Here is a 65,604-nt window from a genome sequence, read left to right on the forward strand (position 1 = left end):
CCCCTAGGAAGGTTGTACACTGATACAGGCATAAAAAATACTGGTAATTTTGGAAACCATGAATAATGTTGTAGTTGAAGCTTAGGGTGTTGTTTAAGAGATACTACAACAAGATAAAGAATAGTCTTTTGTGATTTTATATCTTTCTGCTGCATTTTTTAAAAATTTACTTATTTGACAGAGAGAGAGAGATTACAAGTAGACAGAGAGGAGGGCAGGGAGAGGAAGGGAAGCAGGCTCCCTGCTGAGCAGAGAGCCTGTTGCGGGGCTTGATCCCAGAATGGGATCATGACCTGAGCCAAAGGCAGAGGCTTAACCAGTGAGCCACCCAGGTGCCCCTCATTCTGCTGCATTTTAAAAATTTGTTTCTGATTGTTTTGTTTCTTGATATTACATGGGCGAATTTGTGAATGATTCTTTGAGATGTTTGTATGCCTTTAACCTAGTGACATTTAGTATTTCCCAAATGGTTTGCTGAAATTTTTTTTAATTAATTTTTTATTTTTTATAAACATATATTTTATCCCCAGGGGTACAGGTCTGTGAATCACCAGGTTTATACACTTCACAGCACTCACCAAAGCACATACCCTCCCCAGTGTCCATAATCCCACCCCTTTCTCCCAAACCCCCTCCCCCCAGCAACCCTCAGTTTGTTTGGTTTGCTGAAATTTTTGATAATTAAAAGTATTTCTTAAATATTCAGCTAAAGATTAAGTTTAATTTAAACTCTTAATTGATAAGATGTTGTTTTCTATCTTTATGAAAGTTAAAGTTTTTATCTAACCATTCTAATTTGTCCATTTTAATAAAATATATAGATTTTTCAGCAGAACTAGACTTAGAAATGACAACAGAAAAAGAGGAAGAATGTTTTAATGAAAGTGAAAATAAACACCTGCAGGTATATACAAATTTAAATTTAAATTTCCAATTTTATATTGTTTTCCCTGCTTTAAGAATGTAACATAGTTCAATTGAAATGATCTTCTGAACAGAATGTATTGAAGTTGATAGATTATAACCCAATATTTAGTTTTTGTAAAATTTTATAAGTTAAAATTTTAAAATATTGTTAGAATTTATCGTAGCTTATAGTTAAACTTTATCCTTGGAATTGGACCAAAAAAATTCCTGAATATTGTTTGCTTCTTCCATTTTTGTAAGTTTTTACATGCTAAAAAGGTAACATCAAATACTGAACCCTATGTTTAAGCAGTTGAAATTATGAGCAGTATAACAATGATGACTACTGACTTAGACTCATGTAGAAGGAGTGGTTCTTGGTCGTTCTTAATGTGCAGTTCTCAGTGGTTCAAAATGTGCAGTTCTGTATTGCCTGTCACTAATGCCAAGATTAAAGATTTATTTTGCCTTGTGATCTCTGTGTAGTTGACTTCAGAGAGTAGGGTCATAAAATCAACACAATTGCCCATTGTAGAATCACACCTTCCAGGATGGGACGTTTCTAGTTGGGTAATAAACAGGCACATTTTCAGTTATTTCATTTCAGTATAGGGAATCTGTAAATATTATTAACATTTTTTCTTATCTACTCTCTGTGGACGTAACAATAGCTGATACAGGCAGATAATTTATAGTGATGTATAATACTATCATAGTATATAATTTGAATTAAAATTTAGGAATTTGTTTTTCTTTTCTGATTGATGCTTATTGATTTTGGCTCCTAATAATAAGTTTGCCTATTCTCGAGTTATTAATCTTTAAAAAACATCCTCAAAGGCATTATTGGGGCTCACTGTTTAAGGTATGGTAAGATAAAATGTTTTTAAGTTTGTAACATTGAAAATCATGTAATTCATTTTTTGGTAGATGTAACAAGTAATGAATTGTTTAGTTTAAAAAACTGACAAAGTTAAGTTTATGGATTTGTGTTTTTCTTCTGTTTCAGGCTAGGGCAAGTTATTTTTCGCTTCTTAGTTACAATCCAGTGATTTCTTTTTTTATTATCGTATGGTACTCACCATACAGTACATCATTAGTTTTTGATGTAGTATTCTGTGATTTGTTGTTTGTGTATAACACCCAGGGCTCCATGCAACACATGCCCTACTTAATACCCATCATTGGGCTCACTCAACTCCCCCACCTCATTCCCCTTTAAAATCCTCAGTTTGATTCCCAGAGTCCATAGTCTCTCATAGTTCATCTCCCCCTCTGATTTCCCCCCCTTCATTTTCCCCTTCCTTCTAATTCCTCCATGATATTCCTTATGTTCCACAAATAAGTAAAACCATGTCATAATTGTCTCTGTTTGACTTATTTCACTCAGCATAATCTCCTTCAGTTCCATTATGTTGATGCAGATGTTGGTATTCACCATTTTTGATGGCTGAGGGATATTCCATTGTATATATGCATATTTCCATCACTATTATTTATAATATTACTTTGATTTAATGTATATTACTTAGGTATAAAATAGATAAAAAATTTAGTTTTATGATAATAGTAACTATGATATTTATAGCTAAAATCATTAATTTATTGGAATTCTTGGCTTCTCATATAAACCCTATGTATATTTTCTGAATGAAGGGATGGAGGGTAAATTGAGATAAATATGCATGTTGGCTATTTTTTTAAAGAATATTATTTTTAGAGAGAGAGAGCATGAGTAGGGGAATGTGTAGAGGGGGAGGGAAAAGGAAGGATAAGAATCTCAAGCAGACTCTGAGTGCAGAGCCTGACTCAGGGTTGGATCTTAAAACCTTGAGATCATGACTCGACCTGAAACCAAGAGTAGGACACTTAACCAACTGAGCTACCCAGGCATCCCAGTTTTGGATCTTTTATGTTAAAATAAGGGCTAAATCACCTTGAGACTATGATGGAATTAGTTAAGTGATTTATAAAGAAAGTTTATTTCACATACTATATCTACCTGTATATCTATGACAAATTTTAACTGTTATTTAAATTAAAATTTGAGTTATTCATGTAGGAAAAAATCATTGTATTTAAAAAGGCCATTTCTTTTGAACATTTTTTTTTAAGTTCTCTTAAGCTGTTGACGTTTTTTTTTTTAACAGAGTCATCCAAAATCCTAATGAAAATATGTCTTTTGGTTGTGGAAGAACGGTATTATACTGAAAAACAACTTTGTCGAGAACAGGATGCCAGAATATTTTTCAGAGTCCATAGTCTGTCATGATTCACCTCCCCTTCCAATTTACCCCAACTCCCTTCTCCTCTCTAACACCCCTTGTCCTCCATGATATTTGTTATGCTCCACAAATAAGTGAAACCATATGATAGTTGACTCTCTCTGCTTGACATTTTTCACTCAGCATAATCTCTCTCAGTCCCGTCCATGTTACTACAAAAGTTGGGTATTCATCCTTTCTGATGGAGGCATAATACTCCATAGTGTATATGGACCACATCTTCCTTATCCATTCATCCATTGAAGGGCATCTTGTTCTTTCCACAGTTTGGTGACCTTGGCCATTGCTGCTATAAACATTGGGATATAGATGGCCCTTCTTTTCACTACATACCCAGGAGTGCAATTGCAGGGTCATAGGGAAGTTCTATTTTTAATTTCCTGAGGAATCTCCACACTGTTCTCCAAAGAGGCTGTACCAACTTGCATTCCCCCCCACCAACAGTGGAAGAGGGTTCCCCTTTCTCCAATCCTCTCCAACACATGTTGTTTCCTGTTTTGTTAATTTTGGCCATTCTAACTGGTGTAAGGTGATATCTCAATGTGGTTTTAATTTGAATCTCCCTGAGGGCTAATGATGATGAACATTTTTTCATGTGTCTGATAGCCATTTGTATGTCTTCATTGGAGAAGTGTCTGTTCATATCTTCTGCCCATTTTTTGATATGTTTGCCTGTTTTGTGTGTGTTGAGTTTCAGGAGTTTTTTATAGATCCTGGATATCAACCTTTTTTTTTTTCTTTTTCTTTTTTAAAGATTTTATTTTCCATTGGACAGACAGTAGTAGTAGAAACAAGTACGCAGAGAGGCATGCAGAGAGAGAGGAAGGGAATCAGGCTCCCCACTGAGCAGAGAGCCCGACATGGGGCTCCATCCCAGGATCCTGGGATCATGACTTGAGCCGAAGGCAGAGGCTTTAACCCACTGAGCCACCCAGGCGCCCCTGGATATCAACCTTTTGTCTGTATTGTCATTTGCAAATATCTTCTCCCATTCTGTGGGTTGCCGCTTTGTTTTTTTGACTGTTTCCTTTGCTGTGCAGAAGATTTTGATTTTGATGAAGTCCCAAAAGTTTATTTTTGTTTTTGTTTCCTTTGCCTTTGGAGACATATCTTGAAAGAAGTTGCTGTGGCCGATATCGAAGAGATTACTGCCTCTGTTCTCCTCTAGGATTTTGATGAATTCCTGTCTCACGTTTAGGGCTTTTATCCATTTTGAGTTTATCTTTGTGTACGGTGTAAGAGAATGGTCGAGTTTCATTCTTCTACTTATAGCTGTCCAGTTTTCCCAGCACCATTTATTGAAGAGACTTTTTTCCACTGGATATTTTTTTCCTGTTTTGTCGAAGATTAATTGACCATAGAGTTGGGGATCCATATCTGGGCTCTCTACTCTTTTCCACTGGTCTATGTGTCTGTTTTTATGCCAGTACCATGCTGTCTTGGCGATCACAGCTTTGTAATAAAGCTTGAAATCAGGTAACGTGATGCCCCCAGCTTTATTTTTCTTATTGTTATAGTTAATTTTTATATTTTGTTTTATATTTCCTTAGTGATTCAGGATCTTTTCTGATTCCATACAAATTTTTGGATTATTTGCTCCAGCTCTTTGAAGAATACTGGTAGAATTTTGATCAGAATGACATTAAAAGTATAGATTGCTCTAGGCAGTATAGACATTTTAACAATGTTTATTCTTCTGATCCAAGAGCATGGAATGGTCTTCCATCTTTTTGTGTCTTCTTCAGTTTCTTTCATGAGTGTTCTGTAGTTCCTCGAGTACAGATCCTTTACCTCTTTGGTTAGGTTTATTCCCAAGTTTCTTATGGTTCTTGGTGCTATAGTAAATGGAATCGATTCTCTAATTTCCCTTTCTTTATTTTCATTATTAGTGTATAAGAAAGCCACTGATTTCTGTACATTGACTTTGTATCCTGCCACGTTGCTGAATTGCTGTATGAGTTCTAGTAGTTTGGGGTGGAGTCTTTCGTGTTTTCCATATAAAGAATTATGTCATCTGCCAAGAGAGTGTTTGACTTCTTCATTGCCAATTTGGATACCTTTTATTTCTCTTTGTTGTCTGATTGCTGTTGCTAGGACTTCTAATACTATGTTGAACAAGAGTGGTGAAAGTGGACATCCTTGTCTTGTTCCTGATCTCAGCGGGAAGGCTGCCAGCTTTTTCCCATTGAGGATGATATTTGCTGTGGGTCTTTCATAGATAAATTTGATGAAGTTCAGGAATGTTCCCTCTATCCCTATACTTGAAGCACTTTAATCAGGAACGGATGCTGGATTTTGTCAGATGCTTTTTCTGCATCAATTGAGAGGACCATGTGGTTCTTCTCTCTTCTCATATTAATTTGTTGTATCACAGTGATTGATTTGCAAGATGGAATTCTAAAGAATCACCTTTGCAAACAAAAGGAGATAGAAGTGGGTAACAAAAGGAGTTCTGGGATATTTTCTGTAGTTATTTTGAAGTACACTTGTGTATGTTTTTGTACACATATATATTTTATTTTCTGAAATTATTGTTTTATTTATGTGTATGTACATATATCTGTGTGTATGTGTGTATATATATCTATACTTCATGTGTGTGTATATATATATGTATACATATGTATGTATATATATATATCTGTGTGTGTGTTTGTATATATATATTTTCTCCATGTATATATGTATATATATTTTAAAAGCCAACACTGCAAGCATAGAGGATTTTTAAAGCATAAATATTTTGAAATTGAGATTCAATTAAGTGAATTAACTTGACAGTTAGCTCCAGATTTCCCAAGTGAATTGAATAAAAAGTACAGTATCTCAGTACTTTTTATACATATATATAAGTATATATTTATAAGTAAAATATATATGTTTATACATATATACTTTTATATATTTATACATTTATGCAAACTACACATAGTAGCTTTATATACATTTTAGGTTGGCATAATTTTATTCTTATTTATATAAATTTGAATTTTTAGTCTGAAATCATGTATCCTTATGACCTTTTAATCCTTTGCAGGCCCTTCCTTTTCATTAAATCATAATTTGGGCCAATTGTGATGAGCTTTAGCAAAACTATATTTGATTTAATCTTCCCACTGCTATTTATAATTTTTTAAGCAATTTTACAAATAATTTGCTCATTTTAAATCTCAGTTGCTATCATTTGGGCCTAAGTTTATTGAACACAAAGAGAGTTGTATCTCTGTAATTTATTAATTGGGCATTGGATCTCCATTTTCATATTAATGAGGGGTGGCAGGATTCTTGTGTAGCAGGAATGGAGGTCAGGGAGAGAGGTGAAAGCCAGGTCATCTAGGGTCTTGAAGGCCCTTAGAATGACCTCACTTACGTTCTGAGTTAGTTATCTATTAAAAGGATTTGAGCAGAGGGTTGAACATGTGGGGAATTCTGACATTAATTGAAGCCTATAATAAAAAAGAAGGAAAACATTTCATACTGTAGAATTTACCAATGTTAGTCCCACCTATATACCCATTTCTTTTTGAGACTTCAGTTGATTGGGAAGCTTTGGGAAAATTCACCCACAAGGAAAGGATAGTGGGGCTGAATTAATTAACTAAGTAACATAATACTGACTAGGCAGAGAACATCTTTTTGTGTCTTTAGCCAAATTCATTAAACAGCCATAATGTGTACATGTTAGGAAAAGGAGATGAATTGATGTTTGTAGTGAAATTTTCCAAATACATAGGTTCAAGTTATATATTGTTAACATAATTTAATAGTAAGATGATTTTATAAATCCAGTAACAGAAATGTCTCATTAGGTTGCTGTGAGACAACTTCAAGAAGAACTGGCCAATACCCTAAAGAAACTATCTATGTCAGAGGCTTCACTGGAGGTGACATCACGTTGTCGTATGAATTTAGAAGATGAGGTAAAAGACTTAAAGGAAAAACTGACTCAGAGTAGGAGTCAGGTATGTATGAAATGTCACATGTCAAGTTAATCTGTAGGTGGTTAAATAATATGAAGTGTTTTAGGATACTTATTTCCATGGATCACTTCCTTCCCTTTTTCATTATAATTAATTTAGTATAATTTTAGTATCTTCACAATGTACTTATTTCTTAAACTTTGACTTTCATTCTGTTATTTGTTTTATATATTTTTTTCTTATAGTAGTTACCCTTAGGAAAGGTGAAACTTATACATCATTCTTCACAGAAATTGGGACTTTTTTCCTACTAAATAGTTTTTTTAAAAGACTTACTTATTTATTTGTGGTGGGGGTGGTTGGAGAGGCAGAGGGAGATGGAGAGAATTTCAAGCAGACCCCTGCCCAGCAGAGAGCCCCATGCTGGCTTGATTCCATGACCCATAAGATCATGACCTGAGCTAAAATCCTGAGTTGGATGCTTAACCAGCTGAGCCACCCAGGTGTGCTAATAATGTTTTTTAATGATCCCTCTGTTACCATCATGAGCTAAGCCATGTAAAAGCAGAAGATAATGTTTAATAGAATGTTTAAGAAAATTGTCTTATTTCTCATCTTCACTCTTTTGAATGGATACAGAATCTGTACTGATTTCAGGATAACTTGTACAGAAAAGTGATTTCACAAACCAGTTGAACTTTGGCATTTCCTTCATTTTCTTTTCCTCTTCAGTATATAATAAATGCACAGAAGTATTTAGTTCATGTATACTATATACACCCAAAAGAGAGAATTAAGAAAATTATCTAGGCCTTGCCATTGGATTTTTTTAAAGCTGTATTGAGATGGAATGCACATTCCATACAATTCACCCATTTAATATTTGTAGTTCAGTGTTTGGGCATATTGATAGAGTTGTGCAACCATTACTGCCATCAAGTAGAACATTTTAATTACCCTGAAAAGAAACTCTTAATCCTTGCCCCCAGGCTCAGGCAACCACAAGTCTACTTTCTGCCTCTATAGAGTTGCCAATTCTGAATATTTCATATATGGGGAATCACACAATGCGTGGTCCTTTGTGACTAGCTTCCCTCACTTAATGTTTTTGGGGTTCATCTGTGTCATAGCATATATCAGTGCTTCATTCCTTATTATCAAACAGTACTCCATTGTGGGCTAAAACCATTGTTCATTTATCATTTGATGCACCTTTGGGTTGTTTCCACTTTTTAGCCATTAATAATGCTGCTGTGAACGTTCAATTAGTTATTGTCTGGGCATATCTTTTTATTTCCCTGGCATCACATTTTATCCTCTCAGTTAATTGTGTTGATTTCACCATCTCTTAGTCTTTTTTTTTTTAATTGACTTTCACAGAAACCACACTCTAGGAACAAAGGAACCAGCTGGTACCATTTCCCTCCAGTGCCCCTCAGCACAAGCACAGAGCCATCTGCGGGATGCAGTACAGCTCTGACACTGGCTGCCTAATCTGCTTACACAAAGCACCATCCCCTCGCACTCCAGTGGAACTGCCCTGCTCAATCATTCTTGCCTCAGTTCCACCACAGCAGGCCTTTCCCCCAGAAAATCAGCACAGGCCCCTGCCCACACCTCATCTAACCAGATTCAGGAAGGCATGAGTTCCAGTGGAGGTGGTGACAGGTCTCATTTCACAAGCACACCAGGGCACACCTAGTTAAAAGTTGCTACATTCAGGCCAGGTACCAAACACTGCCCACAGCAGTGAGGGAGTGCCTTTGCAGATGTCTGGCCTGAAGGATAGAGCAGCCAGAACTCAACGGCAGAGTGCATGCTGCACACACTAGACATACCCCCCTAAGCACGAGACCCTGGGTGCTACATCACGTCTTTTCTCATAAGTCCATTACTTTTGGGAGAAGATGACATAACTGGCTTTTCTAACACAGAGAAGCTGGCAGAGACTTAGATAAAATGAGAAAACAGAGGATTTTATCTCAAATGAGAGAACAGGATAAAGCCACGGGTCCAGAGATTGAAGTGAGACAGATGTAAATATCATGGCTGATGGAGGATTTAAGCAGTGACCATAGGGACACTCACTGGACTTTAGAAAAGAACGACAACATCAGTGAGACCCTTACAACAGAGATAAAAGAGTTAAAAAAGAATCAGAGTTGAAGAGTGGAATAAATGAGTTAAGAAACACACCTAATGCAATGAACAGTAGGCTGGAAAAGACAGAGGAACAAATTAACAACTAAGAAGTCAAAGTAATGGAATGCAATGAAGCCAAAGAAGGGGGAGAAAGAAGAATTATGCAAAATGAGACCAGACCTAGGGAACTCAGTGACTCCATCAAATGTAATAACATTCAAGTTATAGGAGTCCCAGTAGAAGAAGACAGAAAAAAGGTGTAAGAAAACTTGTTTCTAGAAATATAGCTGAAAATGTCCCTAATCTAGGGAAAGCAACAGACATCAAGATCCAGGAGACACAGAAAACTATCCAAATCAACAATCGTAGGCTAACACCAAGACCTATTGTAATTGAATTTGCAAAATACACTGATAAAGGAAACATCTTAAAAGCAGGAGAGCAAGTCAGTAACTTTCAGGGGAAACCCCTTAAGGCTAGCAGGAACTTTTTCAGCAGAAACTTGGCAAGCCAGAAGGGAGTGGTATTATCTATTCAACGTGATGAATGAGAAAAATCTGTAGCCAAGAATAGTCTATCCAGCAAGCCTATTACTCAGAATAGGAGAGATAGAGTTTCCCAGATAAAAACTAAAGGAGTTTGGACTACTAAACTAGCACCATAAGAAATATTAAAGGGTACTCTTTGAGTGGAAAGAAGAGACCAAATGTGACAGTATAAAGGCAGGAAACACAAAAGTAGCAAAAATGAACAATTTATATAAAAAATAAGTTAAGGAACTCAGGAAAAAAGGATATAAAATATAATACTTTACCTAAAGCATGGGGAGAAGAGAAAAGAATGGGCTCAAACTTAAAGACCAGCAGCTTAATATAGACTTCTATATGCAGAAGAGGTTATACACAAATTATATATCAAAACCCACTAATAGTGGTGCCTGTGTGGCTTAGTTGGTTAAACATCTGACTTGATTTCAGCTCAGGTCATAATCTCAGGGTTGTGAGATTGAGCCCTGCACTGTACTTTATTCCGGCCATGGAGTCTGCTTAAGCTTCTCTTTCCCTCTCCCCACTCCACTCATGCCCTCTCTAAAAAGAAAACAAAGCCACCGATAAACACTCAAAGAGGAGAAAGAAATGAAATATATCACTAAAGAAAACCAGTAAAATATCAAAGACACAAAAAATGATCAGAGAACATCTCTAGAAACAACCACAAAGCAAGTAGTAAAATGACATATACATGACTATCAATAATTACTTTGGATATAAATGGGGTAAGTGTTCCAATCAAAATACATAGGATGTCAGAGTGGATTAGAAAGAAGAAGAAAAAGAAGAAGACCCATGTATAAGCCACTTGCAAGAGTTTCATTTTTGTCATAAGGACACCTGCAGATTGGAAGTCAGTTGATGGAAAAAACATGTATCCTGCAAATGGATATAAAAAGAAAGCCAGTATAGTAATACTTACATTGGACAAAACAGAGTTTAAAAGAACGACTGCAGTAAGAGACAAGAGCACTATATCATAATGAAGAGGACAATCTGACAGGAAGAAGAACTAACTATTGTAAGAATTTATGCACCCAACATGGGATCACCCAAGTATATAAAACAATTAATGACTAACATAAAAGAAATAATTGATAATAATACAGTAATACTAGGGTCCTTTAATTTTATTATATATGTTTTCAATGAAATTTATTTCTTTTATTCCCAATTGCAAAAGTATCCATGAAGTCAATGTACAATTCAGATATTTTAGGAAGGAATAGAAATAATCAATAGTTGGGTACTTTAACTCACCTCTTACATCAAAAGACAGGTCAGAAAGTCAACAAAGAAACAGTGGCTTTATATGATGCACTGGACTAGATGGACTAAGGAGATATATTCAAAATATTCCATTCTTAAACAACAGAATACACATTCTGGAAAATTCTGTAGAATAGATCACATATTAGGCAACAAAACAAGTCTTTTTTTGAATTTAATTTTTTTTCAGTGTTCCCAAATTCAATGTTTATGCACCACACCCAGTGCTCCATGCAATATGTGCCCTCCATAATACCCACAAAACCTGTCTTAATAAATACAAGAATATTGAAGTCACACCATGCACCTTTTCTGATCACAATACTATTAAATTAGAAGTCAGCCACAGGAAACAGTCTGAAAGACCACAAATACATGTTGGTTAAGTAACATTCTACTAAACAGTGAATGGACCAATGAGGAAATAAGAGAATAAATTTTTTAAAATACATGGAAGCAAATGAAAATGAAAACACAATTTCCCAAACTTTTGAGATACAGTAAATATGGTTCTAAGAGGGAAGTATATAGCAATGCAGGCCTAACTCAAGAAATAAGAAAAATCTACAACAACCTAACCATCACCTAAAGAATATAGAAAAAGAACAACAAATGAAGCCTAAAGGCAGCAGAAGGAAGGAGATAATAAAAATTAGAGCAGTAGTAGTAGTAGTAGGTAGCTCAGTTGGTTAAGCAGCAGACTCTTGATTTCAGCTCAGGTCATGACCTCAGAGTCCTGGGAATGAGCCCTGCTTCTGTCTCTGTGCTCAGCGGGGAGTCAACTGGAGGATTCTCTACTCCCTCTCCATTTGACCCTCTCCCCACCTTCTCTCTCTCTCAAATAAATTTTTTAAAAAATTAGAGCAGAAGTAAACACTATAGAAAATTTTAAAAGACAAAAATAGGAGAGACCAATGAAACCAGGAGCTGGTTCTTTGAAAAAATTAATAAAACCAATAAGGCTTTAGCCAGAGTTATCAGAAAGAAGAGAAAAAGGACCCCAATAAAATCACAGAAGAGAGAGTAGAAATAACAATCAACACCACAGAAATGCAGACAATTATAAAAGAATATTATGAATGACTGTATGCCAACAATTTGGACGATGTAGAATAATGGATAAATTCCTAGAAACATATAAATTACCAGAACTGAAACAAGATAGAAAATTTGAAGAGACTGCAAACCAGCAAAGAAATGGAATCATTAATCCAAAAACTATGAACAAACACAAGTCCAGGACCAGGGGCAAATTCTACAGAGCATTTTAAAGGAAGAGTTAGTCCTCTTCTCAAACTATTCCAAAAAACAGAAAAGGAAGGAAAAACTCCAAATTCACTCTATGAGGCCATTATTACCCTGATACCAAAACTAGACAAAGACACCACAAAAAGAACTCTAAGCCAGTATCTTTGTTGAACATGGTTGCAAAAATCCTCAACAAAATACTCCAAACTGAATCCAACAATACATTAAAAAAATCATCACCATGATCAAATGGTATTTATTCCTAAGATATGGGGGTGTTTTAATATCTGCAAATCAATCATTGTGATACACCAAATTAATAAAAGGAGAAGAATCATCTGATAATTTCAAAAGATATAGTTAAAGCATTTGAGGGGCACCTGGGTGGCTCAGTGGGTTAAATCCTCTGCCTTTGGCTCAGGTCATGATTCTGGCCTCCTGGGATCTAGCCCCGCATCAAGCTCCCTGATAATTGGGGGAGCTTCCCCCTCTCTCTCTGTCTGCCTGACTCTCTGTCTACTTGTGATCTCTGTCTGTCAAATAAATAAATAAAATCTTTTAAAAAAAGCATTTGACAAAGTGCAACATCTATTCATGATAAAAGAGTAAAAAATTCATTCATGATAAAAAGTTTCAAAAAGTAGGTTTAGAAGGAATATAGTTCAACATAATAAAGGTCATATATAAAAAATGCACAGGTAATGACACCCTAAATGGGAAAAAACAGAACAGAATTTTCTGTGAATACGACTGGATTTCATGCCATTAGAAAATCCATTCTCCCAGGTCTTTTGAGATAAGCTTTCACCTCAGGTTTCCTGTGCAGCTCTCATTTAACAATGCCTTTCAAATTCTCACACTCTTAAGATCCTTAAAGAAATTTGAGGCACACCTTAAGTCCTTCTCAAGGACTTATAAAGGGTTTATAGTTTTGGCTTCATCCATAGGCCATGTTGTCCTGGATTTGCTTTTAACCCAGAAGCCATTTCTTTATTTTAGCATTATTTGACAATACAGCATGTGGAGAAGCTGTAAATGAGGAACAGATAGGTGAACCCAGTAAGTCCTGGTTCCTTCATATTGAATCGTCTTTCTTTAGCTTATCTCTCCTACCAGATTTACTTTCATGTGGTTTGTGGCACGAGTTCCTTTTCCCTCTAGTGTCATTTTCTTCACTTGTCTAGAAACCTTTGCTGTAAGCCTCTCAAGGGCCATCAGGTTTCCACTCACAGTCTCTTGGAAGCCCTTTTGGTTTTCATTCTTACTCTTCTCTACTTCTCACTCTTACTCGTCTTTCAGGTTCCACCCACTTCCTGGTTCAAAGAAGGGTTAGTTTCAGTTTTTTGGTTTTCCTTTTTAATGGCAGCACCCCATTTTGATATCAGTATCTGTGCCAGTTATTTATTGCTGTATAATAAACAATCTCAAAACCTAGTGGCTCAAAACAGCATTCATCTTGTTCACAAATCTTCGGACAAGGTTGAGTCAGGCCAACTCATTTCTTCTTCATTTGGCATCACCTGGGATGACTGGAAACTGGGAACTAGAATCATCTAAAACCTTGTTCATGCACATGTTTGGCTGTTGAGGCTGGCTTTTGGCTAGGATGTTAGCTAGGGCAGTCTCAGCTGGAATATTTGCATGAAGACTTAACTAGGTACCCTGGGCTTTCCCACAACAGCTGGATTCTAAGGGTGACGTTTCCTAGAAGAAGAAAGTCATATGGAAGCTATATCACATTTTCTAACCTTGCCTTAAAAATCACACCGCAGCTCTGCCATATTCTGTTCACTAGGAACCAGTTACTAAGACCAACACATATGAAGTGGAGGGATTGTCATGGGAGAAGTGTCAGTTTATAAAACCACCGCATCCACTTGTCTTTCCAGTCATATCTAAAGGAAAGGAGATCTTCCCAACTCAGCATCCCTGAGCTCCAGCAAGTTTTTTGGTTGTTTTCATTGCTTAGTATATTCTCTTATTTTGTGGGAAGTAACAAAGGATTGTAACACTGTCGAGTTAAAGAATTTTTTTTTCCAAAAATATATGGATAATCTCACTAAATTTTTCCCCACTATTTTTTTTTTTACTGAGAGATGTGATTTTTTAACCTTGTGAATCATTTCTCTTCAGAATGCAATTGAAATTAGCATAAAACAGTTGTAATTCAGAAAAAGGCTGATGGCAATAGAATCAGTATTTATAGATTCATTAATTAGAGTCTTATTTTCAATGTCTTATTTTGGTAAGCATTTATTGGCTCAGACCTACATAAGTCAATATGGGATTCCTAAAACGTCTTTAAAAATTATGGAGTACATGGGCACCTGGGTGGCTCAGTTAAGTGCCTTTGGCTTGGGTTGTAATCCTGGGATGCTGGGATTGAGCCCCATGCTGGGCTTCTTGATCAGTGTGGAGTCTGCTTCTCCCTCTCCCTGCTCTTGTGCTCTTGCTGTCTTGCTCTCTCTCCCTCTCAAATAAATAAAATCTTTAAAAAAATTATGGAGTGTTAAGACGAGGGAAGGGTTAAGAGACTTTCTACTAAGATGTGACTTACAGTTATTTTATGGAGGAAAAATCTGAAACAATCAGAAAAATAAAAGTATAAATATTAAATACAAATGTGTTGCAAAGAGTTTGACAGCAGAGATTGATTTTAGTAACTCCTAGTGGTTTGAATTTTGTTCTTCATTTCTTAGTTATTTGAGGTTCTGCATTACAAGACTTTACTACAATATAGATAACATTTTATTGAAAATGAACTTATTTTAAAATCTGAGCACCTGCCCGGGGAGCAGTCAGTAACGTATGTGACTCTTGATCTTGGGGGTTTGAGTCAAGCCCCATCTTTGGTGCAGAGATTTAAAATCTTTGAAAAAAATGTGGGGTCTTAGTTTTGCATTGGACTCTTTTCACTCTGCTTCCAACTATATATTATTTTATTCATGCAGGTTGATGATCTAACAGCAAAACTGGAAACTATGACTTCAAGAAACCAGGTTCTTATTCAGGAGTTATCATCTATGAAAAAAATACCAACAAAATGTGAAATTCTAGAGAAGAATAAAAAGAAGTTGGGGAACAACAGAAAGTAAACCTCAGAAGTTGTGTAGAAGTCAACGTGGTAGGATATAGTAAAATAGAACAATATAAAGGGGATTTTGAAGACAGGACAAGATTGAATGTAGAAAAAAAAATTAAAAGAAGTTGATCTATTTTTAGAGGTTAATTTATTTGTCTATAAAATGCTTTAATTCATTTTACTCCAAATTACATTTTGGTTATATGCAGTGTAGAGTTTTCCTCTACTTCCTTTATAACAACTTGGTAAATTTCTGAAAGCATTTGTTCCTTCCCTTTAAAAATTTCAGTTTTCATTATTATTCACACTAAATTGATCTTTCAGAATGATTCACAGTAGAAAGTCATTTTATTTTTTAAGACCAGTTAGTATAAAACAAGGCTATTGAGAGGAAAAGAAAAAACTGTGCTTTAAAAATTTTGACCATGGGGTCCATGGGTGGCTCAGTCAGTTGCTTGTTTGGGCTCCATTCTGGGCATTCCTACATAAAAGAAATGGTACCATACTTGGATTATTCCTTTTTTATATATATTTAATATCTTATTTATTTATTTGGAAAGAACGAGTGGGGGATGGACAGGTAGAGAGAAAATTCCAGGCATACTTCATGCTGAGTAGGACACAGGGCTTTCTCCCAGAACCCTGAGATCACTATCTGGGCAGAAACCAAGAGTCAGGCACTCAGATGACTGAGTCAGCCAGGCACCCCAGGTACCTCAATTATTCTGAAGTTGTATTGTTCACTTTTTAAAAAACTAAATGATATTATTATTCTTTGAATTATCAGATTGCATGCGTTCTAATGTAAGAATGAACATTATTCACATTTAATTCAGTTTCACATTAATGATAAATATTTTACATTTCAGCTTTTTTTTTCCACTTTAAAAATTTCTCTCTGAATCATTGACACAAAACTAAAAGAAAGAAATATACTGTAATTACCCAGGTTGTAACAATTTTAAAACTATGCTTTTAATTTGCTTTAGACGCAAGCAGCATTTCAAGAAAGTGTAGCACAGTTAAGAGAAAATAATAATGCTTCAGGAAGAAGTCAAATGGAACTCAGAATTAAAGAGCTGGAATTTGAATTATCCAAAATGAAAAATTCTCAAGACGTTACTAAAGCAGAATTGGACAGATACAAGCACCTCTACCTAGAAGTAACACATCGAATGTCATTGACAAATGAACTGAACAAGTTAAAACAATCATAGAAAGTAGAGTTAGCTTATTAATTTGCATCTAAACCATAATTTTTTGGAGCCACGTTCATGAGATCAGTAGTAAGTGAAAGCCAACTAGATAATATAATTTTGAAAAATGATGTTTGTAAATGAACTTATTGTCAAAATGCTAGTTTAAGTTAGTTTGCATTTCTCTTTTTTGTTGTTGTTTTAAATGATTTTATTTTTTCCTTTGAATACTTTCAGTTAATCTGATCTCCTAGTCTTTAAACTAATTGTTTGAAGATTTATAATTTAGACAGCATATTATTATAAAATTGTCAAAATTACCCTAAATAGAAATGAGTTTATTAAAATTTATTTATTAAGGTTAGTTTATTTTTGGAAGAGTACATCTTTAACCCAAAAGGTCAAGATGGAAACGGTAGATTCCACGTCCAGTACCCTAGTATCTGTGTTATAACCTAATTGTTTCTGGAGCTGTTTCAGTTCTATCTGATCACAACTCTGCCATCTACTTGTCCTCTAGCAATTGTTCGTCTAAATTTTTCCTCAGTGCCAAATGCTCAATCTCTCTGAGGTAATGTGCGAAATATACAAGAGTGGTGAAAGCCAATGCTTGAAAAATGTCTTTGAGGGATTTTTTAAATTTTTATTTTCCTTTAAAGATTTTACATATTTATTTGACAGAGAGAGCGAGCAAGTGAGCACAAGCAGAGGGGAGCAGCAGGCAGAGGGTGAGGGTGAAGCAGGCTTCCCTCAAACAGGGAGCCCAGAATGGGGCTCAATCCCAGGACTGTGGGGTCCTGACCTGAGCTGAAGGCAGATGGTTAACCGACTGAGCCACCCAGACCCCAGGATGGTTTATTTTTGCAGCTCTAAACTGGTTTACTAAATATAAGTATGTATCATGGCGTCCCCAAGAATCTTTTCAGTACAACCATTCCAGAAGGCAGCAGGTATAACCTGTTAGGCCATGGACATCACTGATCACCATTTCTCTCCCTCTTTAATTTGAATTACTTGTTAGTTAGGAACCCTAGAGATATATGGACTTCTTTAGAACAGTTTTAAACCTATAATTATACATAATAGGTCTGCTCTGTCACATTTACCATGTTAAAACACTATTTAATGGCACATTTTGTTTACTATTATGGAGACTTAAAAAAATGCAAGTAATTTAGGACTGATTTGGGGAGAAACGAAATACTAAGTATTGTGTTTTGTAATCCTAACAGGACTAGTGAGAGGCTGGCAGAGACCAGTGCCAAACTTCTGGTGGAGAAACAGCAAAAGCAAACTTTGCTTGACACTATTAATATGAGGCCATCCCTAGATCTGCCTTATGGTAGAAATGTTAATAATAGTTCACTATTCAATAGAAACGTTGCTCTAAGAGAAAACGTGGTGATTCCTACCTCAAACTCATGGCGTTCAAGTAATGACCTCGAGACTTTCTTGATCAAGGTTGGTTATATTATCTTACCTTTTTTTCCTTGGGTTTCAGATTTCTGAGATAATTTTTGTTTTTAATTTGGTAAGATTCTGAGTTGCTTAGCTAACTAATACACACTAAGTAAAAGTCATAATTATTTTTGCTGATAAAGAAATGAGACATAAATTTTGATTTTTTTTCTTTGTTCCTGGAGCTCTTATTTTCAAGAGGTACCTATTATTACCTTTATTCAATAATTATAACTAAACTGACATTTATTATTTTTCAATATTTTATTTATTTTAGAGAGAGAGTGTACAAGAGGGGGAGAGAGTGTGAGATTCTCAAGCAGACTTCCTGCTGAGTGTGGAACCCTACATGGGGCCCAGTCTCACAACCCTTAGATCATAACCTGAGCCAAAAACAAGAGTCAGACACTTGACTAAGTTACCCAGGCACCCCAAAACGAACACATTTTAAATTTCTTGAAAACCTACATCTAAATTCGATTTTAGAAAGTAAATATTATTGCTCACGAATGAAATCTATACTTAGATGCTTTGACTAATTTCCTGTTTGGCAGTTGTTCATAACAATTTTAAAGTTCGCTGTTACCCATTTTTCCCACCCCTATGTATAAGTCAACAATAAGAATCCAAACACTTACTCACATATGGATATTTATTATTTCAAGAATCCATGATAAGTCCTTTTTATGAATTAAATAAACTTGTAATGCTAAAAAGATTAATTTTTCTTTTTAAGTTTGTAATTGTTGTCATTTTCTTACCTGAGAGTACATCCTTAATTTTTGTCTTATTTGGAGCATTTTTTTAAAAACTTATAACACTTCTATTTCAATTTTTACAAAATGTCTTGCTGAGCAACTGTAGAACATTTTCTAAATGGCTAAATCAAGCAAATACTGCATTTTTTTTAAAGAGAGAGAGAGGGAGAGAGAGTGTGTGTGCAAGCTGGCGGTGGGGGTTGAGGTACAGAGGGTAAGCAGGCTCCATACTCAGTGCAGAGCCTGATGCAGGGCTCAGTCTCAACGATCCTGAGATCATGACCTGAACCAAAGTCAAGATCAGATCCTTAACTGACTGAGCCGTGCAAGTGCCCCACAATTGGAATTTTTTAAATGAAGTTCACATATATCTATCCTGCCATCACTTTAATGATTGATGACTAAGATGGGAATAATAGGGAGTCTTTAAGTAGCAGCTAGTTTCCATTGTATATCATTGTTATTAAAATATCCGTTTCAATCAATGTACATAGGTTTATGGTTTTGAAGGTATATTCATATTCTTACTAATGTAGAGAAAAGTAGCATAGACCCCTGGTAAATAAGACCTCAATCTTGTTCTTTCATTTGGTTTCCTTATTGTCTTGCTCTCTTCCCTCCTAATTTGAGGACTTTCTTTAGTGTTATGCTTGGTTGCCTTTCTTTTTCTTTTTTGTATATTATAGATTTTTGTGATCACAGTGAAGTTCATACATAACATCCCATATATATAGAAGTCTTTTTAAAGTTGATGGCTACTTAAGTTCAAACACATTTTAAAAACACTACATTTTTCGACCCCCGCTTGTTTTATGTATTTGATGTCTTAGTTTACACCTTTTTATTTTGTGTATCCCTTTACTAATTACTGTAGACACAATTGTTGTTACTACTTTTGTCTTTTAACATTCATACTGGCTTTATAAAAGTGATTGATCTATTACTTTTATTGTATGTTTGCTTTTACCAATAAAACTCTTTCTTTCATAATTTTCTTATTTCTAGTTATGGCCTTGTCTGTCTGTCTTTCTTTCTTTGTTTCCTTCTTTCTTTCTTTTAATCTATTTTTGAGAGCAAGCAAGAGAGAACACAGATGGGAGGGGAGGGCCACAGAGAGAGGGAGAAGCAGACTCCTTGAGCACAGGGCGTGGTGTGGGGCTCGATCCTAGTAGGTCTCTTAACCTGTCCTCATTTTAAAAATTCTTTTATCTTTTTGTTTTTTGGCTTGGATGATTTCTGCTACCCTGTCTTGTAGATCACTGATCTGTTTATCTGCAGCTTTTAATGTGCTGTTGATACCTCTGGAGTATTTTTCATTTCAGTTGTTTTATTTTTCAGCTCTGATTGGTTCTTCTTTATATTTTCTCTTTCTTGAAGTTCTCACTGAATCCATCCATTCTTCTCCCAAGTTTGCTGAGCATTTTTATGACCATTACTTTGAACTCTTATTCAGGTAGATTACTTATCTCTGTTTCATTTAGCTATTTTTCTGAAGTTCTGTATTGTTCTTTCATTTGGAACATATTCCTCTATCTCCTCATTTTGTCTGACTTTCTGTGTTTATTTCTGAAATTGTTTTCAACGTTTTCCCTCTTTAAAGTATGTCACTTTGAACAATGAATGTTAGGTATAAAGTCAAGGAAGAAGAAACCATTTCTAAGTATTGTCTGATCATTTTTCTTGTTGGAGCTGTGGTGGAGTAGGTGGCAGATGACATTGCTCTTCTTTTTCTGAGTTGAGAACACAGGAGTCAGGCAGATGGAGATAAGCTTAGTAACTGTAATACATACTAACAGATTGGAGGATGTGGCTTAGGTATGTAGCCACTGCCAACTTCCTAATACTTTACTCCTTTACTCCAAATTAGGCACTTCCACACACAGTTGTAAATGGAAGGAAGAGATGTTTGATGCCCATCCCACAAAGATGAAAGCAGACCTCAATTCATGTTACTAGGGCAGGCATAGCTTTTCAAATAAGAGATCTGGAAGCATGTAGGCACTGCTTAGTGCCTTCTCCCAAATTCACCCATTAGGTGAATCTCTCTTCCTGTCATGAAGAAGGTAGAGAAATGTTCTCACATGGAAATGAAGGTTTACCTATAATTTCCGAGTGGATTTAATTTATAATTAAAGTTAATCGTGTCTTTTGTACATGTGAACTAATGGGAAGGCTAGATGGCAAAGAGAAATCTGTTCAGTGTTTTAGATTTTGCAATAAATAGCTCACAACATAGGTAACCATTTGTTCATTGACTTTGATAAACCAAGTTTTATTTGAAGGAAATGAATAATTCTTTTAAGGAAGAATTTCCTCAGGTTCAGGTTCTTTGGTTCAACCAAAGATTTTCTCCTTCAAGTTCCCTGTCCTTTCAAGTTAAAAAAATTTTGCTTATAAATTGAGCATATTGACTGTTACTAATAGGAGTTAAGATAACTTCTCGTTCTTTATTTTTGTTCATGACTGTAAAAATTTATAGTTTAGTTAGAAAGCTGTTTTCTGTCTAATGCCTTAACTTTATGGAGCCACAGAACAAAGTTTTATGTATTCATTTTCTCTGATTTCTAGTTAAAAATGAATGTATTTCTTGAATATGAGGAAGTAACTAAAACACATTCCTGGCCTGCAACTAGGTGGATTCTTGACCTCAGGCAAACTACAATCTCTCTGAGGCCTTTTTGTCTCTTATGTGAAATTAGGGATGTTGACTAAGTTAGTGACTTTTATACCTCTGGGGAAAAATTGTTTTTTCCAAAGAATAGAACTTATCTTTTTTTTTTTTTGCATTAAACTGTATTATATAAAACACAGACAAGTAGAGCTGTTTAGCTAAATGCGAGATAAGACTACACCTGTAGACTTCCTTGTCCCTCAGTCCTGCTGTGTCCCAGGAGACCCTTAGATTTCTATGAGCCATAGTTTGAAAACTAACATTTATGAGAAAATCCTTCGTTAATAATTCTTTGAATTAAAATTTGCTTATACATTGCATGTTGTTTTTCTGTTTATAATTTTTTTATCCTCCTATTTTTTGGATAAATGGAAAAGTATAAATAAAATTGCAAATGGGTTCTCCTTATTAGTGGACTTGAAGCTATTTCCACCTTCTAAACACAGTTCTCACTTGGAAATAAAGGTCACAGAAGTAAATATTTAGGAAAAGACAATAACATCACATTGGTAATTCCTTAAGTCATGTCATATAAAAAAGTGTCTTATATTTTACCTAGTATTTATTAATGCTTTATAAAATTGCTTCAATAAAAGTTTCTCCCATCAAGTGGTATTGATTTATTAATTTTACAAGGCTGTCTAGTAATGTTGTCATATTATTAATTTTATAAGGCCTGAATATAATGTTATTGTCAAAAAGTGTTATGATTCCTCAAAAAATTAAAAATAGAAATGCAGTACCATTCAGCAATTCCACTACTGGGTATTTACCCAAAGAAAATGAAAACACTAATTTGAAAAGTTATGTGCACCCCTATGTCTTTTGAAACATTATTTACATTATTTACAATAACCAAAGTATGGAAGCAACCTCAGTGTCCATCAATAGATGAACAGATAAAGAAGATGTGTGATACATATACAATGAAATATTTATTCAGCTATAAAAAAGAATGGGATCTTGCCATTTGTGACAACATTGGTAGACCTAGTATTTTGCCAAGTGAAATAATGCAGAGAAAGGCATATACCATATGATTTCACTTCTGCATGGTATCTAAAAAACTAAACTACTAGTAGCCTACTAGTGACTGGAAGCCTTACTGATAACATAAATAGTTCTTTAACACAGTTTTTTTTTTTTTTACATTACATGTATTATATACTATATTCTCATAATAAAGCTATATTTAAAAATGTTATTGAGAAAATACACTAAAATACTGTATCAAAAAAAGTCCATGTGTAAGTAGAGTAGACCTGCACCCTTCAAACCCATGTTGGTCAAGGGTCAGCTGTATATTACAAGTATTCTCATCTAGAATTTTCTTACTTAGAGCTTTCTTATAAAAGGTACCCTCTCATTGAATGCTCAAAATGGGGTCTAATGTAGGGTACCGAGGGGTGCCTGGGTGGCTTAGTTGGTTAAGTGACTGCCTTCAGCTTAGCTCATGATTCCTCAGTCCTGGGATAGAGCCCCATTGCAGGTTGTCTGCTAAGTGGGGAATCTGCTGTTTCCTCTTCCTCTGCCTCTTCTCCCACTTGTGCTCTCTATATCTCATTCTGTCTCAAATAAATAAATCAATAAAATTGCTGATATAAACATTGGGCTGCAGATGCCTCTTTGGATCAATATATTTATATCTTTGGGGTAAATACATAGTGGTGCAATTGCTGGGTCATTGGGTAGCTCTATTTTCAGCTCTTTGAGGAACCACCATACTGTTTTCCAGAGTGCCTGCACCAGTTTACATTCCCACCAACAGTGTAAGAGTCTTCTGCTTTCTCTGCATGCCTGACAACATCTGTTGTTTCCTGACTTGTTCATTTTAGCCATTCTGACAGGTGTGAGGTGATATCTCATTGTGATTTTGATTTATATTTATTTCCCTGGTGCCAAGTGATGCTGAGCATTTTTTCATATCTGTTGCCCATTTGTGTGTCTTCTTTGAGAAATGTCTGTTCATTTCTTCTACCCATTTCTTGACTGGATTGTTCTTTGGGTGTTGAGTTTGATAAGTCTTTATAGATTTTGGATACTCGCCCCTTATCTGATATGTCAATTACAAATACCATGTTCCATTCTGTAGGTCATCTTTTAGTGTTGTCAGTTGTTTCCTTTGCTATGCAAAACCTTTTTATCTTGATGAAGTCTTTGTTTCCCTTGCTTTTGGAGACGTGCCTAGCAAGAAGTTGCTTTGGCCAAAGCCAGAGAGAATACAACCTGTGTTCTCTTCTAGGATTTTGATGGGTTCCTGTCTCACATTTACGTCTTACATCCATTTTGAATCTTATTTTTATGTGTCATGTAACAAGATGGTCCAGTTTCATTCTCCTGTTTGTGGCTGTCCAGTTTTCCCAACACCATTTGTTGGAATGACTGGCTTTTGTTCCATTGGACATTCTTTTCTGCTTTGTCACAGATTAGTTGACCATAGAGTTGAGGGTCCATTTCTGGGCTCTTTGATCTATGCGTGTGTATTTGTGGCAATACCATACTGTCTTGTAGATGACAGCTTGGTCATAGAGCTTGAAGTCTGGAATTGTGATGCCACCAGCTTTGGTGAACTTTTTCAACATTCCTTTGGCCATTTGGGATCTTTTCTGGTTCCATACAAATTTTAGGAATATTTGTACCAGCTCTGAAAAAATGTTGATGGTATTTTGATAGGGATTGTGTTGAATGTATAAATTGCTCTGGGAAGCATAGACATTTTCACAGTATTTGTTCTTCCAGTCTATGAGCATGGAAGGTTTTTGCCATTTCTTTGGGTCTTCCTCAGTTTCTCTCATGAGTGTTCTATAGTTTTCAGAGTACCAATCCCTTGCCTCTTTGTTTGGGTTTATTCCTAGGTATCTTAATGGTTTTTGGTGCAATTGTAAGGGGCTTTGACTCCTTAATTTCTCTTTCTTCTATCTCATTGTCGGTGTATAGAAATGCAACTGATTTCTGTGCATTGATTTTATATCCTGCCACTTTGCTGAATTCCTGTAGAACTTCTAACAATTTTTGGTTGGAGTCTTTTGAGTTTTCCACGTAGAGTATCACATAATCTGTGAGGAGTGAGAGTTTGACTTCTTCCTGATTCAGATGCCTTTATTTCTTTTTGTTGTCTGATTGCTGAGGCTAGGGTTTCCAGTACTAGTTGAACAACAGTGGTGAGAGTGGTCATCCCTGCCGTGTCCCTGACCTTAAGGGTAAAGCTCTCAGTTTTTCCCCATTGAAAATGATACTCACTGTGGGCTTTTTGTAGATGGCTTTTATGATATTGAGGTATGTTCCCTCTATCCCTGAACCATGAATAGTTTTAATCAAGAAGGGAAGCTGTACTTTGTCGGGTGGTTTTTCTGCATCTATTGAGAGTATCATATGGTTCTTATCCTTTCTTTTATTAATGTATTGTGTCACACTGATTGATTTGCAGATGTTGAACCACCCTTGCAGACCAGGAATAAATCCTACTTGGTCACGGTGAATAATCCTTTCAATGTACTGTTGGATCCTGTTGGCTAGTATCTTGGTGAGAATTTTTGCATCCGTGTTCATCAGCAATATTGGCCTGTAATTCTCCTTTTTGTTGGGGTTTTGTCTGGTTTGGGGATCAAGGTAATGCTGGCCTCATAGAAAGAGTTTGGAAGTTTTCCGTCGTTTTTATTTTTTGAGACAGCTTCAGAAGAATAGGTATTAATTCCTTTTTAAATGTTTGGTTGAACTGTCCAGGTTTTTCTCTTACCATTTCTTCCAGATTGTCTAATTTGTTGGCAAATAGTTGTTTATTATACATTCTTAAAATTGTTTGTGTTTCCTTGGTGTTGGTTGTGATCTCTCTTCTTTCATTCATGATTTTATTAATTTCGGTCCTTTCTCTTTTCTTTTTGCCAAGTCTTCTCAGGGGTTTATCGATCTTATTACTTCTTTCAAAGAGCCAGCTCCTAAATTTGTTGCTATATTCTACTGTACTTTTGGTTTCTATTTCTTTGCTTTCTGCTCTGGTCATTATTAATTCTCTTCTCCTGCCAGATTTAGGCTTTCTTTGCTGTTGTTTCTCCAGTTCCTGTAGGTGGAAGGTTAGGTTGTGTATTTAGGACCTTTCTTGTTTCTTGAGGAAGGCTTGTATTACTCTACACTTCCCTCTTCAGGACTGCCTTGGCTGCATCCCAAAGATTTTGAGCAGTTGTGTATTCATTTTCCTTTGTTTCCATGAATTCTTTTACTTGTTTGTTAATTTCCTGGTTGACCCATGAACATTCTTTAATAGGATGCTCTTTAGCGTCCATGTTTTTTAATTTTTCCCAAATTTCCTCTTGTGATTGAGTTCAAGTTTCAAGGACTGTGGTCTGGAAATATGCAGGGAATGATCACAGACTTTTGGTACTGGTTGAGACCTGATTTGTGACCCAGTATGTGATCTCTTTTGGAGAAAGCTCCATGTGCACTGGAGAAGAATGTGTATTCTGTGGCTTTAAGATGGAATGCTCTGAATATATCTGTGAAGTCCATCTGGTCCAGTGTGTCATTCAAAGCCCTTGTGCCCTTGTTGATCTGCTTAGATGACCTGTCTATTGCAGTGAGTGAGGTGTAAAAGTCCCCTACTATTTATTGTATCATGCTCGATGTGTTTCTTTAATTTTGTTATTAGTTGGCTTATGTAATTGGCTGCTCCCATGTTAGGTGCATAAATCTTGACAATTGTTAGATCTTCTTTTTGGAGAGACCCTTTAATTATGATAGCGTCCTTCCACATCTCTTATGACGGCCTTTGGCTTAAAATCTAATTTGATAAAAGGATTGCCACCCCAGCTTTCTTTTGATGTCCATTAGCACAGTAAATGGTTTTCCACACCCTCACTCTCAATCTGGAGGTGTTATTGTGTCTAAAATGAGTCTCTTGCAGACACCATATTGATGGGTCTTTGCTTTTTTATCCAATCTGATACCTTGTGTCTTTTGATTGGGGAATGTGGCCCATTCACTTTCAGGCTAACTATCGAAAGATATGAATTGAGTGCCATTGTATTACCTGTAATGTCATTGTTTCTGTATATTGTCTCTATTCCTTTCTGGTCTATGACACTTTGGGTCTCTCTCTTTGCTTGCAGGATTCCCTTTAGTATTTCTTGAAGGGCTGGTGTGGTGGTCACAATTTTTTTAATTTCTGTCTGTCCTGGGAACTCTTTATCTCTCCTTCTACTTTGAATGACAGCCTTGCTGGTAACATATTCTTGGCTGCATATTCTTCTGGTTTAGCACCCTGACTATACCATGCCAGTCCTTTCTGGCATGTCCTGAGCTGCTTTCTGGATTTTCTCTTTGTCTCTGAAATTTGCAAACTTCACTACTCTATATCAAGGTGTTGGCCTATTCTTATTGAAATTGAAGGGGGTTCTCTGTGCCTCCTGGATTTGAATGACTTTTTTCTTCCCCGGATTATGGAGGTTCTCTGCTGTAATTTCTCAGGTACACCTTCTTCCACACCCACTTTCCTCCTCTTCTGGGATCCCTGTTATTCTAATATTGTTTTGCTTTATAGTATCACTTATCTCTTGAATTCTCCCCTCCCCTTGAATTACTGATCCAGTAATTGTTTACCTCTCTTCTTTTCTCAACTTCTTTATTCTCCATCATTTTGTCTTCTTTGTCACTACTTCTCCTTTCTGTGTCATTTATCCTAGCAGTTAGAGCCTCCAATTTTTAAAATTTGAAATAGCTAATATTTATTAGTTAATTATAGCTCAGTAAGTCTGTAAAAGATAAGTAGGGTTTTATTTCTCCATTACCCATTATGTACGTGATGAATTTTTTAGAATTTCTATTCAATTAGCTGATATATGATATATGTTTCAGATATAGTGTTCAGTTAACCATCTGTTGTATATAATACCCAGTGCTCTACACATCGCATGCCCTCCTTCATGCCCATCACCCAATTACCCCTACCCCCATCCCACCTCCCCTTCAGCAAACGTCTGTTTCCAATAGTTAAGAGTCTCTCATGATTTGTCTCCCTCTTTGATTTCTTCCATTTAGTTTTCCCTCCCTTCCACTATGATTCTATGCACTTTTTCTTATATTCCCCCTATGTATGAAACAATATGATAATTGTCGTTCTGTGATTGACTTATTTCACTCAGTATAATACCCTCCGTTTCCATCCACATCAATGTAAATTGTTGAGTTTATCCTTTTTGATGGCTTTGTAATATTCCATTTGCAATATCCCACATCTTCTTAACCCACTGAGCCACCCAGGCGCCTGGTAGCCACATCTTATTTATCCATTCATCTGTTGATGGACATTTGGGCTGTTTCCCCAGTTAGTCTATTGTGGAGATTGCTTCTATAAACCCTGGTGTCCAGGTGCCCCTTCACATCAGTATGTTTGCATCTTTGGGGAAAATACCTTGCAGTACAATTACTGGGTCATATTTTTAACTTCTTGGAGAACCTCCATATTGTTTCCAGAAGTAGAGCTTCCATTTTTTTTATTGCATCCCCTTAATAACCTTTTGATTTCAACTTGGTAATATTTTTGTTCTTTTATTTCTCCAGAAGGGGATCCTCCAGTGTCCTTTGTGCTTTGTTCAAGCCCAGCGAGTATTTTTATACTTGCTATCCTAAACTCTAATTCTGCCATCTTAGTTATATCCATACTGATTAGGTCACTGACAGTCAGTAGTACCTCCTGTTCTCTTATTTCAGGTGAGTTTTTCCATCTAGTCATTCTGTCTAGAGAAGAATAGAAAATGAAGAGAAAAAAATACTAAAATAACAACAACAACCCCAGAGAAATATAATCTCTATCAACCAAATCTCTATAATCTCTATAAACCAAAATAAATAAATAAATAAAATAAAAATTTAAAAAGTGAGAATATAATCAGATGATGAGAACAGAGCAATACACTAGATTTGGGTATATTTTGGTCTGTTTCTTAGAGGAAACTACATCCCAAAATTGTAAAGAAAGAAAAAATATATATATGCGAAAATAAAGTTAAGCACTATGAAAGGATAGAATGTAACTATAAAAATTACAATTAAAAATGTTTAAAAAACCTGAGTTGATAAAATGAGAAATTTGTTGAAATGGAAAAAGATAAAGAAAATTAAACTTGAAAGTTTAAGGAGCCATGGATTCTATATAGTATTTTCCCCCAGCACTAGAGTTTTGCAGTTGTCTGTGATTCCTTAAACTTGATCTTAGCGGGAAGTTCTTGCTGATTTTCTGGGGGAGGGGCCTGTTGTGCTAATTCTCAGAGGTCCTTGCCCTGATGGTATTGCACTGCCCTTGCCAGGGGTCCAGGCTAATTTAGGGCCTCCAGATTCCTCTTTGTGGCTTTCGTTCCCTGACGGTTTTCCACACTGCTTGAGAGGATTAGAATGAAAATGTGAGCCTCCCAGTGTCCAGCCCTAGAGCTGAAAGCAGGCACCCTCCACTCTTCAGTGTGCCCTCACAGAGGAGCTGTCAATCACTCTCGTCTCCCTGGTTTCTGTATGCACTCTGTGTACACCCAGGCTTTGAACATTTTTATCTCAGCCATGCAACCCCCTTTGGAGTTTCTAAACTTTGCAGTCTCCTGTGGCTGCATTCATGCCAGCCCTCTGGGGGAAGGAGGAGGTCTTGCCCTGGTTCTTCTGCATGTTTGGCCCTGTTCTGAGAGTGGTTACCCAATGGGCTGGGGTTTGTGATTAATGGAAACACTGAGCTGAAAGCCCCCTCCTCTGCTCTTTGATTGCAGCTGGCTTCCCTGCTGAAACTCCTGGGAACTCTCCCATACTCAGGCACCCCATTCTGTGTGACCCTGGGGATCCTGAGATCAGGCAGTTCTACCTAGGATTCTACCCCACTTCTCCACCTGAGTGCTTTTCAAGCAGGGATGTCCCTCACCGGATTAGACTTATAAAAGTTCCTGTTTCACACCACTGCTGTATCACTTTCTGATAAGCAGTTTATGCATCCCCCCCAACAGTTTATCTTCCCATGTATCCCCTTCGATTCATTTCTCCATCCCACACCTCCTACCTTGCAGAATGTGGTCACTTTTCTATTTGTAGAATTAGAACAGTTCTTTTCTCAGATCTCAGGTTGAGTTCACAGGTGTTCAGAATGATTTGAAAGCTATCTAGCTGAATTCCAGGGACTGGACAAAACTATGGCCCCCTATGCCTCTGCCATATTCCTCTTCTCCCAGAAATTATATATATTTAATAGACCAATATTACTTGTACTTTTTATCAGATTTCTCTAAATAGTGTTACATCTCTTTCTTCCGTTACCTAAGATTAAAATAAGTAGGGATTTATTTTATTTATGTGATTATCTTTCTATTTAAGCAATCCCTAACTTAATTTTAGTCTCTAATAGTGCTATTTTAAGTTCACATTTCATAAGCTATATATAATTCCTACAATTATGTGTCTTGTTTAACTTGAACATTATAAATATTTGACTTATTTCAGATGCAGCAGGAGTTGGAAAAAAATATAACTAGAGAACTAGAAGAAGGTATGTTGCCAAATTTCCGAATTAAGATGGTCATTGATTTCTGAAATATCCTATGAATGGTAAATCCATTGTTTTCTATTGTTTGGATAACAATAGGTACTATATTAATTTTTTAAATATATATCTAATAAAAATATAAAACATAAACATAATGAGGAACATACTTATTCCTCATTTAGTCATCGTTTTTCAGACTTAAAAAAAAAATCTCCAAATGTCTATTTATCTGTTATTTCAAGCTGTAATCTTCCTTCACTTCTGCCATCCCTCTGGAACTGTCAACCTGAATATGCGGGCTTTCTTAAATCCTTGTTTCTGCTAATGATATAAAACCAAAATTAAAAAAAGAAAAAAAGAAAAAAGCAGTCTTGTCTTAGGTGATACTTAGTTAAGCAATTATGGTTCAAATGACCTTTACTTGACAGGTGACATTTAAACATCCAGCCGTTGATTTTGTCATTGATTTACCTTTTGCCATTGGGTAAAATTCCAAGCTCCATACATGGAATAAAAACACCCAAATCAGTTTGGTTCTTGTCAGCTTTTTCAGCCTTCTTTACCGCTAACATTTACCCTACTCTGCTGCTTTGCTCTTGCACCTCTTCAGCATTGACTACTTGCAATGCCACAAGTGTTCTTCCACACTCTCTGTATATGTTCTTTGTATATGCGTCTTCCCTCCACCTGGCATGCTTCTTCCCTGTCCTTCAGATATCAGCTTACATATCCCCTCCACCAAAAAGCAGACAATATTCATAGAAAACTAGGATTTTCCTTCTGTGTGTTCTTCTGTTCAACTCTGAAAATTGCCTGTTTGATTTTTCAGTCTGTTGTACATGATTGTTCACGGGTGGGCTCTGTTATCATCTTGTAATGAGAAAAACAGAAGCTCTGAAATTTATCCACAATAGCAATTACCTCAGTGGGCAACTGTGAGCAAAATATATTTAAAAGTAATCTTGTATTTTATATTGTAGCTGTATTAGATGTTTTCCATTCTTCATAACACTCATAAGGCTTCAACTTTGTTTTTTTTTACTAACATTTAGTTAAGAATGAAGTATTTTAGATAAAGACTGTAATTCTTTTTCTTTTCAGGTTTTGCTGTATTGGAATCAGGCTCATCTGGTGGGGCCACCTCTTTAGAATCTACTTTTGAAAGACATATAAATTGTGATGACGTACTGAAATCACACAGAGAGTACTCAGAGTTTCTGAAGAAAAAGTATAGCATCTGAAACATAAATAGTAGAAATTTATTTTCTGGATGGTTATAAAACATTTTAATAGTTTCCTATTAAATGGATGATATGCACAAATATTTCTTAAAGGAAAATATTTTTGGATCATGTGTGTAATGAAAGTTTATATAATATTTTAAGCTATGTTTCTTGGTAGCTAATTAACATTTAAACAGATTTTTTTAAATATGGAAATCAGCATTATTGGGTTTTACATGCTTCAGGCTGCCCAAATGCCAGCTTTCTAAACAGCACCCAACCAACCAAGTTTTCATGAATACTTCAGTCATGTTAATTGATAACTTTTTGGTATTTTCCAATTTTTATTACTACATATGAACCTAGAGATTTAGACAGACATTAATTTTAAGACAGAGAGTCTTAAAATTAGAGGAAAAAAATAAATTTTACCCCAGAACCATTTGCAAGACAATTGTTAAATTATGCCTGATTCCCATAGCATTTATATCCTACAAATCAGTACATTCCACATAACTACTGTACAACCTTGTCAATCAGACAATTCTCGTACAGTTGACCCTTGAATAATTGCAGGGGTTAAGGGCACTGACCATTTGCAGTCAGTAATATGTGAATAACTTTCGACTCCCCAGGCACTTGAGTACTAATCTGCTATTGACGAGAAAACTAACTTTTACAAAAACAGTTAATTAGCCTGTGTTTTGTTTGTTATATGTATTCCATATTATATTTTTATAATAAGCTAGAAAAGAAAGTGTTATTAAAATCACAAGGAAGAGGGGGACAAAATGGCGGGGAAGTAGGAAGAGGTGTCTTTTCAGCCTGTACCCCAAAGTGAGCTGATTACCTACCATAGAACTCTGATCACCCATGAAATCAGCCTGAGATCAGAATTATACACGTCTGGATCTCTACAGGGGCAGAAGACGCCAGTGGGCAGATAAAGCTGAGTGGGAAAGTTGGACTGATATGGGAAGATAAACAAAAGGGGGAGGGAGCCACCAGAGGCGACTGGTTGGAAAGTAATACCCCAATCAAGCAAGAGAGCCCTGCGTCTGGGGTCCAGCATTAACTTAGAGACTGGTTGAAAGCACTCCAAAAGAGCAAAGAATTGTGGGGGGAAATTGTCAGAATCGGGGTTGCTAGGGACAGGGGCTTAAGTCCCCAGTCCCAAGACTGCCTCCACTGGTTCTAAGGCAGAGAGAGTGGGGAGGAGAAACCAGCTCTTGGTCCCTAAGCCGCCAGCGCACCTGAGAACCATGGGGTCCATTTCCTGTGAGGGGATGGGAGCCACACTGGGAGGCAGAATGCTGAAACCCTGCTATAGAGTCTGAGATACTCCCCTGAGAGAGATACAAAGGCCCAGCCAGTGCTCTTTGATACCCACCATTGTTTCAGACCAATCTCCCCCCAGAGAGGTTCAGGGAGGGCCCAGCCAGTGCTCTTTGATATGCGCCATTGTTACAGACCAAACTCTTCCCCCAGAGAGGTTTGTGGAGGGCCCAGCCTGGTGCTTTAGGACCTGCACCCCATTCTCAGAGCCTGAGACCCATGGGCGACCCACAGTCTCCCCTGAAATTGGTGTGTGCAAGCAAGCCGGGCGCTCTTAGATGCAGAAAGACCAGGCACTCCCAGCCTGGGCCAGCGGGAAAATCTCAGTGTGCTATTGCTGCTTGGAACCTCTCTGGTGGTCTGGAGCTGCCCAGACAGCTGCCACTGCCTTGGCTTTGGGTACAAGCAAAAGATCTTATATCCCCAGGGACCGCGACTTAGAACCTGCTCTGCCAGCAGCCAAGGGGGAACTTATTTAAGCTCTGCAGCCAGACTGAGGCTTCTCTCTGAGAGGGAGATCAGGGTACGGTTTGCTTTCCTGTAAAACTACAAAAACCATCAAAAGCAGTCAAAGTGAGAGAAAAAAAAAAGTGCACAAACATAAGAACCGCCAGAGAACAAACGCCTTAAAAAAAAAAAAAAAACAGTTTCCTCAGAGCCCACCCCCTTGAGGGCAACGGGAGGACTTAACACAAGGAACAACATTGACTGAAAACCCACTTGGCAGACCCTTCCCCCAGAAAACAAACCAAGAAAGAAAAAAAGAGGGGGGGAAATAATACAAGAGAACAACCACTAACTCATAGGAAAACTTTTATTTTTCACTTGTTCCCACTATTCTGGTTCATTTTTGTATACATAGGTAATTTTTTTAAACCTATTTACCATCACAGTGAGCTGTACATCAAATTTCATAATAACCTTCTAACCTGAACTTTTTGATACATACACCTATGTTTTCCTTTTGCATTTCTATTTTTTGAATTCTTTTTTTTTTAATTTTAGTTTAGCTTAGTCTAGTTTATTCCTTTTTACTTTTATCTTCTAATATTCATACAGAGTTAAACTTCAAAGTAAGTTTGAATCAATACTGCCTTTCCCCAATCAATACTACCCCTATAGGTAAACCAATTTTTAATTCCCCTTTATCTTAGGAAAGTTGAGTCCTTTAACAAAGATATCAGGATACATCCAGGAAGAATCAAAACAAACTTCCTCACACACACTGAGAATTTATAACCACTCTCCCATCTTTTTCTTCCACCAGTGTTTCTGTGTTTTTGTGTTTGTCCTGATAGCATATAAATATTGGGGTTCCTTTTGATGAGGTTCTTCCTTTATTTGCATATATATATATTTTTTCTCTTGTCATATACTTGTATCAGTCTTTTTGTTTGTCTGTTTTTGTTTGTCTACTTCATAATTCTTACCTTGGGGTCCATTTGTGCTGAACCTTCTCTTTCATCTTCCCTTTCTTTTCTGTCTCTCTCTCTCTCTTTTTTTGCTTTTCTTCTTTTTTTTTCTTTTTCTTTTCTTTTGTCTCTCGTTTGGGTGGGGAATCTTGATTACTCAGAAGTGTTCCAGGGTGCACCTTGACTGCACCACAGTCGATACATCCAGCTACATCTGTTCAGTCATCTCCCACCAAAATGATTAGGAGGAGGAATGCCCAATAGAAGAAAAATACAGAGGATGGACCTTCTGCAACAGAGCCAACGGCTATCAACATAGACAATATGTTGGAAAGAGAATTGAGGCTAACAATTATCCAGGCAATAGCTAGGTTGGAGAAAGCCATGGATGACCAAACGGAATTGATTAGGGCCAAGCTGAAAGCGATGGGAGATGATGTTCACAATGTTAGGGTGGAGCTTAAAGCTACCAGGGAGGAGGTTCACAATGCTCTCAATGAGTTCCAATCTAATCTAAATTCTCTCAAAGCTAGGGTAACTGAGACAGAAGATAGAATTAGTGATCTGGAGTACAAACAGAGAGAAAGGATCAGGAGGAAGCCTGGAACAAACAGCTTAGAAACCATGAAAACTTCATCAGGGAAATAAATGATGCCATGAAGCGTTCCAACGTCAGAATTATTGGAATCCCTGAAGGGAAGGAGAAAGAAAGAAATCTAGAAGATATAGTGGAACAAGTCCTTCGTGAAAATTTTCCCAATTTCGCGAATGGAACCAGCATTCATGTACTAGACGCTGAACAGTCTCCACCCAAGATTATACATTCCCAAAAAAATCACGACACCTGATACTCAAATTGAGTAATTATAATTGTAGGTATAATCTCTTGAAAGCCGCTAGGTCAAAGAGGCTCCTTACTTACAGAGGGAAACCCATCAGAATAACGTCAGACCTGTCCACCGAGACCTGGCAAGCCAGAAAAGGCTGGCAAGATATATACAGGGCACTAAATGAGAAGAACATGCAGCCAAGAATACTTTATCCAGAAAGACTGACATTCAAAATAGATGGAAAGATAAAGAGTTTCCAAGACTGGCAATGCTTAAAAGACTATGCAACCACCAAGCCGACACTGCAGAAAATATTAAGGGGGGTTTAATAAAAGAGTAAAAATACTAAGAATAGCATTGAACAGAAATATAGAGACAGTCTACAGAAAGAAAGACTTCAAAGGTAACACAATGTCAATAAAAACGTATCTATCAATAATCACTCTCAATGTGAATGGCCTAAAGTGCCCCTAAAATGGCACAGGGTTGCAGATTGGATAAAACGACAGGACCCATCTATATGTTCTCTACAAGAGACCCATTTTGAACCTAAAGATATACCCAGACTGAAAGTGAAGGGATGGAGAAGCATTTTTCATGCCAATGGGCCTCAAAAGAAGGCTGGGGTAGCAATTCTCATATCAGAGAAATTAGACTTCAAACTAAAGACTGTAGTCAGAGATAAAGAAGTACACTACATAATCTTTAAAGGGACTATCCACCAGGATGATCTAACAATTGTAAATATCTATGCTTCCAATATGGGAGCAGCCAATTACTTAAGAAAACTGTTAATCAAGATAGTCATATTGATATGAATACACTAATCGTAGGAAATCGTTTTCTCTTTTTTTTAAAAGATTTTATTTAATTATTTGACAGAGAGAGATCACAAGTAGGCAGAGAGGCAGGCAGAGAGAGGAGGAAGCAGGCTCCCTGCTGAGCAGAGAGCTCGACGCGGGACTCGATCCCAGGACCCTGAGATCACGACCCGAGCCGAAGGCAGCGGCTCAACCCACTGAGCCACCCAGGTGCCCTAATCGTAGGAAATCTTAACATGCCTCTCTCAGAAATAGACAGATCATCGAAGCAGAAAATCAATAAAGAAACAAGAGCATTGAATGACACATTGGACCAAATGGACCTCACAGATATATGCAGAACATTCCACCCTAAAACAACAGAATACTCATTCTTCTCAAGTGCACATGGAACCTTCTCCAGAATAGACCACATACTGGGTCACAAATCAGGACTCAACTGATACCAAAAGACTGAGATGATTCCCTGCGTATTCTCAGATCACAATGCTTTGAAACTGCAGCTCAATCACAAGGAAAAAGTTCAGAAGGAACTCAAACACCTGGAAGCTAAAGGCTACCTTGCTTAAGAATGCTTGCATCAACCAGGAGATCAAAGAAGAACTGAAACAATTCATGGAAACCAATGACAATGAAGACACTTTAGTCCAAAACCTATGGGATACAGCAAAGGCAGTCCTAAGGGGGAAATACATAGCCATCCAAGCCTCCCTCAAAAAAATAGAAAATCTAGAATACACCAGCTGTCTCTACACCTTAAAGAATTGAAGAATCAACAACAAATCAAACCAACTCCACACATAAGAGGGGAAATCATCAAGATTAGAGCTGAGTTTGATGAGGTAGAAACCAGAGATACAGTAGAACATATCAATGAAACTAGAAGCTGGTTTTTTTGAAAGAATCAATAAGATCTATAAACCATTGGCCACACTAATCCAAAAGAAAAGAGAGAAAGCCCAAATTCATAAAATTATGAATGAAAAGGGAGAGATCACTACTAAAATCAAGGAAGTAGAAACAACCATCAGAAGTTATTATCAACAGTTATATGCCAATAAGCTTAGCAACCTAGATGAAATGGATGCATTCCTGGAAAACTATAAACTCCCAAAATTGAACCAGGAAGAAATCGACAACCTGAATAGACCGATATCTAGTAACGAGATTGAAGCAGTGATCAAAAACCTCCCAAAGAAAAAGAGCCCAGGACCTGACGGATTCCCTGGGGAATTCTACCAAACTTTCAAAGAAGAAATAACACCTATTCTCCTGAAGCTGTTTCAAAAAATTGAAGCAGAAGGAAAACTTCCAGACTCTTTCTATGAAGCCAGCATTACCTTGATCCCCAAACCAGGCAAAGACCCTACCAAAAAGGAGAATTTCAGACCAATATCACTGATGAATATGGATGCTAAGATTCTCAACAAGATCCTAGCCAACAAGATCCAACAGCACATTAAAAAGAGTATGCACCATGACCAGGTGGGATTCATCCCTGGGCTACAAGTATGGTTCAACATTCGCAAATCAATCATGTGATAGAACAAAGTAATATGAGAAGAGAGAAGAACCACATGGTCCTCTCAATTGATGCAGAAAAAAGCATTTGACAAAATCCAGCATCCGTTCCTGATTAAAACGCTTCAAAGCATAGGAATAGAGGGAACATTCCTGAACCTCATCAAATCTATCTATGAAAGACCCACAGCAAATATCATCCTCAATGGGAAAAAGCTTGCAGCCGTCCCGTTGAGATCAGGAACAAGACAAGGATGCCCACTTTCACCACTCTTGTTCAACATAGTATTAGAAGTCCTCGCAAAAGCAATCAGACAACAAAGAGAAATAAAAGGTATCCAAATTGGCAATGAAGAAGTCAAACTCTCTCTCTTCACAGATGACAGGATTCTTTATATGGAAAACCCAAAAGACTCCACCCACAAACTACTAGAACTCATACAGCAATTCAGCAACGTGGCAGGATACAAAGTCAATGTGCAGAAATTAGTGGCTTTCTTATACACTAACAATGAAAATATAAAAAGGGAAATTAGAGAATCTATTCCATTTCCTATAGCACAAAGAACCATAATATACCTGGGAATAAACCTAACCAAAGAGGTAAAGGATCTGTACTTGAGGAACTACAGAACACTCATGAAAGAAATTGAAGACACACAAAAAAGGAAGACCATTCCATGCTCTTGGATCAGAAGAATAAACATTATTAAAATGTCTATCCTGCCTAGAGCAATCTATACTTTTAATGTCATTCTGATCAAAATTCTACCCGTATTCTTCAAAGAGCTGGAGCAAATAATCCTAAAAATTTGTATGGAATCAGAAGAGACCCCGAATCACTAAGGAAATGTTGAAAAACAAAAATAAAGCTGGGGGCATCATGTTACCTGATTTCAAGCTTTACTACACAGCTGTGATCAACAAGACAGCATGGTACTAGCATAAAAACAGACAGACAGACCAGTGGAACAGAGTAGAGAGCCCAGCTATGGACCCTCAACTCTATGGTCAATTAATCTTCGACAAAGCAGGAAAAAATATACAGTGGAAAAAAGACAGTCTCTTCAATAAATGGTGCTGGGAAAACAGGACAGCTATATGTAGAAGAATGAAACTCGACCATTCTCTTACACCGTACACAAAGATAAACTCAAAATGGATAAAAGACCTCAATGTGAGACAGGAATCCATCAGAATCCTAGAGGAGAATATAGGCTGTAATCTCTTCTTTATCAGCAACTTCTTTCAAGATATGTCTCCAAAGGCAAAGAAAACAAAAGCGAAAATAAACTTTTGGGACTTCATCAAAATCAAAAGCTTCTGCACAGCAAAGGAGACAGTCAACAAAACAAAGAGGCAACCCACGGAATGGGAGAAGATATTTGCAAATGACATTACAGACAAAAGTTTGATATCCAGGATCTATAATGAACTACTCAAACTCAACACACCTGAAACAGGCAAACATATCAAAAAATGGGCAGAAGATATGAGCAGACACTTCTCCAGTCAAGACATACAAATGGCTATCAGACACATGAAAAAGGGTTCATCATCACCAGCCCTCAGGGAGATCCAAATTAAAACCACATTGAAATTTCACCTTACACCAGTTGGAATGGTCAAAATTAACAAAACAGGAAATAACATGTGTTGGAGAGGATGTGGAGAAAGGGGAGCCCTCTTCCACTGTTGGTGGGAATGCAAGTTGGTGCAGCCTCTTTGGAGATCAGTGTGGAGATTCCTCAAGAAATTAAAAATAGAACTTCCCTATGACCCTGCAATTGCACTCCTTGGTATTTACCCCAAAGATACAGATGTCGTGAAAAGAAGGGCCATCTGTACCCCAATGTGTATAGCAGCAATGGCCACGGTCGCCAAACTGTGGAAAGAACCAAGATGCCCTTCAACGGATGAATGGATAAGGAAGATGTGGTCCATATACACTATGGAGTATTATGCTTCCATCAGAAAGGATGAATACCCAACTTTTGTAGCAACATGGACGGGACTGGAAGAGATGATGCTGAGTGAAATAAGTCAAGCAGAGAGAGTCAATTATCATATGGTTTCACTTATTTGTGGAGCATAACAAATATCATGGAGGACAAGGGGTGTTAGAGAGGAGAAGGGAGTTGGGGTAAATCGGAAGGGGAGGTGAATCATGAGAGACTATGGACTCTGAAAAACAATCTGAGGGGTTTGAAGTGACGGGGGTGTGGGAGGTTGGGTTACCAGGTGGTGGGTATTATAGAGGACACGGATTGCATGGAGCACTGGGTGTGGTGAAAAAATAATGAATACTGTTTTTCTTAAAATAAATAATTCAATAAAAAAAAGAAAAAATCATAAGGAAGAGAAAATACACTGACAGTACTGTCATGTATTTATTGAAAAAATCTGCATATAGCTCCACCCATTCAAACTGTGTTAACTATACAATTTTTAAGATTTTATTTATTTATTTGACAGAGAGAGAGACAGAGTGCAAGTAGGCAGAGTGGCAGGCAAATGGAGATGGAGAAGCGAGCTCCTTGCTGAAAACAGAGACTGATACAGAACACCATCCCAGGACCCTGGGATCATGACGTGAGCCCAAGGAAGTTGCTTAACCGACTGAGCCACCTAAGCATTCTATATGTTCTATCATTTAATCATTTAATTCTCATGCTCTTTTAACTTTTGTCACTTGTCTGTAATATCCTTTACAGCAAGGAAGGTCCCGTTCAGAGCCATGTATTTAATTCCGATGTTGTGTCTCTTAGTCTCTTTCAGTTTTGAACAGTTCCTTAGTCAGTCTTTCCCAGATTTTCATGACATTTAATTTTTTGAAGAGTTAATTCCAGTAATGTAGAATGTCTTTCAGTGCAGGTTTTTCTTATGTTTCCTCATGATAAAATTGAGATTAGGGATGCCTGGGTGGTTCAGATCATGATTCCAGGGTTCTGAGATTGAGTCTTGCATCGAGCTCTGAGCTCACTGGGGAGCCTGCTTCTCCCTCTGCCTGCTGCTCCCCCTGCTTGTGTTTTCTCTCTAATAATACTGAGTTTTCCAAATACTATTTTAATTGATTAACTCTCAATGTTTAAAATATTTCCTATAAGGATCTTGCAGATATTTTTTAGATTTATTCCCAGTTATTTAATACTTTTGATCCTATTATAAATATTATTTTAAAAAGTCAATTTCATTTCCTGTTGCTAGGTTATAGAAATAAAATTATTTTGCATATTGAGCTTAGATTCACCTATCTTGCTAAACTATCTTATTACATTGTTTCTCACAGTTCTGGAGGCTGGGAAGTCCAAATTCAAGGCAGTAGCAGATTCAGTGTCCAGTGAGGGCCTGTTTCCTGGTTCATGGATGGTGGCCTTCCTCCTGTTTCTTCGTACTGCACAGGGCCGAGGGAGCTCTCTCAGGACTCCTTTATGCGTACACTAATCCCATTCATGAGGGTTCCACCTTCACGAGTAATCATTTCCCAAAGTCTCCACCTCTAAATACAATTACATTGAACACTAAGATTTAACACACTAATTTGGGAGCTGGGGGGACAGAAATATTCAGTCTGTAGCAAGGCTGTTCCTTGTTCTTTGCCAGGTAGACCTCTCCAATATGGCTTTTTAACTCGTGAGGCCAGTAATGAGAATTTCCCTGCAGAGAGGGCTCAGTGGTCTTTTAAGGATTTCACCTGCTTCAATCAGGCTTACATAGAATAATCCCTTTTTGATTAACTCGAAATTAACAATTAATTATATCTGCAAGATTTCTTTACAGTTGCCATGTTCTGATGACTAGAGTCAAGTCACAGATCTTGGCTACACTTAAGGGAAAAGGATTATAAAAGGTGAGAACACCAAAGAGCATTTATTATGGGGTCACCGAGGGTCTTTATTTTATAATTATATTAACAGATCCCTTATACTACTAGTTTTCTAAGTTTTATAATGGATGAATGTTGAATGAATGTTTCTTTTGCATATATTGAGATAATTGTTTTAATTTGTCAATGTGTTGAATTACATTATGTGCTCATGTTAAACCAACCTTGCATTTCTCAGGGAAACTGAATTTCATTGTGATTTCATTCATTTGTTTCATATATTGCTACTATTGATATGCTAATATCCTAGTGAGGAATTTCTCCTGTCCATGGATAATGTTAATACAAGGAATTTTGAATACATTTAACTCAATTTACTTGGCTTCAAACTTATGTGTATTGTTGCTTTGTGTTTTCTGTCTTTTATCTTTAAAAAATAATCGACCAGGTTGCTGCCTGTGTTCTCCTCAAGGATTTGGTGAGTGCTGTGAAGTGTGTAAACCTGGTGATTCACAGACCTGGAGCCCTGGGGATAAAAATATATGTTTATAAAAAATAAAAAATTATATTAAAAAAAATAATCGACCATTTTTATAACTTTTATATGATACTCTCAATGTTCATTTAAGTTGAACTATGTATTTAGTTTTTTTCTTTTTTCTTACATCTCAGAATTTCTATTTGGGATTATATACATACTTTATGTACATACGTTAGGTACATACATCATATACATACTTTAAAATTTTCATAATGAGAACTGCCAGGTAATGAACCTCTGCTTAAAAATGTCTTTATTGGGCATCTGGATGGCTCAGTTGATTAAATGTCTGGCTTTGGCTCAAGTCATGATCCCAGTGTCCTGGGATTGAGCCCCACTTCAGGCTCACTGCTCAGCCTGGAGTCTTCTTCCTCTTTGACTACCCCTCCCCACCACTTGTGCTCCCTCTTTCTCTTTTCTTCTCTCATTCTCTTACAAATGAATAAAATATTTTTAAAAATAAGTATATGTCTTTATTTCCTCTTACTTTCGATATACATTTTCACTGCATAGAAAATCCTAGGTGAATAGTTATTTTCTTTAATCATACAGAAAATGTCATTACACTGCCCTTTGTCTTTCATAATTGCTCTTTAGAAATCAGGTGTCTACCTGTTTCTCCTTTGAACATAATATATTCCCCACTCTGCTCCTTTTTCCCACAATTTTTGGTTACTTTAAAGATTTTACTTATGGGGAAAAAATTTTTTTTTTTTTGTTTACTGCAGGTATGCTCTTATGTGTCTAGATTTGGGTGTCTTATTATTTATCTTAATAATGATCCATAATTAGAATTTCATTTAAAACAGCTCCAAAAACCATGATATAACTAGGAATAAGCCTAACCAAAGAGGCAAAGGATCTATACTCTAGAAACTACAGAACATTTTTGAAGGAAATTGAGGAGATGAAATCACATCCTATACTCATGGATTGGAAGAACAAACATCTTTAAAATGTTTGTGCTGCCCAGAGCACAATTTACACTTTCAATACAATCCCTATCAAAATATCATACACATTTTTCACAGAGCTAAAACAAATAATTCTAAAATCTGTGTGGAACCAGAAAAAAACCCAAATAGTCAAAGGAATGTTGAAAAAGAAAACCAAAACTGAGGCATCACAATGCCTGACTTCAAGCTATATTACAAAGCCATTGTCATCAAGACAGTATGGTATTGGCACAAAAGCAGACACACAGCTCAAAAGAGCAGAATAGAGAGCCAAGAAATGGACTTTATGATCAACTAATCTTCGACAAAGCAAGAAAGAACATCCAATGGAAAAAAGATATTTTCTTCAATAAATGGTGCTGGGAAAACTCTACAACCACATGCAGAAGAATGAAATTAGACCATTCTCTTACAGCGTACACAAGGATAAAATGGATGAAAGACCTCAACATGAGACAGGAATCCACCAAAATCCTAGAGGAGAACATAGGCAGTAACCTCTTTGACACTGGCCACAACTTCTTTCAAGATGCCTCTCTAAAGGTAGGGGAAACAGAAGCAAAATGCACTTTTGGAACTTGCACCAAGATGAGTTTTTGCACAGCAAAGGAAACAGTCAACAAGACTAAGAGACAATCCACAGAATGGGAGAAGATCTTTGCAAATGGCATTTTAGATTAAGGGCTGATATCCTAGATCTATAAAGAACTTCTCAAATTCAACACCCAAAAACCAAACAATCCAGTCAAGAAATGAGCAGAAGACATAAACAGACACTTCTGCAAAGAAGACATCCAAATGGCTAACGGACACATGGAAAAAATATTCAACTTCACTAGCCATCAGGGAAATTCATATCAAAAACCACAATGAGATGCCACCTTACACCGGTTAGAATGGCCAGAATTAACAAGATAGGAAACAAGTGTTGGTGAGGTTATGGAGAAAGGGGAATTCTCTTGTGCTGTTGGTGGAAATGCAAGCTGGTACAGCCACTCTGGAAAACAGTGTGGGGGTTCCTCAAGACGTTTAAAGTAGAGCTACCCTGTGACCTACCAATTGCACCACCAGGTCTTTACCCCAAAGATAAGGATGTAGTAAAAAGAAGGGGCACAGCACCCCAATGTTCATAACTGCAATGTCCATAAGAGCCAAACAGTGGAAGGAACCATGATGCCCTTCAACAGATGAATGGATAAAGATGTGGTTTATATATACAATGGACTATTACTCAGCCATCAGAAAGGATGAATACCTACTTTTGCATTGACATGGAACTGGAGGGGATTGTGCTAAGTGAAATGAGTCAGGCAGAGAAAGACAATTACCATATGGTTTCACTCATATGTGGAAGATAAAGAATAGAGTTGAGGACCGCAGGGAAGGGAGGGAAAATAGAATGGGATGAAATCAGAGAGGGAAACAAACCATGAGAGACTCTGGACTCCGGGAAACAAACGAGGGAAAAACTGGGTGATTGGTATTAAGGCAGGCATGTGTTGGGATGAGCACTGGCTGTTATGTGCAACTAATAAATCATTGAAAAGTACAACAAAAACTTATGATATACTGTATCCTGTCTAACAACATGATAAATTTCATTTGGCTTTTTGAATCTATGATTTGGTGTCTCAAAAGATATTTAGACTTAATCTAAACTTCATATCTCTTAACCTCTTTTTCATGTTTCCATGGTTGTTTTTTGGTGTTTCTCCTTATATTCTCAATTATTTCTTCCATTTTCCTAGTTGTCACTCTGATGTATCCAGGCTACTGTCTGACCTATGAATAGGAATTTAAATTGGGGTAATTGTATTTTAAAATACATTTTCTTTGGGTTTTTAAAAAATCTATTAAAATAATTAGTTTTTCATTATTTGAGAATATGTTTTTTTTTTAATTCATTAACGGAGGTTTTTTTTTTTTAAGATTTTATATATTTATTTGACAGAGACACAGTGAGAGAGGGAACACAGCAGGAGGAGTGGGAGAAGAAGTGGGGCTTCCCACAGAGTACGGAGCCTGTTGTGGGACTTGATCCCAGGACCCTGGGATCATGACCTGAGCTGAAGGCAGGTGCTCAAGACTAGCCACCCAGGTGCCCGGGGATCTGCTTTTAAAAAGAAATAAAGGTTAAGGGTAGGGACCACTAAACAGACAATAGGAATGACTACATTTTTGTTCTTTTTAAAAAAAATTTAAGCTTTAAAATGTACAACGTGAAAGCCAAACACCCCACTAAAAAGGAGAACTACAGTCCAGTGTCTCTGATGAACATGACTAGCAAATCAAATTGAATAATACATTAAAAGAAGTATTCACCATAATCAAGTGGGTTTATTCCTGTGTTGCAGGAATGGTTCAATATTCACAAATCAATATAATACACCACATTAATAAAAGGATAAGAACCACATGATTCTCTGAATGGAGGCAGAAAAAAAAAACACTTGACAAAATACAGCATCTGTTCTTTCTTTTTTAAAAGATTTTTTTAATTTATTTGACAGACAGAGATCACAAGCAGGCAGAGAGGCAGGCAGAGAGAGAGGGGGAAGCAGGCTCCCTGCTGAGTGGAAAGCCCGATGCGGGGCTCGATCCCAGGACCCTGGGATCATGACCTGAGCCGAAAGCAGAGGCTTTAACCCACTGAGCCACTCAGGCACCCCCAGCATCTGTTCTTGATAAAAACCCTCAACAAAGTAGATATAGATGGATCATACCACAATATCATAGTAGTCATATAAGAAAGACCCTCAGCTAATATCAACCTGAACTGGGAAAAACTGAGAGCTTTCCCCCTATGGTCAGGAACAAGATGGATATTCACTCTCACCATTACTATTTGACATAGTACTGGCAGTCTTAGCCTCAGCAATCAGACAACAAAAAGAAATATAATGCATCCAAATTGTCAAGGAAGAAATCAAGCTTTCACTATTTGCAGATTACATGATACCCTATGTAGAAAACCTAAAAGAGGGGCGCCTGGGTGGCTCAGTGGGTTAAAGCTTCTGCCTTTGACTCAGGTCATAATCCCAGAGTCCTGGGATCGAGCCCCACATCAGGCTCTCTGCTCAGCAGGGAGCTTGCTTCCTCCTCTCTCTCTGCCTGCCTCTCTGTCTACTTGTGATCTCTGTCTGTCAAATAAATAAATAAAATCTGAAAAAAAAGAAAACCTGAAAGACCACCAAAAAAATTTGCTATAACTAATACATGAATTCAGCAAAGTCACAGGACATAAAATCAATATACAGAAATCTGTTATATTTCTATATACCAATAAAGCAGCAGAAAAAGAAATTAAGGAATTGATAGCATTTGCAATTGCATAAAAAATAGATACTTAGGAATAAACCTAAACAAAGAGGTAAAAGGTCTGTATTCAGAAAACTACAGACTGTATACAGAAAACTAGAGCCTGTACACAGGAAATTACAGAAAACTTATGAATTAAATTGAAGAAGACAGAAATAATTGGAAAAACATTCCATGCTCATGGATTGGAACCAATGTTGTTAAAATGTCTATGCTACCAAAAGCAATCTACACATTTAACACAATCCCTATCAAAATACCACCTGGGTTTTTCATAGAACTAGAACAAATAATCCTAAAATTCATATGAAACTACAAAAGACCTTGAGTAGCAAAAGCACTCCTGAACAAGGAAAAGCAAAACTGAAGGCACTGTGATTCTAGATATCAAGCTACATTACAGAGCTGTAGTCTTCAAGACCGTATACTACGGGCAAAAAAACAGATATGTAGATCAATAGAACAGAAGAGATAACCTGGAAATGGATCCCCAACTACATGGTGAACTAATTTTAAATAATGCCAGAAAGAATATCCAATGGATATTTAACAAATGGTTTGGAAAAACTGGATAACAACATGCAGAAGAATGAAACTGGAGCACTTTCTTACACCATACATAAAAGTTAATTCAAAATGGTTGAAGGACTGAAATGTGAAATAGGAAACCATCAAACTCCTGGAGGAGAACATAGGCAGGAATCTCTTTGACCTTGGCACCAGAGGCAAGGTAAACAAAACCAAAAATGAACTATTGGGACTTCACCAAGATAAAAAGCTTGTGCACAGTGAAGGAAACAATGAAACTAAAAGGCAGCCTATGGAATGGGAGAAGATATTTGCAAATGGCATATCTGATACTGGGGTAGTATCTAAAATCTATAAGGAACTTACCAAACTCAACACCCAGAAAACAAATAATCCAGCTAAGAAATGGGAGGAAGATATGAATAGACACCTTTACAAAGAAGACATCTGGATGACTAACAGACACATGAAAAGATATTCAAGATCATTTTCCATCAGGGAATTGCGAATCAAAACCATATTGAGATACCACCTCATGCCTGCCAGAATGGCTAAAATTAACAATGGACAAAATAACAGGTGTTGGCAAGGATGTGGAGAATGGGGAAACCCCTTACACTTTTGGTGGGAATGAAAACTGGTGCAGCTACTCTGGAAAACAGTATGGAGTTTCTTCAGAAAGTTAAAAATAGAGCTACCCTATAATCTAGCAATTGTACTACTTGTTATTTACCCAAAGGATACAAAACTACAGATTCAAAGAGGTAGAGTTCTCCTGATGTTTATAGCAGCTTTATCAACAATAGTCAAACTATGGAAAGAACCCAAATGTCCATTGACTGATGAATGGATAGAGAAGATGTAGTATATATGTATAATGGAATATTACTCAGCCATCAAATAGAATAAAATCTTACCATTTGCACAGATGCGGTTGGAACTACAGTGTATTATGCTAATCAAAATACATCAGTCAGAAAAAGACATACCATATGATTTCACTCATATGTGGAATTTAGGAAACAAAACAGATGAACATATGGGAGGGGAAAGAAGAGAGGGAACCAAACCATAAGAGACTCTATTTTTTTTTAAAGATTTTATTTATTTCTTTGAGAGAGAGAGACAGAGCATGAGAAGGGGGGAGGAGGCAAGGGGACAAGGAGAAGCAGGCTCCCAGCTGGGCAGGGAGCCCAATGTGGGGCTCCATCCCAGGACCCTGAGATCATGACTGGAGCTAAAGGCAGGTGCTTAACCAACTGAGCCACCCAGGTGTGCCTCAAACAATAAGAGACTCTTAACTATAGAGAACAAACACAGTGGTGATGGAGGGAGGTGCATAGAGGATGAGCTAGATGGATGGTGGGTATTAAAGAGAGCACTTGTTGTGATGAGCGCTGGGTGTTTTATGTAAGTGATAAATCACTGAATTCTACTCCTGAAATCAATATTGCACTGCATGTTAACTGACTAGAAGTCAAACAAAAACTCTAAAAAAAATAAATAAAATGAGCAGTGTGACAGATTGATATATGTATACTATTGAAAGGATTCTCACAATCTAATTAATACATTCTGCCCCCTCACATATTTACTTATTTATTTATTTATTTAGTGAGAACAGTTGTTTTAGTTTCTTAGCAAATTTCAATTAAACAACACAGAATTATCAACTATAGCCACCATGTTACACATTAGATCTTCAAACCGCATTCATGTTACAACTAAAAGCTTATGTCCTTCTCTCAAACCTCTACACATTTTCCCCACTCTCCAGCCCCTTCAGCCACCATTCTGCTCTTTTTATATGAGTTCAACTTAAAAAAAAAAAACTTTTGTAGGTTCCACATATACATGGTATCATGCAGTATTTGTCTTTCTCTCACTTGCTTTATTTAGCATAATGCCTTCGAATCTATTCATGTTCTTGCAAATGGTAGGATTTCCTTTCTCCAAAGGCCAATATTCCATATATATATATATATATATATATATATATATATATATATATATATATATATAATCCATTCATCCATTAATGAAAACAGGCTTTTTCCTGTACCTTGGCTGTTGTGAATACTGCTGTGAACATAGGAGAATAGATATCTTTTTGAGATAATTGAATTTTCTTTGGGTACATATACCAGAAGTGGGACTCATGGATCCTATGGTAGTTCTGTTTTTAATTTCTTGAGGAACCTCCGTATGGTTTCCAGTGGTAACTGTAACAGTTTACATTCCCACCAACAATAAATTAGGGTTCCTTTCCGCCACATTCTCAGCAGCATTTGGTACCTCTTGGGGTTTTTTTGTTTTTTGGTTTTGTTTTTTGTTTTTGTTTTGGTACTAGACATTCTAGCAAGTATAAAGTTATTTCTCACTATAGTTTTGATTTCATTGCCCTGGTGATTAGTGATGTTGAACATGTTTTCATGTATGTGTTTTTATCTTGGAAAAATGTTCAGGTCTTTTGACCAGATTTCAATGAGGTTATCTAGCTATCTATTGAATTGTATGAGTTCCTTGTATTTTTTAGATATTAACAACTTACTGATTATGGTTTGGAAATATTGTCTCCCCATTTCATAGGTTGCCTTTTTTAAATTAAATTTATTTATTTTCAGCATAACAGTATTCATTATTTTTTCACCACACCCAGTGCTCCATGCAATCCATGCCCTCTATAATATCCACCACCTGGTACCCCAACCTCCCACACCCCCCTGCCACTTCAAACCCCTCAGATTGTTTTTCAGAGTCCATAGTCTCTCATGATTCACCTCCCCTTCCGATTTACCCCAACTCCCTTCTCCTCTCTAACACCCCTTGTCCTCCATGATATTTGTTATGCTCCACAAATAAGTGAAACCATATGATAATTGACTCTCTCGGCTTGACTTATTTCACTCAGCATAATCTCTTCCAGTCCCATCCATGTTGCTACAAAAGTTGGGTATTCATCCTTTCTGATGGAGGCATAATACTCCATAGTGTATATGGACCACATCTTCCTTATCCATTCGTCCGTTGAAGGGCATCTTGGTTCTTTCCACAGTTTGGCGACCGTGGCCATTGCTGCTATACACATTGGGATACAGATGGCCCTTCTTTTCACGACATCTGTATCTTTGGGGTAAATACCCAGTAGTGCAATTGCAGGGTCATAGGGAAGCTCCATTTTTAATTTCTTGAGGAATTTCCACACGGTTTTCCAAAGTGGCTGCACCCACTTGCATTCCCACCAACAGTGGAAGAGGATTCCCCTTTCTCCACATCCTTTCCAACACATGTTGTTTCCTGTCTTACTAATTTTGGCCATTCTAACTGGTGAAAGGTGATATCTTAATGTGGTTTTAATTTGAATCTCCCTGATGGCTAGTGATGATGAACAAGGGCCCTCTTTAATTCCCATCACCTATTTCTCCCACTTCCCCACCTACCTCCCCTCTGGTAATGATCAGATTCTTTTCTATATTTAGGAGTCTGTTTCTTGGTTTGTCTGTCTCTCTTTTTTTCCCTCTTTGTTCATTTGTTTTGTTTCTTAAGTTCCAAAAATCATATGGTATTTGTCTTTCTTTGACTGACTTAATTCACTTAGCCTTATACTCTCTAGGTTTTTTTTTTTCTGTTTGTTTTTTGTTTGTGTTTTTCTTTTTTACATATAATATAGTATTTGCTTCAGGGGTACAGGTCTGTGAATCATCAGCCTTATGTAATTCACAGCACTCACCATAGGACATACCCTCACCCATGTCCATAACTAAGCTACTCTATCTCTCCCCTCCACCCCCCAGCGAACCTCAATTTGTTTCCTGAGATTAAGAGTCTCTTATGTTTTGTCTTCCTCCGAGTCCCATCTTGTTTCCTTTTTTTCCCTTCCTACCCCCCATAAACCCCTGCCCTGCCTCTCAAATTTCTCATATCAGATAGATCATATAATAATTCTTTCTCTGATGGGCTAATTTTGCTTAACCTAAACTCTCTAGTTCCATCCACAACATTGTAAATGGCAGGATTTGGGGCTTTTGATGGTTGCATTGTATTCCATTGTATATACCTCATCTTCTTTATCCATTCGTCTGTTGATGGACATCTAGTCTCTTCCCGTAGTTTGGCTATTTTGGACATTGCTGCTATAAATATTTGGGTGCGTGTGCCTCTTCAGATCACTACACTTGTACCTTTAGGGTAAATACCCAGTAGTGCAATTGCTGGGTCATAGTATAGCTCTATTTTCAACTTTTTGAGGAATCTCCATGCTGTTTTCCAGAGTGGTTGCACCAGCTTGCATTCCCACCAATAGTGTAGGAGGGTTCCCCTTTCTCCACATCCTCCCAACGTCTGTCATTTCTTGACTTGTTAATTTTAGCCATTCTGACTAAATGAGGTGGTACCTCATTGTGGTTTTGATATGTATTTCCCTGATGCTGAGCAACTAAAAAAAAAAAGATAATTGATAAGACAAGTTGGTTAAAAAAAAATAGGAAAGAATGTGAGCAGGCTGGAGACTAAAAAAAAGCCATGCACTAGATTTAAGGTATATTTTGATCTATTAGAAGAAACTGTATCCCTGAAGAAAGAAAAGCCTATATGTATACAAAAAGTAAGGTTAAATACAACGAAGGGATAGAATATAACAATGAAAATTTAAAAAGATTTTTAAAAAAGGTATAGATAAGATAGAATAGTTAAAAAGTTTAAAATAGGAAAGAGGAACAATTTTACAACCTGAATAAGAAGAAAATAAAATGAAAAATATTTAACTTTGAAAGATTAAAGAATCATGGAGGAAAATCCATGAATTCTATGTGTTGCATTCCAGAGTTCTGCAGTTCTCAGTGATCTGTTAACATGGTCTTGGCTGGATTTTCTTGCTGATCTTCTGGGGGAGGGGCCTGTAGCCAGGATTCTCAAATATCTTTGCCCAAGCCAGAATTGCACTGCCTTTGCCAGGGGCCAGGCTAACTAATCTGCACAATTTTGGTCTCGGGAGATTTTGTTCCCCGAATGCTTTCTGTAGAGCTCTGGAGGACAGGAATAATGATACCAGTCTCCCAATCTCTGGCTGGAGGAACCAAGAGCTCAGGGTCCCACTCCTCAGTGCGCCCTGCGAGAAAAGCAGTCAATCTCTCATATCTCTCTGGTCTTCAACCTGTGTCCAAGCATTTCTATCTCTGGCGCAGGGCTTTGTTTGGAGTCTCCAAACCCAGCAGATTCCTGCCATCCTGTTCCTCCCAGAAGAGGAAGGTGAGTCTCTCTGGGTCAGCGACTTGTGGGGTCCATGCTCTTTGAGATCACAGTTTAAGGTAACCCCAAGCTGAGAGCCCCCTCCTTGGCTTCATCTCTGCTGCCAGCTTCCCTGCTCTGATACCTTGGAGCTCTGCCACACTCAGACACCCCTGTTCTTTCTGTGACCACACTGTTCCTGCGAGGGCTCTAACTCCTGCTTAACCTCTGGAGTGAGGTCCCTCAGTGGAGCCAACTTCTAAAAGTTCTGATTTTGTGCTCTGTTGCTCCACCGTTTGTTGGGAGCCAGCCCCTCCCCCCACAGTCTACCTTCCTGTATATTGCCTCAGATTCACTTCTCCATACATCCTAACTTGCAGAAAGTGGTTGCTCTTCTGTTCCTAGAATTGTTGCTCTTCTTCTCTTCGATCTCCTGTTGAGTTTGTAGGTGTTCAGAATGGTATGATAACTATCTAACTGAACTCCTGGGACCTGATGATTTTAGGTCTCCTCCTCCTCTGTCATCTTGTTTCTTCTCCCTCTATACACCCTTATACTCTCTAGTTTTAACCACGTTTGTTCTTTTTTTTAATGGCTGAAAAATATTCCATTTTATATATACCACATCTTCTTTATCCATTCTTCTATCAATGGTCACTTGGGTTGCTTCCATATCTTGGCTATTGTTAAGTAATTCTGCAGTAAATATAAGGGTGCATGGTCCCTTTGAATTAGTGTTTTTGTAATCTTTGGTTAAAAACTCAGTAGTGCAAAAACAAAAACAAGAACAACCCCCCCCCACCCCCCCCCCCAAAAAAAAAACCCCAGTAGCGCAATTACTAGATTGTGGGGTATTTCTATTTTTCACTTTTTGAGGAACCTCCATAGTGTTTTCCACAGTGGCTGTACCAGTTTGAATTCCTACCACCCACATTGCAAGACTTCCTTTTTTTCCACATCCTCACCACTCCTGATATCTGGTGTTTTTTATTTTAGCCATTCTGACAGGTATGAGGTGATATCTCATTGTAGTTTTGATTCACATTTCCCTGATGATATATGATAATGAGCATCTTTTCAAATGTGTGTGTTGATCATCTGTAAGTCTTCTTTGGACAAATGTCTGTGTCTTCTGCACATTTTAAAATTGGATTATTCATTTTGTGTGTGTTCAGCTTTGTAATTTCTTTATAGATTTTGGATTCTAACTCTTTATTACATATGTCAACCCTTTATCAGGTGTGTTATTTGTAAATTTCTCCTATTCCATAGTTTGCCATTTAGTTTTGTTGATTGTTTCTGTCACTGCACAAATGCTTTTTCTTTTGATGTAGTTTATTTTTGCTTTTGTTTCCTTTGTTTCAGGGACCTATCTAGAAAAAACGTTGCTATAGCCAATGCCAGAGGAATTATTGTCTTTGTTCTTTTCTATGATGTTTGTGGTTTCGGGTCTCACATTTAGGTCTTTAATCCATTTTGAATTTGAATTTATTTTGTGTATGTTGAAAGAAAGTAGTCTAATTTCATTCTTTTGCATGTTGCTGTCCAGTTTTGGACACCAGTTGTTGAAAGGACTTTTACCCATGGGTATTCTTTCCTGATTTGTCAGAGATAATTTAATTGGCCATATAATTGTGGGTTTATTTCTGTGTTTTCTACTCTGTTCAGTTGATCTCTGTGTCTATTTTTGTGCCAATACCATACTGTTTGGATTACTACAGCTTTGTAATATAACTTGCATTTCAGAATTGTGATGCCTCCAGATTGGCTTTCCTTTTTCAAGATTGCTTTAGCTATTTGAGGTCTTTTGTGATCCCATACAAATTTTAAACCTGTTTGTTCTGGTTCTGTGAAAAATCATATTGTGGGTTTTTTTGATAGGATTGTATTAAATGTGTAGATTGTTTTGGGTATCAAAGGAATTTTAACAATATTTCTTTTTCCAATCCATGAGCATGGACTGTCTTTCCATTTCTTTGTGTCATCCTCAATTTCTTTCATCAGTTTTTTTAATAGTTTTCAGAGTACAAGCTTTTCATCTCGTTGGTTTATTTCTAGGTATCTTATTATTTTCATTGCATTCATGAATGGAATGTTTTTAAAAAAATTCTCTTTCTGTTGCTTCTTTTTTGGTATATAGAGATAGAACAGATTATTTTGCATTAATTTTGTATCCTGCAACTTTACTGAATTTGTTTATCAGTGCTAGGAGCTTTGTGGGGAGTCTTTTTGTTTTTCTTTTTTCTTTTCTTTTTTTTGTTATTGTTGTTACAATAAGCTTGTAGAAGATTTAATGAAACAGGGAAATACAGTATATAACATAGTTTAAATAAATAACATATAAAATACATACAGATTATTTGTTTTTGTTTTTTTGGTTTTTTTTTTTTTTGGTTTTTTTTTTTTTTTTGTTTGTTTGTTTGTTTGTTTTCAGGCGCAGAGCCCCACTGTGTAGGATTATTATAACTGGCCTGCAAACAGTGACACGGTAGCAACCTGCCTGCTTTGTCCATGGGGGCTCCTCCCAGGCTTGTGCTTGTATACCAAGTTCATTCTTCACCAGCCAGCAGGGTCTAGAGTCCATCCTACTGCCCTTAGCTTGCCTAGATATAGGGCATCTCCAGGCAGGCCCCCCTCCAGCTGGGCTCCTGACACCTCGACTATCCCCCTAAGCCGGGACCCCAAGGCTGCTCATCACACACTCAGGCCCCTGCCTTGGGCTGCAGGGAGGAGAGTCCAGAGCAGCCTCCGTCTGACTCTCCAATGGGTTTGCCATCCCTCCTCTGGGAGGACAGACCCCAGAACTCTCTCTCCTCTGGGGTCTCCGAGGCGGTCCCAGAACGACAGAGAAAACAGCCATCCAGAGAAGGCAAGGGGTCAAATATAACCCTCGGCAGCCATGGATTTAGAGTTTTCATAAATCAGTTCATCAGGATTCCAGATCGGTGCCTCACTTGCTGAAGAAACTGAGTAAAAGCAGAACTGAGCCAGCACCCCCCTTCCGGAAGCCCCCTGAGAGATGGTGCGGGAAAGGATACTGAAGCTCCTGTCGGTGACAGCCAGGTGCCAGAGGTTGATGCGCAGGTCATCCGCCGACATGTACGTCTCACAGTCGCTGTTGACGGAGATGGAGTTGATGTGGTAGGTGTGGCCGTTGGCGAAGACCCTCCGTGGGCTCCCCTCCACCATCAGATCCATGGGCTTCAGCACAGGCACCTGCAGTGACGTCACCGTGGACAAGTCCTTAAGCTTCCCTTCTTCATCTTTCAGGTTATATCCCTCAGGCCTTTTATCTCGTTCCGTGATCTTCCATAGTTTGATAGTTTTATCGTTGGTGGACAGCAGGGAGTGGGCGGCATTGTGCTGCGGAAGCCACTTGATCTTGTTGATTTTCTCCTCTATCTCCAGACTCTTGAGATAATCGAACTCAGGCTCATGGCTCTGGAAGGTGCTGTAGACGTCATACTCGCCTTGGCTGTGAGGCGCATTTTTACTCTCCCGTTCCCGCTGGAAGATGACCACACGGCCACCCTTGTCGCCTGTGGCCAGCAGCTCTCCGGTATGGTTGAACTCAACAGTAAGATGATATCGGCTTCAGTCACATAGCTGTGGTCCCGCAGGAAGCTGTGGTTAATTTTCCGCGTGTCCGTGTCCTCGCCCATTGAAGGCCGTGCCAGGTGCCCTGGGCATGCCCCGCCGCTGCACACTGATGCAATCCGCAGAGGTCGCGCCGGGCGCGCGGGCCATGCCGCCGCAGCCTAGCAGGGGCGCGGCTGCCAGGGCCCCGGGGGGCGGGCATCGCTGCCTGGGGCGGCCTGGGACGGGCGGGGCGACCGGGGCGGGAGCCGCGGTCAGGCGAGCGCGCGGTGGGCGGCGGCCGCCGCGGGTGGGGGCGGGCCAGGGCCCGGGCGCGCATCCAGGCTGGTGCGCGCTGCGTCGTGCGCCCGGCAGCAGCGGCGGCGGCGGCAGCGGCGGCGGCTGTGGCGGCGGCCTGGTGCCCGGGCGCCTGGCTGCGCGGCGGCGGGAGGGTAGGCGCGCGGCGCTGGGCCGACCAAGCCCGGGCCGAGCCGGGCTGCGCGTGCTGGGGCCGCCGCCGCCGCCGCCGCTGCCACCACAGCGGCCGCTGCTCCGCAGGCCCCTCCCTCGCGCCGCCCGCTCCTCCCCATCCAGATTATTTGTTATCTTCTGATCCTTGATATATTTTAAATATATTGACCCACAAGATCTGTTACTTCAGGAATATATATTTGGAAGTTCTCACATTTTTAAATATTACAGTGGCATATACTTTCCCCAAATTCAATTTTTTTAAATATAATTTTTTATTTTTTATAAACATATAATTTATCCCCAGGGGTACAGGTCTGTGAATCACCAGGTTTACACACTTCACAGCACTCACCAAAGCACATACCCTCCCCAATGTCCATAATCCCACCCCCTTCTCCCAAACCCCCTCCCCCCAGCAACCCTCAGTTTGTTTTGTGAGATTAAGAGTCTCTTATGGTTTGTCTCCCTCCCAATCCCATCTTCTTTCATTTATTCTTCTCGTACCCACTTCAGCCCCCATGTTGCAACACCACTTCCTCATATCAGGGAGATCATATGATAGTTGTCTTTCTCCGCCTGACTTATTTCGCTAAGCATGATACGCTCTAGTTCCATCCATGTTGTCGCAAATGGCAAGATTTCATTTCTTTTGATGGCTGCATAGTATTCCATTGTGTATATATACCACTTCTTCTTGATCCATTCATCTGTTGATGGACATCTAGGTTCTTTCCATAGTTTGGCTATTGTGGACATTGCTGCTCTAAACATTGGAGTACACGTGCCCCTTTGGATCACTACGTTTGTATCTTTAGGGTAAATACCCAATAGTGCAATTGCTGGGTCTTTTTGTTTTTCTACATACAGTATCATGCCATCTCCAAATAGTGAATGTTTTACTTTTCCCTTACCAGTTTGGATACCTTTTATATGTTTTTGTTGTCTGATTGCTGCAGGTAGAACTTCCAGTAATATGAAGAATAAAGGTGGTGAATGGACATCCTTGTCTTGTTTCATAGCTTGCCTTTTGCTTTTGTTGTGGTTTTTTCTGCTGCATAGAGCTTTTTCTTTTTTAATTTTTTAGAAAAGATTTTTTTTAAGTAATCTCTATACCCAAAATGAGGCTCAAACCTACAAACCCAAGATCAAGAGTTGCATGCTTTACTGACCAAGCCAGCAAAGCACCCTTGCACAGAGTTTTTTAGTGTGATGCTGTCCCATACATGTATTTTTCATTCATTGCCTTTGTTTTTGGTATTAAAAAAAAAGTCATTGCCAAGACATTAAAGAGTATATAAAATATACTTCTTATATTTTCTTCCATGAATTTTGTTGTTTAAGGTCTTACCTTCAAGTCCTCAATATATTTTGAATTGATTTTTGTGTACTATGAAAGGAGTCTAGTTTCATTCTTTTGCATGTGGATATATAGTTTCCCAAGTATCATTTTTTGAAGAGACCATTTTTCCCTATTTTATATTCTTGATGTTTTGTCAAAAGTTAGTTGACTTTAACTGTATGGGCTTATTTCTAGGATCTCTTTTCTGTTTACTTAAATGCCTGCTTTTATGAACAATACTACACTGTGTGATTACTATAGCTTTATTACTACATATAGTTTAAAATCAGAAAGTATGATGTCTCCAGCTTTGTTCTTTCTTTTGATTGCTTTGGCTATTCACAATCTTTTCACCTCCTTAGTTAAATATATTTTTAAGAATTTTTTGTGTTTGATGTTATTGTTAATGGATTTTTAATTTCTTTTTCAGGTAATTTGTTGTTATTGTATAGAAACACTACTGATATCAGTATGTTGATATTGTATCCTGCAACTTTCCTGAATTTGTTAATTACATCTAACAGTTTTTTGGTGGAATGTTTAGGATTTTCCATATATAAAATCATGTCATCTGCAAATAGACAGAACTTACTTTTTCCTTCTGATTTAGAAAACTTTTAGTTTTTTTTTCCTTGCCAGATTGCACTGAGTTGGTGTGGTAAGAGTGGGCATCCTTGTCTTGTTCCTGATATTAGAGGAAAAGCTGTTAAGCTTTTGTCATTCAGTATGAAATATGGGTGCTTATCCAGTATGGCTTTTATTATTATGTTGTGGTATGTTTCTTTATCTAGTTTGTTGAGGGCGTTTATCGTGAATGGATGTTGAATTCTGTCAATTGCTTTTTATGAATCTACTGAGATTATCATATGATTTTTATCTTTTATTCTATTATAGATGTTATATATTATTATTATTATGTCCTTCTTCTTATGATTGTTCTTATTATTATGTTTTTTATTGATTTGTATATATTGAACCAACCCTGTATCACAAGGATGTATCCTGCCTGATCATAGTGTATGGTACTTTTATTGTGATTTGAATTTTGTTTGCTAATATTTATTGTGAATTTTTCATCTATGTTCAGAGAAGATATTGGTCTGTGGTTTTTTGTTTTGTTTTGTTTTGTTTTCCCTTGTAGTGTCTCTTTTTTAAAAAGATTTTATTTATTTATTTGACAGAGAGAGATCACAAGTAGGCAGAGAGGAAGGCAGAGAGAGAGGAGGGGAAGCAGGTTCCCCGCTGAGCAGAGCGCCCAATGCGGGGCTCGATCCCAGAACCCCCGGACCATGACCTGAGCCGAAGACAGAGGCTTTAACCCACTGAGCCACCCAGGCACCCACCTTGTAGTGTCTTTATCTGGCTTTGGTATCAGGACAATGCTGGCCATGGAAAATGAATTTGGGAGTGTTCTTTCCTCTTCAGTTTTTTGGAAGAGTTTGATAAGGATTGATGTTAATGCTTCTTTAATTTTTTTTAGCTTTTTCAAATCATTATAATAACCTAGCAGTGATTCAAATTAGGGAAAGAAAATTCAAACTTGTTCCCTTAAGAGGGAGGCTACCATAACTGCTCTGCACAAGCACGATCAAGGGAAACGATGAAACCGGATTCCAAACAGCAAGGGTGGTAAGAAGGCTTCAAGGCTCACAGTTTGAAGAGCTTGGTTTGGGAAAGTCTCTGAGGGGTAGCAGAAGAAACGTGAAGCTTAAGAGACCCTCAGAGGACAGGGCGCTGTTGCTGGGTCATGAGCACCTTGAAGCATTTCTTGATGGTGATTCGGTGTCGAGAATATTTGTCATCTGGGGAGAACAGAGCAGGATGCGCCGAGCAGGTCTGTTGTCTCACAGGGTCAAGCTTCTTCAGAGTATAGACTTGGTCTCCCTGCTCATTGAGGTACTACTGGAGAAACATGACAACGCTGAAAGGAGATGTTCCCAATGCTTCTTTAATGTTTGGTAGAATTCAACCAATATAATTATCTGGTGCTGGTCTTCTTGTCATTGAGAGGTTTTTGATTAATGATTCAGTGTCTTTATTCATTCTTGGTGTGTTCATATTTTCTATTTCTTCATGATTCAGTCTTTATAGGTTATATGTTTCTATGAATTTATATATTATTTGGTTTTCAATTATTGCCATATAATGGTTCATAGTAATCTGTTACGATATTTGTATAGTTGTGGTGTCAGTTATGTCTCCTTTTTCATTCTGATTTTATTTAATTGTTTTTTTCTGTTTGAGTAGAGTTACCACAATGTTCCATTAGTTTCAGGTGTACAATGTCATTCAATTTCTCTATACGTTATGCTATGCTCACCACAAATGTCGCTACCATGTTTTTTTTAAACCACTCAAAAAAGAAAAGATTATTTATTTATTTGAGAGAGAGAGAGAGAGAGAGAGAGAACCCAAGCCAAGAGAAAGGGGCAGAGGGAGAGAGGGAGGGAGATTCCCTGCTGAGAAGGGACCCAATGCAGGTCTCAGTCCCAGGACCCTGAGATCATGATCTGAGGTGAAGACAGAGGCTTAACTGACCAAGTCACTTTGGTGCTCCTGTAGTTTTCATGTTTAACTATACAATGCATAAAATTCTATTTTCCCTATGCTGTGGCTTTTATTTCCATGACTTATTTGTTCCATAGCTAGAAGTTTATATCTTCCACTCCCCTTCATACGTTTTTGCCCATCCCTTCACTCCTACTGCCCTGGCAGCCATCAGGTTATTCTCTGTATTTATAGGTCTAATTCTGCATTTTTTCTGTTTATTCATTTGAGATTTTTAGATCCCATATATGTCTTTCTCAGTATGACTTAATTCACTGGGCATATTACCATCCAGGTCCATCCATTTTGTTGTATATGGCAGGATCTCATCCTTTTTAAGGCTGCATAAAATTCCATTTTCTTTCTTTCTTCCTCCCTCCCTTTCTTTCTTCCTCCCTCCCTTCCTTCCTTCTTCTCTTCTTTCCTCCCTCCCTCCCTCCCTCTCTTTCTTTCTTCCTTCCCTCCTTTCTCCCTTCCTTTCTTTTATGTTTTGTTAGTCACCATGCAGTCCATCATTAGTTTCGATTTGGTGTTCCATGATGCACTGTTTGTGTATAACACCCATTGTCCTCCTTAATACCCATCACCATCCCCTCACCCTCCTCTCCTCTAAAACCCTCAGTTTGTTCCATTTTCTATTTCTTCCCTATCCATTTGTCTACTGATAGAAATGTAGGATGCTTTCATATCTTGGCTATTGTCAATAGTGCTGTAATAAATATAGGGATGTATATGTTCAAAATTAGCATTTTCATTTTCTTGGGTAAATAGTCGTGTAATTACTGGGTCATATGGTATTTCTATTTATAATTTTTTGTGGAACCTCCATATTGTTTTCCACAGTGTCTGTAGCAGCGTGCACTCTCACCGACACTGCACAAGAATTCCTTTTTTTTTTTTTCACATCCTTGCCAACACTTGGTATTGCTTGTGGTTTTGATTATAGCAATTCTGACAAGTATAAGATGATATGTCATTGTTATTTTGATTTGCATTTCCCTGATGATGAGTGATGTTGAGCATCTTTTCATGATCTTTGGTCATCTGTATGTCTTCTTTGAAAAACTGCTTTTCAAGTCTTTTGCCCATTTTGAAACTGGATTTTTTTTAAGTGTTGAGTTATAGAAGTTCAATATGTATTTTAGATATTAACCGTTTATTGGATATGTCTCTTGGAAATATCTTCTCTTATTCTGTAGGTTGTCTTTTTGCTTTGTTTATGGTTTACTTTGCTGTACTAAAGCTCTTTATTTTGATGTAGTCCCATGAGTTTATTTTTGCTTTTGTTTCCCTTGCCCTAGGGAACATATCTAAAACATATCTAAAAAAATGTTGATATGACTGATATCAGAGAAGTAACTGCCTGTGTTTTTTCTAGGATTTTTATGGTTTCAGGTTTCATATCTAGGTCTTTAAGCCATTCTGAGTTTATTTTTGTGTATGGTTTTGGAAGGTGGTCCATTTTTATTCTCTTATATGGCTGTCCTGTTTTCCTATACCATTTATTTAAGAGACTGTCTTTTCCCCATTTTGTAGTCTTGCCTCCTTTAATTGAGCTAATGAGTATAGGCCTATTTCTTAGCTCTCTTCTGTTCCACTGATGTTTTTGTGACAGTACCATAATGTTTTGATTATGGAAATCTGGTATGGTGATATCTCCAGCTTTGTTTTTCTTTCTCAAGATTGCTATGTCTATTTGAGATATTTTGTGACCAAGAAAAAAAAGAGAAAGGACCCAAATAAACAAAAACAGAAATGGAAGAGGAAAAGTAACAACTGATACCACATAAATACAAAGTATTATAAGAGAATACTGTGAAAAATAATATGCCAACAATTTGGAAATGGATAAAATCCTAGGAACATATAATCTTCCAAAACTGGATCAGGAAGGAATAGAAGATCATTTCTGATTTTATTTATTTGAGTCTTCTTCTCTTTTCTTCTAATGTAGCTGAAGTTTTGTTTAGATTTTTTATTCTTGTTTTTTTTTTGAAAGATTTAACTTATTTTACAGAGAGAGATCAGAAGTATACAGAGATGCAGGCAGAGAGAGAGAGAGGGAAGCAGGCTCCATGCCAAGCAGAGAGCCTGATGCTGGACTCGATCCCAGGACCCTGAGATCATGACCTGAGCTGAAGGCAGTGGCCCAACCCACTGAGCCACCCAGGAACCCAGTTTTTTTTTTTTTTTTTTTTTTTTTTACAGAGAAAGATGACAAGCAGTCAGAGAGGCAGTCAGAGAGCAGGGGTGGGGGCAGGGGGGACAGGAGCAGACTCCCTGCTGAGCAGAGGGCTGGATGCAAGGCTTGATCCCAGGACCTTAGGATCATGATCTGAGTGGAAGGCAGATGTCTAACCCACTGAGCCACCGAGGTGCCCCTATTTTAGTTTTGTTAATCTTCTTTATTATATTTCTTGTCTCTGTTTTATTTATTTCTGCTCTGGTATTTACTATTGCCCATTTTACCCCAACATTTATTCACTTGTTGGTTTTCTGTCTGGATGGTTTATCTACTATTGAAAATAGGGTATTAAAGTCTTCCACTCTTATGGTATTGTCTGTTTCTCTCTTCAGACTTTTTAAAAAAGATTTATTTATTTTTTTAAGATTTTATTTACTTATTTATTTTACAGACAGAGATTACAAGTAGGCAGAGAGGCAGACAGAGAGAGGAGGAAGCAGGCTCCCTGCTGAGCAGACAGCCTGATGCGAGGCTCTATCCCAGGACCTGAGATCATGACCTGAGCTGAAGGCAGAGGCTTTAACCCACTGAGTCACCCAGGTGCCCCAAGATTTATTTATTTTAGAGAGATTGCATGGGGTAGGGGCAAAGGCAGAGGGGACGGGGGTCTTAAGCAGGCTCTGCATTGAGTACAGATCCTGATGCGGGGCTCCATCTCATGACCCTGATCATGACCTATGCCAAAACCCAAATCTGGATGCTCTACCAACTGTGCCAGCCAGGTGCCCCTCTCTTCAGATCTAGTAGTATTTGCTTAATATATTTCAGTGCTCTCATGTTGGATGCATATATGTATTTATGATTGTTGTATCTTCTTGATCAGTAGATTCTTGCATCATTCTATGATGGCCTTCTTTGTCTTTTGTTACTATTTTTGGCTTAAAGTCTCTTTTGACTAATGTAAGTAAAGCTACTCCTGCTCTCTTTTGGTTTCCACTTGCATGGAATATCTTTTTCCATCCATTCACTTTTAGCGTATGTGTATTAAAGCTGAGGTGAGTCTTTTGTAGGAAGCATATATGTGGTTCTTATATATTTTATCTGTTCAGCCACTCTGTGTTTTGTTCCTGGAAGAATTCAGTGCATTTTCATTTACAGTAATTATTGATAGGTAAAGACTTACTTATGCCATCTCATTGTTTCCTAGCTGTTTTATAGTTCCCTTATACTTTTCTTTGTCTTTGACTTCCTTCCTTTCTGAATTGATAATTTTCTATAGTGGAAGCTTTTTTTTTTTAAGATTTTTATTTATTTATTTGATAGACAGAGAGAGATCACAAGTAGGCAGAGAGGCAGGCAGAGAGAGAGGGGGAAGCAGGCTCCCCGCTGAGCAGAGAGTCCGATGTGGGGCTTGATCCCAGGACCCTGAGATCATGACCTGAGCCGAAGGCAGAGGCTTAAACCACTGTACCACCCAGGCGCCCCAATAGTGGAAGCTTTGATTCTCTTTTACGTATCATTTGTGAATTTATCATAGGTTTCTGCTTTTTGCTTACCATTGGGCTTACAAGAAACTTCTATATGTATAGCAGTCTATTTCATACTGATAACAATTAAACTTCAATCACATGTGAAAACTCTACACTTTTGCTCCCCTTTTGTATTTTTAAGGTCACAGTTTACTTCTTTTTATATTGTGTATCCATTAATAAATCATTGTAGCTGTAGTTTTTAATTTCATTTCATTTTATTTTTTTAGTGTCCCAAAATTCATGGTTTATGCACCATACCCAGTGCTCCAGGCAATACGTAGCTCTAGTTATTTTTAAAAACTTTTGTCCTTTAACTGTTAAACTAGAGTTAAATGGTTAACATACCAGTGTTGTGTATTTATGTGCTTTCATGCTACTAATGATCATACATTCACTTCAGTTTCAAGTACTCCTTTCAGCATTTCTTCTAAGGCAGTTCTAGTGGTAGTGAGCTCCATCAGCTTTTGTTTTTTAGGCTAAGTCTTCATTTTGCCTTCCTTTCTGAAGGCAACTTTGCCAGGTTAAGTATTATTGGTTAGCAGTTTCTTTCTCACAGGATTTTGAATATATCATCCCATTCTCTCCTGGCCTGCAAGGTCCCTGCTCAGAAATCTGCTGTAGCCTTATGCGGCTTACCATGTATGATAGAGTTTTTTCCTCTTCTTGCTTTTGAAATTTCTTTCTTTGTCTTTGATTTAGTGAGTTACATTATAACACATCTTGTAGATCATTTTGGGTTGAAATTTTGTGGTGACTTATTATTACCTTCATTAACTTGGATCTCCAAATCTCTCCTCCCAGGTTTGGGAAGTTCTCAGCCATTATTTCTTTAACTAAGCTCTTTACCACATTTCTCTCTCCTCCTTCTGGGACTCCAGTGATCCTTACATTGTTTTTTGCTTTGTTTTGTTTTGATGGTGCCCCATAATTTTCATAGGTTTTCTTTATTCTTTTTCATTCTTTTCCTTTTTGCTCCCCTATTTGGATAATTTCAGTTAATCTCTCTTTTATGTCACTGATTCCTTATGCTGCTTTGTCAAGTCTGATATTGTAGCTCTCTATTGAACTATTCAGTTACTGTATTCTTCAGGTCCAAAATTTCTCCTTGGTGTTTTTAAAAAATGTTTTCTCGTTTCTGAGCTTTCCATTTTTTTCTTGTATTGTCTTCCCAATTTTGTTGTTTATATGTGTTTTTTTTTAATAGTTTCCTGAACATCTTTAGAACAACTGTTTTGAATTATTTGTTGTGCAATTCTTGGATCTCCATTTCTTTGGGACCGGTTACAGGACATTTACTCTATTCCTTTGGTGGAGTCATGTTTTCCTAATTTTTTGTGATTTCAATAGCCTTTTGAAGTAGTCACCTGAACTTTATGGCCTGACTTGGGTAATATAGGACTTTGACCTCAGAGGGGGGCATGCTGATGCAGGGCACCAAGTTGGGGTGTGGGTGGCATGGTTCTCTTTGGCTAAGGCCACGAGGGTCCACAGCATTGACAACACTGTTGTCCTTGGTAAGCCTTGAAGGGATCCATAGTGGTTTCAAGGGCACCTGGGGTCCTCAGTGACACTTCCTGGTACAATGGTTAGGGACCAGGCATGTAGTGGTGGTGGCCAGAACTTGTGGTGGCATACTTGGCTGCAGAGTCCAGATGCAGGTGCCTGTGTCATGTCATGTATCAGTTGGGCATGTCATGCAGTGGTGAGGTCATGGAAGGCAGCAAAGGACAGGCCCAGCTACAGGCTCACTGGCATGCACTACTGTGGCTGCTGGGTATTACCATGGGTGTACAGCAATGTAGACTCTTGACAGGATTCAAACCTGGGATGTGTGGGTGCACAGCTGGTGGGGCTAGTGACAGAAGACAGGGCCTAATCCAGGCCCACAAGCAATTATAGAATCCCTGGCTTTTGGTGTGCACCCCTATGCCTCCACAATCATACTCCAAGGCCTGAAAACGTCAGCAGAGGCCAGTGACAATTATCAGGCTTGTCAGGGTTGCAGTGTGCAAGTGCACAGCTAGATAGGCTGGCCCTAAGTGCACACATGTTGGTGGGGTCAGTGTCGGGGGTCTAGACTGGCATCTTACACTTGTGCAACAACAGAGGCCTGGGCTGCCTGCTGGTGCAGTTTCCAGGCTCTTTTCACAGCCAAAGAGGAGAATTAATGGGAAGAGACATTACTTCCATGGAGGCTAAGCTGGCAATTGATTTTTTCACTGGCTAAACCTGCCTGGCTTCTCTGCAGTGGGTCCTGCTATGTGGCTGCTATTAGTAGCTACTGTGTTTCTTCTTGTTCCTAGTCAGCTCTGTATATCTTACTTTTGTTGGTCTCTGGGTGGGGTAAAACTGAATCGGGACCTTTGTGTAGTACCCTGAAAGCCTGGAGAAGCTGGTCACTCACTCTGCTTTTCCTTTTTTG

General features: G+C 37.8%; 1 protein-coding gene and 2 pseudogenes across 5 annotated transcripts; 1 reads left to right on the forward strand and 2 right to left on the reverse strand.

Moving 5' to 3' along the window:
- Positions 1 to 621: 621 nt before the first annotated feature.
- Positions 622 to 31,314, forward strand: LOC309857907 (ankyrin repeat domain-containing protein 26-like). Of its 3 annotated transcripts, XM_082750627.1 has the most exons (7): positions 622 to 904; positions 7,001 to 7,153; positions 15,273 to 15,445; positions 16,393 to 16,604; positions 17,832 to 18,060; positions 29,950 to 29,995; positions 31,094 to 31,314. In XM_082750627.1, the coding sequence occupies exons 4-7, from the start codon at positions 16,462 to 16,464 to the stop codon at positions 31,231 to 31,233; spliced, it is 558 nt and encodes a 185-aa protein (XP_082606753.1). In that variant the 5' UTR covers positions 622 to 904; positions 7,001 to 7,153; positions 15,273 to 15,445; positions 16,393 to 16,461; the 3' UTR covers positions 31,234 to 31,314. The 3 variants fall into 3 exon arrangements, with proteins under 3 accessions (XP_082606753.1, XP_082606754.1, XP_082606752.1); XM_082750628.1 differs by lacking the exon at positions 622 to 904 and having other exon boundaries at positions 6,716 to 7,153; positions 29,950 to 30,054; XM_082750626.1 differs by lacking the exon at positions 622 to 904 and having other exon boundaries at positions 6,718 to 7,153.
- A 14,853-nt stretch (positions 31,315 to 46,167) lies between these two features.
- On the reverse strand, positions 46,168 to 55,191 carry LOC309857908 (serine/threonine-protein phosphatase 2A 55 kDa regulatory subunit B gamma isoform pseudogene; annotated as a pseudogene). The gene is made up of 2 exons: positions 54,568 to 55,191; positions 46,168 to 46,202 (listed from the first exon to the last, which is right to left on the reverse strand). The product of its transcript is annotated as a serine/threonine-protein phosphatase 2A 55 kDa regulatory subunit B gamma isoform pseudogene (transcript).
- Positions 55,192 to 58,399: 3,208 nt separating this feature from the next.
- LOC309857904 (H/ACA ribonucleoprotein complex subunit 3 pseudogene) lies at positions 58,400 to 58,832 on the reverse strand (annotated as a pseudogene). The gene has a single exon. The product of its transcript is annotated as an H/ACA ribonucleoprotein complex subunit 3 pseudogene (transcript).
- Between the last annotated feature and the right edge of the window lie 6,772 nt (positions 58,833 to 65,604).

This window comes from Mustela nivalis (assembly GCF_964662115.1).
Source record: "Mustela nivalis genome assembly, contig: HAP1_SCAFFOLD_1524, whole genome shotgun sequence".
Taxonomy (NCBI): Eukaryota; Metazoa; Chordata; class Mammalia; order Carnivora; family Mustelidae; genus Mustela; species Mustela nivalis.

Excerpts from the sequence above, each read along its gene's own strand:
- LOC309857907 (XM_082750627.1), top strand. The coding sequence starts at position 16,462 with ATGGAACTCAGAATTAAAGAGCTGGAATTTGAATTATCCAAAATGAAA. Across the intron at positions 16,605-17,831 it reads TTGACAAATGAACTGAACAA|GACTAGTGAGAGGCTGGCAG; the intron begins GTTAAAACAATC and ends TAATCCTAACAG. Across the intron at positions 18,061-29,949 it reads TCGAGACTTTCTTGATCAAG|ATGCAGCAGGAGTTGGAAAA; the intron begins GTTGGTTATATT and ends GACTTATTTCAG.